This window comes from Coregonus clupeaformis, chromosome 15 (assembly GCF_020615455.1).
Source record: "Coregonus clupeaformis isolate EN_2021a chromosome 15, ASM2061545v1, whole genome shotgun sequence".
NCBI classification, from domain to species: domain Eukaryota; kingdom Metazoa; phylum Chordata; class Actinopteri; order Salmoniformes; family Salmonidae; genus Coregonus; species Coregonus clupeaformis.
The window spans coordinates 53,048,244-53,120,332 of record NC_059206.1 but is presented as its reverse complement, the minus strand read 5'-3'; the positions used below and the strand labels follow the sequence as shown (position 1 = coordinate 53,120,332).

At 43.0% G+C, this 72,089-nt stretch overlaps 1 protein-coding gene across 1 annotated transcript; it reads right to left on the bottom strand.

The window, feature by feature from the left end:
- Nucleotides 1-46,403: 46,403 nt before the first annotated feature.
- Nucleotides 46,404-71,473, bottom strand: LOC121582715 (UV excision repair protein RAD23 homolog B). Its single transcript, XM_041898756.2, has 10 exons — nucleotides 71,258-71,473; nucleotides 70,169-70,250; nucleotides 69,440-69,519; nucleotides 58,191-58,381; nucleotides 57,407-57,462; nucleotides 57,003-57,130; nucleotides 52,967-53,105; nucleotides 52,346-52,473; nucleotides 51,312-51,479; nucleotides 46,404-47,288 (listed from the first exon to the last, which is right to left on the bottom strand). The coding sequence occupies exons 1-10, from the start codon at nucleotides 71,321-71,323 to the stop codon at nucleotides 47,175-47,177; spliced, it is 1,152 nt and encodes a 383-aa protein (XP_041754690.2). The 5' UTR covers nucleotides 71,324-71,473; the 3' UTR covers nucleotides 46,404-47,174.
- Nucleotides 71,474-72,089: the final 616 nt, after the last annotated feature.

Genomic DNA, 72,089 nt, shown 5'->3' with positions numbered 1-72,089 from the left:
ATTCTCTCTCCCCCTGCTATTTTTGTTGTGTCCCTTGGTTTACCTCAACTTGTGCTGTTTTCTCTGCAGTGCTTTCGCCTTCTCTCTCTCTCCCGCCCTCTCTCTCTCTGTTTTCTCTGTCCTGCACCTCCTCCTGTGGTGTGTCTCTTGAGTCCATCTGCTCAGCGAGGAGGAGAGGAGAGGAGAACTGGCCACCTCCTGCGGGAGCATCTGTCCCTCTCAAAGCCATCCTCCTCCCTCCTCCTCCCCACTGGACTCACAACAGTTCTGACCTAACAACACCGAGCCCAAGCCACAGCCCTGGACACGAGCCTCAGCCCTGGACAGACTTGAGAGGCACAGCGTAAGAAACAACAACTATGCATAACAACTATGCAGCAAGAGGACAAATCAGGTTAAGGATGTGGCTTTGGACCCAAGACAAATGCAAATTCCAGTCATTTGGGGAATTGATTTGTACTTCCGATAAGTACAATACAATAAACACATTTTTCTTCCAGATTTGTCCCATGAAACCAACTTATTTAACCACTGCATGTATGACTGAGGCTTTAAACATGACTTACTATCAGCACAAGGCAACTTTAGGCCCAAGGCGTTCCACATGCAAAGGCTGTTGAGTTCAACGCCAACATTGTTTACATTATGCTTTTACTACATACATTATATGGGAAACTGTGACTCATGCTGGCTCTAGAGTATAGTTATTTTTTTTTTATCAGACTTAAGTTGCTCTCAGCTCACTGATTGATTTCTTGGCTTATTAATGAACACCATACTTTTACATAGAACTATGAGGTAACACTTTACTTTAATTGACTTGCTTAATAACTTGTTATAAATATCTATTAACCTTTATTATGGATTTTAATAAGGCTTAACATGTTATGTGTCTTTATGTATCACCATTTCAACTGACTCAAAATGGCTGGTGTTTAGGCACGTTAAAGTGTTACCAAAGAGAGTATTTGATTGGGTTTATATCTGTGCCAAACTGCCAATGTGTCTCCCATGATGTCCCATCACGTGGAAAATATCCCTTTTACCAGGCTTTTGTGATGTCTGAACTGTTTGTGTGTATGTATTTGTGTGTGTGTGTGTGTGTGTGTGTGTGTGTGTGTGTGTGTGTGTGTGTGTGTGTGTGTGTGTGTGTGTGTTCGTGTGTGTGATGTCTGAGATGTTTGTGATGTGTGATGCCAGATGTTTAGATTGGAGTCCCCGGCCAGCTTCCCCAAATCCACTGTGACCTTCAGATGAGATGAGCAGAGAAAAGGCCCAGGACAAGCAACTGGGGACTGGTGGAGTTAGACTGGTGGAGCGAGCTGCTCTAACTACAGAGAGGCTGGCCTTTGAAATGATAAAGTCATGTCTGTAGTAACACTGCTTAAATGATAATATCCTTTCTGTAGTACAACTGCATTAATTATTATGTCCTTTCTGTAGTAACAACACCTCACATACTGTAGGTTTTTATCAATAAATGTAATAATTAGTATACTTTAAAGCCAACATGAGAAGAGTATGACTTTGTAAACTGAAGAGCATTGATTATATCTTATATAATAGATGACCAATGCGCCATGCAAGTGACGCGACAAGTAGCCTTGTAGTTTTTGAACTTTTGTAGGCTTTTTGAATGGTCTTCAGCGCAAAAACGTCATAAAAGGCATCTGGTCAGAAGTAAATTCATCCACAAACACAAATATAATTGTATATATATATTTTATATGACCACGTTTTCATGAATTTGATTATATAATCATATAATCATATATAAAGTCCAATCAAAAGACCAGGGACATGAACACGGAAGTATGACGTAGGAACGCGTCACTTGCACACGGTATTATTAACCATGTTGAATTTTAACACTTCACTTCACTTTCACAAAAACGTTAATTCTTTTCAATTTCAGCGCCATTAAACACAATGACGGGCAGGAACACCCGCAGCCAAAACCAACTATACAGAAGTCGACAACTGAATTGTACTAGAGGTCACCCATCCCATATTTGTTAATGAGTCACTTTCATTTATCTTGTTGCTCTTATCCTTTTATATTTTGTATGCTCATGGATTTCAATTTGTATTGACTGCTATATGAGTGTAATAAAACATGAAAGTCACCCTCACAGTAGGGGTATACATGCTTTCTGAGTGAGAGTATGAGTCATAGCATTATTATGCGCTCACTTTATGAGAAGTGTTAAAAGTATCAGTTTGATCGCACAAATTGTATTTGTCCCTACTAGGCTACTTTGGATAAAATCGAAGAACATTAAAATAATTTACAGAATGCACTAAATAAATGTTGTCCTATATTTATTTAGGTTTATTTTTTAAAGATTTTGTTAATTACAAATCACAGATGAATGTTTAATCAAAATTCACCATCAAATTACACAGGTGTATTGGACATCATTAGAAATAGTTTAACTCTGTATCCAAGGCCGAAAAATGATCATTGAACCCAGAAACACACCACAAGTACACATTTTCCATGAGCAACTCCAAAATATGGCCTGCAATATAAAATAATAAAATAGCGTCAACAGCACAGGGCGTAACACAGGCGCACTGGAACACAACACAGGCACACAGGGAGAAATAACCCCGGCAATACAAAGTACGGGTAGCTCAACCGAGCTACACTCATCTTCACATAAAACAATCACCCAAAAGGACAAGGGGGCAGAGGGAACACTTATACACAGACTAATCAGGGGATATGAACCAGGTGTGTGTAATTGACAAGACAAGACAAATGGATAGAGTTGAAGGATGGGACTAATAACAAATAACAACAAATAATAACAAAGATAGCTAATAATGTAAGCATACTGTGTCCATAATAAGTATATAGGTTGTATGTTGGGAGCTTTTGGGAAAGAGCACAGTTAGAAAGATATGGCATATAGAAGCAAACCGGATGGACATCATGAAAATGATCGGAGAGGTTGAGAGTAGAAGAAGTTCAGGAGCAAAAAATAATAATAATAATAAATAAAATAAAAAAATAATATATATATATATATATATAATATAATTATTGTAAAAATAACTCTGTCCATAAGGTGTAGATAGTAAGTATAGACCGGAAGTAGAGGCCTGGGCATTGTTGTTCACTAATTTACTCCAGGTAGGGAAAGGATGGCGGGGTTGAAAAGTAAAAAAGGGGAGTATATATATAAAAAACATGGGGGATTGGAAGTGATGCAGACAATTACATTGATAGAAGATACAATCTATCTGCAATATTAAGCTGATCCATCCCCCCAAAAAATAAAAAATAAAAAAAATGACAAGACAAATGGAATGATGATATAAGGAGCGGCAGTGGCTAGTAAGCCGGTGACGACGAACGCCGAAACCTGCCCGAACAAGGAGGGGAGGCAGCCTCGGCGGAAGTCGTGACACCCCAACTAATAATTAAGTTGCATCTGGGAGATATCTTGTGCTATTCAACCCCTGTACTATTTCATTGAGCATCAGGGCAAAGCTGGATACTCATCTAGCTCCAATGACCTGGAGAGATGTTCACTTTGATCCAACTGACCCAACAAACTGATATGAGGGCATAATGTAGTGATACTGATTTTGAAAGAGTAGTCCCGTGTAGCTCAGTGTAGTCCCGTGTAGCTCAGTTGGTAGAGCACGGCGTTTGCAACGCCAGGGTTGTGGGTTCGATTCCCACGGGGGGCCAGTAAAAAATAAATAAAAAGTATGCACTCACTAACTGTAAGCCGCTGAGCGTCTGCTAAATGACTAAAATGTAAATGAAAGAGATCATATTGCAATTCCTAGAATTCAAATGGGCTAGAATAGATGATAAATGTACTATACATAGATAAGACTTTCACTCTTCTTTGTGAATCATTAGCCATCCTGCAGTTGCTTCCCCAGTCATTCAGCTCTTGCATCACCTGTCCTGCAATCTGCATGTGTGGTGGCAGCACTCCAAACCATTTACACCTTGCACAAGAGTGACGCATGTAATCATCCCACGTCACCCTCGTCGGGCACGGCTGCAGACATGCAGGGAGACTTCCGGCGGTGTTTCCTCCTGTATTTTCTCTCTCCCCCCGCTCTCTCTCTACCCCTCCTTCTCACCCTATCCCTCTCTCTATTATGGTATCATGACAACACCAGCACGTAGGGTTGTGCAGGTAGAGGGTTTCCCTTTAGAACATCTGTGACAGAGAACATGGTTCTGACGGCTGGCATTCCTCTGTAATTGCAGGATGGTATTCACTGTGCAAAGGGTTTGGTTTTGTTTCCGGTTGTGTAAATAAACAAAACGTCTCTTTAAGTTTTGTGAAATGTGAACAAATCTTTTAATCCTTATTGTAAGCAGTCAGTCAGCATGAATATGGGGCTTGTCTTAAGATATTATGTCATATCGTGTCATATGTCAGCTAAAAGTAAAAGCAGGTGAGTTGTGGTTTTTAATCCAAATAACTTGGCACCCCCCTTACTCCACCTATTCACTATTGTGAGCTTGTTGAGTATAATCACCTGTAACTAACAGCTGCTTCTGACAAATACTTTCCCTTTCCCCCTCACAGTCTGTCTCTAATGTACTGTAGCCCAATAAACTGGTCTATGATGTCAGTGTAACTCCTGGGACGTTTACGAGGGTTTCCCATGAGGGTCTCTTGGCCTCGTGTTGATGCATACTCTCTTCCAGGATCAGAGGACAAATACATAATACAATATATCACAGCAAAGGGGTTAGAGTGGGGTTCAATAGGCTAGAGTAGAGTGGAGTGGGGAGAAACGTTGTGACAGAACCATGCCGTTGGTTTGGCAGTACCACTGAAGACCAGATAACAGAGGATAGGGAATTAAAACAAGCACATCTCTCCAGAGAAATGTGTGTGTGTGTGGTGTGGTGTGGTGTGGAATGTGTATTTGTGTGTGTGTGTGTGTGTGTGTGTGTGTGTGTGTGTGTGTGTGTGTGTGTGCCTGCATGTGTGTGTGTGTTTTGGCCTGTAGCGCAACAAGCCAACCAGTATCAAGGCACTTACCAGATTCTCAACCCTGTGCTAATATTGAAAGGACTTTATATCAGTTAAGTTCTACGATAAGATGTGAAAGTTACACACCTAGTGAATCTGTACTGTGGGATTAAGAACATGGTAACACTTTATATGAGTCACACAAACATAATGCCGTATAAGTGCATTCATCCTGCCTTATGATTAGCTGGGTTTCTCAACTCCACAATATGTACATCTCGTAGGAGTTGGGTTGACACGACTGTGGGCGTACCTCAGACTACATTGAATCGCTATCAGTTGATATGAGGAAACAGTCGGTGGTTGTATTTGATAACCTTTTTAAGTATGGATTTCAGCAAACAAATAAAGGCATGGAGCTACATAGCGACAAACATAGGTACACGGTAAGGATTTAAGAATGTACATTTTTAGAAGTATCGACTGACAGTGACTCGATGTAGTCGGAGATACAGTCCACACACTCTCGTCTCCACTCAACCCCATTGATGTGATGTTCATCGTGGTGTTGAGCTCTGCTATCCTTATGATACACTTATGGTGCAATATAACACACCTTAAGCTAGAAAGTGTTACCTGGCCAAACACATCTTTTTTTCTGAATGACCACCGTGTGTATTCATGTCCTGGTTTGAACAGATCCTACTAATTAGCGAGAGGGGTATGAGAAGGCAGACCAAGGAGCTAACACACATCATAGAATCGTCCTCTAAGTCTCCATCTAAACATGAAGCATTCTCAATCTTGGTGGATCCTTAATCCACAACCTTATAAAAATATGAGTGCAGGGAGCTATAATAAATAAAATAATGACCATGCATGGTTTCTCATGTGTTGTAATCTGTCATTATTCAAGCTTTCTCTGTCTCCACCATCTCACCCCCTGCAATCTTCTACGGTAGCTCCAAAGAGACAAACACAGTATAGAATACAAGACTGTAAGATGTGGTCTTAAGTCATGAAAAACATTCCAGGATAGACAAAGGTTTGAGAGAGACAATGACTATAGCAGTGATGACTTTACAATGACAGTGTAGTATAGGCTTCTCAAGTTACTTGAGACCACTAAATTTGGGTTCACAAAAGTGTTGCGACCATTTGTGTGAAGCCACTTCCTCGTGCTTCTCACCAAGTGGCCCAAGTTCCCCCACTACACACGCACACACACACACACGCAACCTTTGAAGATTATGCTGGGACAGATCGTTTTGACTGCACACATGCATATACGCACACACACACACACACTTACACAGAGGGATAGGTTATCTTTCAGAGGCGTCCTACAAACTATGGTCATATAGACGGTTGGAAATCCTAGCTATTGATGATTACCTTGGGAAATGTCAGTGTCCAGCAGCAGAAAGCCCTCACCATATTTTCCCACACCTGTATTGTGTGTTGTGTCACCCTATCCCTGCACATCCTCTCATCCTCTCTAGTCACCTTACACTGGGCTGGCTTTTCCAATGGTTTCAGAGTGTGGCAACTGGCTGCTAAGGACTGTTGGTACTTGCTAGTACAGTAGTCTCTTGTAACAGACTGTGACCAGCACACACAAGAGTTGGTACTGGGTTGCGATTGTGCAGTATCATGTGCAGGGCAGACCCTGCAAAGATAGTGTCAGTAATTTATCCTCTTTTGAAGTGGATCATGGAAAATGCTATTATGTACATACAGTGCATACACAAAGTGAATAGGAAAGCTGAGAGAAACTTAGATATAATAAAAACAAAACACCCAAAATGTACTAATATAGAAACTCCCATCCTTTCACAGCTGAGGTAAAGTAAGTGTGTCCTGAAAATAGTCTGTCTCTGTCTGTCTGTCTGTCTGGGATCCTGTAGTAGTTTCAGTTCCCCGTCAATTCTAAGCCTTCATGAGCATTAGTTTTCCCATCCAGGATACCCTGGTAATACACGGGTAACCAGACCCCTGTACGAGCCGCTGATATCAGACACCACAGAGGCCAACCGACTCTTTCTCTGTTTTCTCCAAGCCACGGGAAACACAGAATGCAATCTAGGCCTCTCACAATCGGCACGCTATCGAGCGACGTAAGTCGGAAGCTTGGGTTACCTCTTTCTTTCTTCCCTTTCTTTGTGCGATCTCTCTATTCACAGGATGGAGTGATAACCCTAGCTGTATCTAGCCCTGAGGTGGGATTAGACTGTCTATAGCACCAAAGTGCTCTTCTGTGGCAGTCACAAATATCACTATACTAACAGTACATATGTAGTATAATGGAAGAGAAGAGCACTTTGGTGCTATAGACAGTTTACAAGGATGGTTTAACTAACTGCTCGGGACCTAGTTATAAATGAGCAATGGGACGAGGAAGAGACATTGAATGGATGGGTAGAATGACAAGAAGTTGTAGAAAGTGACTGAGCTAAAAAGAGAAAGGAAAGAGAGGTAAAAACAAAGTCAGACAAATAAAATGAAACTGAGGTAAATAAACTGAAACAAAAATATAACAGATTCACAAACGTGTGAACTCATCATGTTGCACAACAAGTCCTGGGAAACAACTTCTCTCTCAATGATCCAGTTGAGGAATATAAATTACACATTTCGGACATAATTAAGCACTTCACACAAGATACACCGACCCAACTAAGCAACGGAATGTGTGTGTGTGTGTGTGTTCCTGTGTATGTGTGTGTTTATGTGTGTCTGTGTGCCTGCATGTGTGTGCATGTGTGTGCATGTGTGTTTCATCTGTCCAAGTGGAATTGCAATGTTTGGTCGAAATAAATAAGGGGTATCTGGTTTCCATAAGCCCACTAATTAAACTGGGGCCTTTTTTTAGTAGCGAGAGGTTTCAACCATAGCGGCACATCTTGATTTAAGCTAAATCTGTACCACTCTAAACAAAATACAGAAGTCAGGCTATAGCGAGGGGGTTGGTGGGGAGGGAGGGGAGTGTTCGGGGGCTGATTCTGGTTCCTAAGGGCTTGAGGGGTATTTAGTGTGCATGTTGCCTTTTGTCTATTTTGAAGCTTTTTAATTTAAATCAGATTAGAATCCTGTAGTGCTCCCAGAGAAAATATACCCCAATCAATCGTTCTCATTGAGAAAATAAACAAATCATCACTGGAGGCCTCATTAGGTTGACGTGCCTATTGCCTATGCCTTTCCCCTTGTCTGTGCCCAGCTAGTTTAGCTTGGGCGTAACAACTACTGTACATTTCTCTTGTGTCAGATAAAGGAAAACATGCTATTACTCAGATAACGCAGCAAAATGTACCCCAACAGAACAAAATAAGCAGTCAATCAACGGCATGGGATTTGGATTGGCACAATAAGTGTCCAACTACAGTAGATGGTAAAGGAAGGCTTGGGCAGCCTCCAAGGGAACATGTAGTGTGGTTGTTTTACCTACTTTAGTTGAATGATTTAGAAAAGAGCATCTGCTAAATGACTAAAATGTCAATGTTAAATGTAGTGATGAACCATTGCACATGTAAATCCATGCTGTAGCAGTACAGGCGTGGGGTGGAGGCAGTGGTGGCATGAGGACCATGAAGCACCTGTTTTCTATCAATGATCAGCAGCATATGTAATATGAATCAAACCATCTGGGCACGGTGCTGCCCATCAGATTACATACTGAACAGCTGCTGTGAGAGAGAAGGCAGGGTTCCTCTACTACAGTGCCTCTCTCCAGTCCAGAGTGTGACCTGGGTTCAAATAGGATTCGTTTTCTTTCAAATCCTTTTCAGTGTTCAATTGAGCCTACCTGGAGCCTGCTAAAAGGGCAGGTTTGCACTTTTGGGGCTATCCCATTGGTTCTATTGCACCATGAAGGCAAGCTCAATAAAGCGTAGTTGAAATAATTAAAAATATACCAATACAGGTATAGGATCTTAATTTGACCAGTATTGTCGCAGAAGAATAATCCTGCAGCAACAGGATTTGAAGGTTTCGTCCATAATGTTGCTTGATCGGTGGTTAGGCTATTAGCTGGCCAGAATTAGGCCACATGAAAAGTGCAAAACTGTTATAACCATGTGTAAGTGTGGGTTTTCAGTGGATTTATGTAAATCATGAAGCTCATCTGCAGGACAATTCTCAGCAACAAAAGAGGGATCAAATTAAGATCCCATATCTGTCCAATTTGAACCCAGGTCTGGAGTCAAGTAGGCTATGCTACAGCACAGCACACAACCCCAACATCGCAATTTCAAAGATTGGTGAAGGTCAGTAATCTGTGTCGAGTCTTGCCTGCCTGGGGTTGTGTGTGTGTGTGTGTGTGTCTGTGCGTGTGTGTGTGCGTGTGTGTGTGTGTGTGTGTTTGTGTGTGTGTAGAGGAAACATGCCGTCTATATCCGCTTGTTGACGTCTAACGCTGTCAAGGTAGCATGGGTCCCATACTGAGGTCACAGTCATTTACAGTCCAGAGCAGAGTAACCCAATCCCCTGAAATAGCTTTTTCCTGCAATCTAGAGCCATAATCATTATGCTTAATTCTATGTAAAAAAAATATTATAATTTTTTTCTGCATATCTAAGGATACCACTTGAGCTGTCTGTATCCTCCTAACTGGTGGCTCTTTTTTAAAGAAACTAAATATGCTTCTCTGCATCTCTGCAAAATTCTGGTTAAAAGTTTGAAAATAATGTGAGTTAGTTATTGCTTGCTTTTCTAAAGTCTACCAACCTTGCCAGCAGGCATGCCAGCTAAGATAGTTAGACAAGCTAGCTACTCTAACTTGATTGATAGCCTAAAATGGCTTCTCGGTAGCTAGTTATGAGGTTGGGAGATTGGGAACCTATCTGGGCTAGCTAAAGCCAACTTCATAAAATCGCCAAGTGGCTAGTAGTATTATTATTGTGTTACAGATACTTTTTTTGCAGGACAAATCTGATGGGGCACGTGCCCCTGTGCCTTCATGGGCATGATGCCTCTGGAGAGAAAGACTGAAGAGAGAGAGAGAGAGAGAGAGGGAGAGAGAGAGAGAGAGAGAGAGAGAGAGAGAGAGAGAGAGAGAGAGACAGAGACAGAGACAGAGACAGAGACAGAGACAGAGACAGAGACAGAGACAGAGACAGAGACAGAGACAGAGACAGAGAGAGAGAGAGAGAGAATGAGAGAGAGAGAGCAGAGGGAGACTGTAATGCAGGGAAAGCTCAAAATCCTGTCGTCATTACAGTGCTCATGAAATGATGCATCCAGGCTTGTCTCCTGCTGTTTTTCCCAGTCTACAGTAAGGGCTCCTGCCATTGTTCCATTATACCCCTTTCAGCCTCTTACCTCAGGGACCCTACACCACACCTGCTCCCACCGCTCCCTGCAAGGTGTATACCACCTGGTTATCTTTACCTGGCTGAAAACACAGAGACTTGGAAACAAAACAGTGCAGCCACCTGTTGTTAGAGAGCTTAAAGGCCCGCACATGGAAGGTATCTCAGTGTCTCTGTGTCTTAACATACACAGACACACACACACACCCTAACAGCTATGGAGTGGAGTGGTGAGCTGCGCTGGGTTGGTAAATGCAGAGTTGGAGAGGAGACAGAAGGTTACCAGGCAACAAGGAAGGAGAGGGAGAGAGAGAGAGAGAGAGAGAGAGAGAGAGAGAGAGAGAGAGAGAGAGAGAGAGAGAGAGAGAGAGAGAGAGAGAGAGAGAGAGAGAGAGAGAGAGAGAGAGAGAGAGAGAGAGAGCGAGAGAGAGAGAGAGAGAGAGAGAGAGAGAGAGAGAGAGAGAGAGAGAGAGAGAGAGAGAGAGAGAGAGAGCGAGAGAGAGAGAGTAACCCTACACCGCAGCCCCTACACCAACCCCTCTGTTATAGAGAGTGCATCACCACCACCAGCACCACAACCCCACATCTGGTCTATATTTAGCTTGTAGGGGGGTGTTGTTATTGTTTGACATAAGCAATTGACCTGATTAAGTAAGTAAAGCGTGGGGGATATTACCACTAAACACTCAAAATAAATGGTTCTATATAGTGCCAAATAAGGGTTATTTGGCTTGTAACTGTAGTGGAACCCTTTTTGGTGCTATATGGAGAAAAAAATGGAGGTTTATATAAAGAACCATCCCACTGGGTTACAAGCCAAATAACCCTTATAAGGTTCTAAACGGAACATGTATGGTGCTATAAAGAACCCTTTCCTAAGGTTCTATAAAGAACCATTAAAAAAAGGTTATATATACTGTAGCACCAAAAAAGGGTTCTGCTATAGTTACAACCCTTTTGGGGCTATATAGAACCTTTTTTATGGTTCTTTATAAACCCAATATTGAGAATGGTTCTATAAAGAACCTTTCTCAATCTCAAAGGTTCTTTGTAGAACCATACAGAGTTTTTTATTCTGGTTTAATAGACATATAATACTGTAAAGATTCCATAGGTTTTATTATTGTGTTTATTAACAAGTTGAAACAGGTGTGCTAGCTCTGGAATGGCTGGGTGTCCCTGAGGAGAGAATTGAGAACTACTGACTTAGTCAACAGTTCTCAATTGATACAAGGCCGTATGTGAGTCTTTCACAAGACACCGTCACTGGCCACAGTAATTTATAACATGTAATATTATAACACAACAGACTAGATTTACTGGAATGACACTCACTCACGGTTACACAAAAAGAGCTGTGCACAAACCATGCCCCAAAATATTCAAATGAGTTTCCTACCCTACATTTTAATTATCACTGCAAAGCACCATTGAAGGGCTCAAAGGATTCTCTGGGTCAGTATGATTTCACATAGAACCACCACCCTTCCCAAAGAACCCTTGAGGAACCATCCATTTTTTGTGTGCATATCACAACTAAGGTATCCCTTTCTACAACACGGTTAAGAAGATGAGGAATTGGTTTAGACAGAGCACTGTGGTACTTAATGTAAATTACCCCTGGGAAAGTGTTGGAAAAGATAGTTAATTAATTTACAGTACATACACAAAAAATATCTCTGTACACATTACTGTGGTAACATAAACCTAGATCTATTCCAGGTTTCAGTGACTTGCGGCATCCTGTTCGATCTGGTTTAACTTAACATGGTCTTTAATGAGGTTGGTTGAGTCTCTGGGAGAGAGATTAAGAGAACGTCTTTGAGGTAGGATCATAATTAGAAGCTCAGTTTGAGTGCCAGTGCTTTATACAACTAGCTCTCACAGTCTCACGTCAGAATTAGACATTCATCCATGTTTCTCAAATGTCAAATTTTGAAGTTGTTCCAAATGTCAAATTTCTAAGTGTTTAAGGTTAAGTTTAGGCATTAACTCCAAATGTTTAAGGTTAGGGTTAAGTTTAGGAATTAACTGCTAATGGTTAAGTTAAGGGTTAAGGTTTGGGATAAGGTTAAAATAAAAATATTGAAAACAACCTTCTATCACTGGATTCAAACTTGCAACCTTTGGAATTAGATGCAAATGCTTACCCCTGTCCGCCATCCCCAATGCCCTAACAAAATATGGGCTCCCGAGTGGCACAGCGGTCTAAGGCACTGCATCTCAGTGCATCTCAGTGCTTGAGGCATCACTACAGAACCCCTGGTTCGATTCCAGGCTGTATCACAACCGGCCGTGATTGGGAGTCCCATAGGGTGTCGCACAATTTGTCCGGGTTTGGCCGGTGTAGGCTGTCATTGTAAATAAGAATTTGTTCTTAACTGACTTGCCTAGTTAAATAAAAAAAACGAAATCTACTTGAAGGTAACAGCCCTCACTGTTACCCCTAGTGGCCAGTTTCCATGTCATCTCCCGATGTCCTCAGACATTAACCTCTACGGGATGGGTGTCCCTATACCGGGACGGCTGCTGCTCAATATGTGACTAGAATGACAACGCCAACCTTCCGGGACATTGACATGTCTTATATGGGCAGAAAGCTTAAATTCTTGTTAATCTAACTGCAGTGTCCAATTTACAGTAGCTATTACAGCAAAAGTATAGTGCACAACAACAAAACACTTTTGTCACAGCAACTGGTTTGATACATTCACCTCTGAAGGTAAATAATGTACTTACATTCAGTAATCTTGCTCTGATTTGTCATCCTGAGGCTCCCAGAGATAAAATTTAGCATCATTTTGTTTGATAAAATATATTTTTATATTCAAATGTTGGAACTGGGTTCTACAGTTTGACCCCCTGCTGTAAATTTGGGAAAACTCCTAGCAGACTTGATTCAAAATATTGTGTAGTAATGTAATTCTTCACTGGGTCAGTCTGAAACTTTGCACACACAAAGCATTTCAAAGATGATGCAACAGTTTTTTTTGTTTGTATTATCTTTCACCAGATCTATTGTGTTATATTCGCCTACATTAATTTCACATTTCCACAAATTAAAAGTGTTTCCTTTCAAATGGTACCAAGAATATGCATATCCTTGCTTCAGGTCCTGAGCTATAGGCAGTCAGATTTGGGTATGTCATTTTAGGCAGAAATTGAAAAAAAGTGTACGATCCTTAAGAGGTTTTAATGGACGTCGAATACTGACTTGTATCACAGGCTTTGCTTTCTGGAAATGTTGTTAGCCGATGCTAAAGGAAGAGTAACAAAATGTCATACACAATTCAGTTACACTTTCTTCGGTGGTAAGTACCAAAAATTATTTTGTTCAACAGTTGGTAACGACTTGTTCTTAATGGAAATTAATTATTTTGGTTGGTATAGTTGGTACAACATTTACAACATTTCACAATAATATTTGGTTACTTATATTCTAGTGAAACTATAGAAAATACAGAACCTGACTTGTCCCAGTGTGAAGCCAGAACTAAAAATATCACGGGCATGCTTTCTAAGTGAAAAATACACTTTTGAAAAAACACAAAATTCAGAGAATCTGACCCGCTAGACATTTATGACAGTGGAAATTTTGTGGAGCGAGCAGGCCGGGGGAAGCAGGGGGAGTAGAAGGAAGAGGCTACGTGTGTCTGACCACAGTGCAAATAGCCACTTTGACATTTTAATTAGCTTGAAACAAGCTGGTTCCCTGGAGAAACGACAGTTGAAGTTGAAGTTCAGTGCTGCAGTCAGATATCCTAAATGAGAAAACAACCAGGAAAACAGACAGAGGACGTGGGGACTGGACTCAAAGATTTGATTTCAACACTGATCATCACCCACGTAATACATAGGTGGTCAGTCAGGCCTTAAATCAACACAAATCTCAAATCCACATTTGTAGCTTTCTTCAAAACCTGCTCAATTGAAAGGGCTTTCTAAGGTGAAAGTGGGCGACACAACCAACTCCATGGTCAGGACCCCCACCACTATCACCACTGTCTAGAGAGGTAGCCTGCTGACACCAGGACATGGTTCCAGACATCACTTCTACCCACCAGGCCAAACTGACACCAGATAAATGATAAGGACAGGTTGCACTCCATGAAAAATGCAAGTATATTCTTTCATATGATGAAGAATAATATGGTTAAACAAATAGACACCAGACAACCACAGACTATGAACATGCCACAAGAAATCAGCTCTCCCCGGAGTTCCCCAGCAGCTAGTCTCTGTCTGTGTGCGTGTATGTATGTGTATGTGTGTGTGTGTGTGTGTGTGTGTGTGTGTGTGTGTGTGTTTGTGTGTGTGTGTGTATGTGTGTGTGGCTGGCTGCTGGCATTCCCCAGAGACAGAAAGAATGACAAAAACTTGGAAAAACAAAGGAGAGAAAAAAAACAATCGACTGACACAATAAAATAGTAATTAGCCACTAGCATTAATGACAATAAAAATATAGTCTAGACGGGCTGTATTAAATAAAATTGGTATTTTATGTGAGCATAATTCTCAGTAAAGGCGAAACAATGTCTGCCAGCCAGCGAAGGCTTAAAGTATCTTGTTTTATAAATGTCGTAATAACCCTCTGCAGTAGTTAGTTGTTTGCTGATACAAGGGGAAAGTATGCTTCTGTTTGTCTGGTTCCAACTGCCATGTTGGAAAGAGCTCAAGGGTTTCATTATTGAGCTTACTGTGTTTTTTTATTGTCATTGAAGTGGCTGTTAACTTAAATGAGCCATAATGTAACTCTACAACTATGATGTTGAAGATCACAACCCATTCTCTCTGAGCATGTTATTGTGTTTGTTTTCAACACAGTATAACTGACATGTTCAGTGTCTCTTAAAATACATTAACCCTTGAAGTTTGAGAAAGAAGTCAAATGTCAGCAATTGTAGGATGTCAGGATGTCAGTGAATGTATCACCTGAAATCCAGTTGTTCCTTGGTGAATAATTTACAACTTAGAGGTACTACTACTGAGGTACCACTGTATAGTTCTAGAAGCCTGTGGGAATTCTGTTTGGGAATGAAGTTATTCCTTTCCATATGATATATTCTGTAAAGAAGCATTTAGATTGCTGAGTAAACAAAGTCGCAAAGTATATACAGTAGCTTGGCTAGCCAGAGTTCATTTGTGGAAACTCCTATAAAGAAAGCAGATACCCATCATTTCTGTGATGGCAGTGGAAAAGTGGAAAAGATACATCACACGTGTATGGGCTCATGATAAACAAAATTAGAGCAGAGCAACATTCTCTAATGTGGGTTTATTTGTGGGGTGTTGGGGGTTTATAGAGAAGCGCTTTTAAGTTTTCATGGGCCAATATTTTTATTTATTTAAAACTTAGGCATCTTTAGCACATATTCTTTACTTTCAAATATCCTTTTTGTCACGGTTTCGGCCGAGGCTGCTCCTCCTCCTTGCTCGGGCAGGCTTCGGCGGTCGTTGTCCCCGGAGTACTAGCTATCACCGTTTGATGTTGTCGTTGTTTGTTTGGTTTTGTCTGTTGTGTACACCTGTTTCCTTTTTGGGGTTGATTATGTCTCCTATAAGTTTCTCGTTTTGTTAGTCATGTGTTGTGTGTTATTGTTCGCCTGTCAACAGGTGCGGCTCGTCTTTTGTATTTTGTAATTTCCTCCTCCACCACATCCACATCAGCCACTGTGACACTTTTGCTCATTCCAGGTACTTGAACATCCATAGCATACATATCTGACATACAGTGCCTTCAGAAAGTATTCACACCCCTTTACTTTTTCCACATTTTGTTGTGTTACAGCCTGAATTTAAAATAGATTAAATTAAGATTTTGTGTCACACAATACCCCCCCATGGGGAGACCGGGCACAGGAAGGAGGCGGCAGGCTTTGGAAAAGCGGTCCACAACGACCAGGATGGTGGTGTTACCCTGAGAGAGGGGAAGATCAGTGAGAAAGTCAATACACAGGTGGGACCATGGCCGTTGTGGAACTGGTAAGGGCTGTAACTTTGCGCTGGGAGATGCCTAGGTGCCTTACTCTGGGCACACACCGAGCAGGAGGAGACATGCACCCTCACGTCCTTAGTTAAGGTAGGCCACAAGTACTTTCCGGTCAGGCAGCGCACTGTAAGACCGATACCTGGGTGACCAGAGGAGGGGGACGTGTGTGCCCAATAGATCAGACGGTCACGGACAAGAGACGGCATGTTTTGCAGCCCAGCTGGACACTGAGGTGGAGATGGCTCTGTGCGTAACGCCCGCTCTATGTCCGCATCCATCGCCCACACTACCGGTGCCACAATGCAGGAAGAGGGAGTATGGGGGGGGTGGTTGTCTATGGGCCTCTCCTCTGTGTCGTACAGCCGTGACAGTGCGTCTGCCTTCACGTTCTTCGTACCCGGGATGTAAGATAGTGTAAAATCAAACCGGGTGAAGAATAGGGCCCACCTGGCCGGGCGAGGGTTCAGCCTCCTCGCTGCCCGGATGTACTCGAGGTTACGGTGGTCCATCCAGACGAGGAAAGGGTGTTTCACCCCCTCGAGCCAGTGCCTCCACACGGTCTGGGCTCGGACAACAGCCAACAGCTCCCGATCACCAACGTCGTAGTTCTGCTCCGCCGGGCTGAGCTTCTTGGAGAAGAAGGCACAGGGGCGGAGCTTGGGTGGCGTGCCCGAGCGTTGAGATAGGACAGCGCCTATCCCTACCTCGGACCCATCCACCTCCACTATGAACGGTAGTGATGGATCGGGATGGGCCAGTACCGGGGCTGTGGTGAACAGAACCCTCAGGTTACTGCAGGCCCTGTCAGCCTCAGCAGACCAGCGGAACCAGGACAGCCCACCCTTCAACAGAGATGTGATGGGAGCTGCGACCTTGCCAAAGCCCTGGATAAACCTCTGATAGTAGTTGGCAAAGCCAATAAAGCACTGCACCTCCTGCGACAAGGGATACACATGACTCCTGGGAGGCACAGCGTCTAGCCGGAGGTTTATCCCAAAAGAACACTGACGACAGCGGGCAGTAGAATGTCCTCTCGTGCCACAAGAGTGACACTGGCATTGTCCTCCTCCGCTCTCCTGGATCGCCGCACCACCCAGCTCCATCATCTCGAGCAGGTTGTCCAACCGGATGGCCATGTCCACCAGTTGATTGAAGGACAACGTTGTGTCCCGGCAGGCTAGCTCCCTTTGGACGTCCTCTCGCAGGTGGCACCGGAAGTGGTCGATGTGGGCCCTCTCGTTCCACCCGGACCCAGCTGCTAGAGTACGAAACTCCAGGGCAAAGTCCTTCGCGGTCCTCGTTCCCTGCCTCAGGTGGACCAGCCGCTCGCCCGAAAGAGGCGAGTGAACTTCCCGTAGTTGTCCAACATGGCTCCTCCTTCACTCCAGACCGCGTTGGCCCACTCTAGGGCTTTCCCCGAGAGGCAAGGGATGAGGGCGGACACCTTTTCCCGCTCCGATGGAACCGCGCTGATGGTCGAGAAGTATAGATCCAGTTGCTGGAGGAATCCCTGGCAGTGGGCAGCTGTCCCGTCAAACTCACTTGGTCGGGATATATGAATCCCTCTGGGTGCTGGGGTGTGGTTGGCTGGATCCGGTAGCTCAGCCGGTCTCGAAAGATCGGGCCCTCTCCTCTCCAGGCGTTAGACAACCTGGAGAAGCCGGTCCATCGCTTCTCCTAAGCTGGCTAGCATCGTCGAATGCTCCCGGACCGTCGAATGACTCCAGGCATGTGCTCCTCTCCTGCTGACTCCATGTCTTGGTGTGTGATTCTGTGATGAGGTGATTTCAAAAGGAGTCAGGTGCAGCAGGGTAAATCACAGAATAACAGGATTTATTCCGAAAACACAGAGTTACGCTGTTACGGTTCGGCACTGTTGGTCCGGTTCCCGCTTGTTTCCCTTTTCCTTTTTCCCCTGTGTGTGTGTGTTGTCTGTGTCTGTCTCCCCCTGCTGTGCAGCCCAGTCAGAGGATCTAGGTCAGGGGGCGTGGCCATTCTCTCTCATGCTCCGTTACTTCCAGCTGCGGCTCATTGTCATCAATCAACCAGCAGTTATCTACCCGGGCTGGACACCTCTCCAGCGCCAGTTCGTTCCTACACTACCTGTGATCCCGTCTGTTCCTGCTGCCTGCCTACCTGCCATTCCCACGCCGCAACCTGCTCATCTGTTGTCTGATATCCTCGTCATCCAGCTCTCCGGACTACTGGCTCTCCCCCCCACTCAGCTCCTACCCCGGTCTGAAGCTATTCCACCCTGAACTGTTTCTCTCTGCCAATTCACGCTGAATAAACGACATCCTAATTCACCCTCTGTTGTCCGTGTGTCCGTCTCTGCACCTGAGTCCCCCACCAAGCCTAATATACGCAGTAATGCGCAAAACACTCCAGTGCGCAAAAAGGCGCCCTGGAAAATACAAGGCACACAGGGAAATATCCCGGCGATACAAAATACACGGAGCTCCACCGAGCTTCTTTATCCTTCACAATAAACAATCCCACACAAAGACAAGGGGGCAGAGGGAACACTTATACAGGTACTGATGAGGGTATATGAACCAGGTGTGTGTAATAAACAAGACAAAACAAATGGAATGATGAGATGAGGAGCGGCAGTGGCTAGAAGGCCGGTGACGATGAAGGCCGAAGCCTGCCCGAACAAGGAGAGGCGGCAGCTTCGGAGGAAGTCGTGACAGTGTTATGTTTGGTGCAAATCCAATACAACACATTACTGAGTACCACTATACCACTAGTACGACTATTCCATATTTTAAAGCATACTGGTGGATGCGTCATGTTATGGTTACGTTTGTAATTGTTAAGGACTGGGGATAAAAAAGAAACTGAATGGAGCTAAGCACAGGCAAAATCCTAGAGGAAAACCTGGTACAGTCTGCTGGGGATATTCTGTCGAAATCGGTCCAGCCAGATGGGTTCTCAGTTCATCGCGCAGACAGGAATAAATATCTCTCCGGGAAGCAGAAGGGCGGAGGTATGTGTTTCATGATTAACGACTCATGGTGTAATTGTAGTAACATACAGGAACTCAAGTCCTTTTGTTCACCCGACCTAGAATACCTCACAATCAAATGCCGACCGTATTAACCCAATATAATTTTCTTCGGTTACAGTCACGGTCGTGTATATCCCCCCTCAAGCCGATACCACGACGGTCCTCGAAGAACTTCACTGGACTTTATGCAAACTGGAAGCCACATATCCTGAGGCTGCATTTATTGTAGCCAGGGATTTTAACAAAGCACATTTGAGGACTAGGCTGCCGATGTTCTAGCAACGTATTGACTGTTGTACTTGCGCTGCTAAAATCCTAGACCATTGCTATTCGAACTTCCGGGATGGTTATAAGGCCCTCCCCCGCCCTCCTTTCGGCAAATCTGACCACGACTCCATTTTGCTCCTCCCTTCGTATATGCAGAAACTCAAACAGGAAGTACCCGTGCTAAGAACTATTCAACACTGGTCTGACCAATCGGAATCCACGCTTCAAGATTGTTTTGATCACGCGGACTGGGATATGTTCCGGGTAGCTTGCGAAAATTATTTACACGAATACACTGAAATGGTGACTGAGTTTATCAGGAAGTGTATAGGTGATGTTGTGCCCACTGTGACTATTAAAACCTACCCTAACCAGAAACCGTGGATAGATGGCAGCATTCGCGCAAAACTGAAAGCGCGACCCACCGCATTTAACCATGGCAAGGTGACTGGGAATATGGCAGAATACAAAAAGTGTAGCTACTCACTCCGCAAGGCAATTAAACTGGCAAAACATCAGTATAGAGACAAAGTGGAGTCGCAATTCAATGGCTCAGACACAAGATGTATGTGGCAGGGTCCACAGACAATCACAGACTGTAAAAAGAAAATCAGCCACGTCGCAGACACCAACGTCTCGCTTCCAGACAAGCTAAACACCTTCTTCGCCCGCTTTGAGGATAACACAGTGCCACAGACAAGGCCCACTACCAAGGACTGTGGCCTCTCCTTCTCCGTGGCCGACGTGAGTAAGACATTTACGCATGTTAACCCCCACAAGGCTGCCAGCCCAGACGGCATCCCTAGCCGCGTCCTCAGAGCATGCGCAGACCAGCTGGCTGGTGTGTTTATAGACATATTTAATCTCTCCCTTTCCCATTCTGCTGTTCCCACATGCTTCAAGATGGCCACCATTGTTCCTGTACCCAAGAAAGCAAAAGTAACTGAACTAAATGACTATCGCCCTGTAGTAATCACCTCTGTCATCATGAAGTGCTTTGACAGACTAGTCAAGGATCATATCACCTCTACCTTACCTGTCACCCTGGACCCACTTCAATTTGCTTACCGCCCCAATAGATCCACAGACGATGCAATCGCCATCACACTGCACACTGCCCTATCCCATCTGGACAAGAGGAATACCTATGTAAGAATGCTGTTCATTGACTATAGCTCAGCATTCAACACCAAAGTACCCTCCAAGCTCATCATTAAGCTTGAGGCCCTTGGTCTGAACCCCGCCCTGTAGACCTGGGTCCTGGACTTCCTGACGGGCCGCCCCCAGGTGGTGAAGGTAGGAAACAACATCTCCACTTTGCTGATCCTCAACGCTGGGGCCCCACAAGGGTGTGTGCTCAGCCCCTTCCTGTACTCCCTGTTCACCCATGACTGCGTGGCCAAGCATGCCTCCAACTCAATCATCAAGTTTGCAGACAACACAACAGTAGTAGGCTTGATTACCAACAATGACGAGACCGCCTACAGGGAGGAGGTGAGGCTTCTGGGAGTGTGGTGCCAGGAAAATAACCTCTCACTCAAGGTCAACAAAACAAAGGAGATGATCGTGGAAACAGCAGAAGGTGCACCCCCCTATCCACATCGATGGGACCGCAGTGGAGAAGGTGGAAAGCTTCAAGTTCCTTGGCATACACATCACTGACAAACTGAAATGGTCCACTCACGCAGACAGTGTGGTGAAGAAGGCGCAACAGAGCCTCTTCAACCTCAGGAGGCTGAAGAAATTTGTCTTGGCACCTAAAACAATCAAAAACTTTTACAGATGCACAATTGAGAGCATCCCGTCGGGCTGTATCACCGCCTGGTATGGCACCTGCACCGCCCGCAACCACAGGGCTCTCCAGAAAGACTCACAGCAGCAATCACTGCCAAAGGTGCTTCTAAGTACTGACTCAGTGGTGTGAATACTTATGTAAATGATATGCTGTATTTCTGTATTTCATTTTCAATAATTTTGCAAACATTTGTGTAGATGGGTGATTTAAAAAAATCTATTGAATCCATTTTGAATTCAGTCTATAACACAACAAAATGTGGAATAAGTCAAAGGTATGAATACTTCCTGAAGGCACTGTAAGTCAGCCTAGTGTGGTTGTTTGTCTTTTTCTCTCCAGACTAGATTTGTTCTAAAGCCCAATGAGTGGTGTTTTTGATAGAGGGAATAGCTAAAATTACAAACAGGAAAAAGTCATAAAATAGGACTGCTTTTTGATTTGCTGGTGGTCTTAATAACTCAGTGTATAATTTATATTTTAAAGAGCTGGTAAGCATTCATCTTTTGAGGAACAAGGGTCTACTTTAGTAATATCCTGCATTCTTTAACACATCTTTATATCAGGTTATCAACAAATGAGATCATTTTAACATAATAATCAATTGCAAATATTAATTAATGGGACTCATTACTGTTGAAAAGTATTTCCATCCTTTAAGAATACCTTATAACTGTTAGACCTAATAGTACTGTGTCCTCAAGGGGCCTCTAACTACAGTGCTCCAAAATAACTTGTTATAATTTCAACCGAACAAGCAGTTCATTATAGCACACGCAGGGTCACAGAGAAGACGCTGACTGCTGATATTTCTGTTTGTTTAAACTTTTACACACAGTGAAACACATTCATTTGAGTTTGTGGGATGTTGGTGGTTTGGGGATTGTGGAGTCGGTGTTAAGAGCAGGCAGATGGTCTGGTCTGCCCTCTCCGTCAGTAAAACTAAGTGTTGTAAAACACTGGATATTCAGGACTTATTTTGTTAATGTTGTTGAATTGAGGGATACCGTTTTCTTTTTTGTCACAAAATAGACAAATGGATAAATATTCAATGTATAATGGTTGATTTTCAACTTTCAGCTGGAAAAAATATACATTTAGTAACATAACACAAAAACATATTCCTTTGTAGTTTTTGTAAATGTATACAAAATATTTTTTTAAACACAGACCAGGTTCTTGATTGAAGAATCAATGAATGGGAAAGAGAATGTGAGAGTCCCATTCCCAGCTAGTCTCCTGGGGTTTCTTTCCCACTAGTATCCTAAAAATAGTCACTGAGGACTTTTCAATTATATGGACAATTCCGTAATATGAAGGAGGCAATCATAAAACCAGAGTGTTTACTTGCCCTATGTTCCTTTGATTGAGTTAAGGACAAGAACGAAGATGAAAGCTTGCGATGGATGTGATGCGAGTTTGAAAGGACAGACTCTGTGGGGAAATACAGTACAACGCTATAGAAAATACAATGACATCTGTAATTGTCAACCATATTTGACATGAGGCAAAGGAAACAAAGCTTTAGTCCACCACTTTAGTAAAACTGTAAACCAAACCATAATGATAGAGTACCCAGTAAACAGGGGATGCCCTGAGGACATTTGGCGACGTTACCATTAGGTCTCTTAATGGTTTCGGTGCGACGTTATCACACTGACGTTCTGATAATGTTCTAAGAACGTCGCTTGATGGTCCAAAGGGAACATTCTCTGGGGGACCTTTTTATAGTTCTCGGTTTGTCCCGGGGACGTTTTTAGGACGTTTTTGAGATGTTGTGTCATAGTCCCCTGAAGGTACGCTGAACATTCCCCAAGGACGTTTTCAGGATGTTCTTTGGACGTTTTGTTATGGTCCCCTGGAGATTTTGTCTAGTTCCCGGTTTGTCCCGGGGACGTCTCGCATTCTTCTCTGCAGATCCTCTCAAGCGCTGTCAGGTTGGATGGGGAGCGTCACTGCACGGTTATTTTCAGGTCTCTCCAGAGATGTTCGATCCGGTTCAATTCTGGGCTCTGTCTGGGCCACTCAAGGACATCCAGAGACTTGTCCCGAAGCCACTCCTGCGTTGTCTTGGCTGTGTGCTTAGGGTCGTTGTCCTGATGGAAGGTGAACCTTCGCCGCAGTCTGAGGTCCTGAGCGCTCTGGAGCAGGTTTTCATCAAGGATGTCTCTGTACTTTGCTCTGTTCATCTTTCCCTTGATCCTGACTAGTCATCCAGTCCCTGCCACTGAAAAACATTCCCACAGCATACTTCACCGTAAGGATGGTGCCAGGTTTCCTCCAGATGTGATGGTTGGCATTCATGCCAAAGAGTTCAATCTTGGTTTCATCAGACAAGAGAATCTTGTTTCTCATGGTCTGAGAGTCTTTAGGTGCCTTTTGGCAAACTCCAAGTGGGCTGTCATGTGCCTTTTACTGAGGAGTGGCTTCCGTCTGGTCCCTCTACCATTAAGGCCTGATTGGTGGAGTGCTGCAGAGATGGTTGTCCTTCTGGAAGGTTCTCCCATCTCCACAGAGAAATCTGGAGCTCTGTCAGCGTGACCATCTGTTTCTTGGTCACCTCCCTGACCAAGGCCCTTCTCCCCCAGTTGTTCAGTTTGGCCGGGCGGCCAGCTCTAGGAAGAGTCTTGGTGGTTCTAAACTTCTTCCATTTAAGAATGATGGAGACCACTGTGTTCTTGGGGACCTTCAATGCTGCAGACATTTTTTGGTACCCCTGCCCAGATCTGTGCCTCGACACAAACCTGTCTCGGAGCTCTACAGACAATTCCTACGACCTCGTGGCTTGGTTTTTGCTCTGATATGCACTGCCAACTGTGGACCTTATATAGACAGGTGTGTGCCTTTCCAAATCATGTCCAATCAATTGAATTTACCACAGGTGGAATCCAATCAAGTTGTAGAAACATCTCAAGGATGATCAATGGAAACAGGATGCACCAGAGCTCAATTTGGAGTCTCATAGCAAAGGGTCTGAATACTTACGTAAATAAAGTATTTCTGTTTTTTATATTTAATAAATTTGCAAAAATTTATATAAACCTGTTTTTGCTTTGTCATTATGGGGTACTGTGTGTAGATTGTTGAGGAAACATTTTTATTGAATCCATTTTAGAATAAGGCTGTAACGCAACAAAATGTGGAAAGAATCGAGGGGTCTGAATACTTACCGAATGCACTGTATGTGAAAAGCACTGTGGGTGTCCCTAGCATTGCCAAAAGATAAAGAGCTGTGACTCGATCAGTGGTTCACCAACAGTAACAAGGGGATGATGTGTAATGAAACTAGGGTGTGCATTCCCGGGGGGGGTTGGGCTCTTTGTGAAGATCAAGTGACGTCCCGGAAACTAGATAAAAAACCTCCATGGGACCATGACACAACATCCCAAGAACATTCAGGGGACCTTCAGGGGACAAATACACAACATCCCAAGAAAGTCCCAAAAGGTCCTCTGGGACATCTCTAGGACAAACCGGGAACTAGATAAAACCTCCAGGGGACCATGAGATAACATCCTGATGACTTTAGGCAACCATTTGGCGACGTCCTGATGACTCGTTATTGTTTGCAGGGTAGTACTAGTTCAATTGTAATGGAACGGTAGAGATACAGCGCCTTGCAAAAGTATTCATCCCCCTTGGCGTTTTTCCTATTTTGTTGCATTACAAGCTGTAATTTAAATGGATTTTTATTTGGATTTCATGTAATGGACATACACCAAATAGTAAAAATTGGTGAAGTGGAATGAAAAAAATTACTTGTTTCAAAAAATTCTACAAAATAAATAACGGAAAAGTGGTGCGTGCATATGTGTCACACCCTGGCTCTGGGACTCTATATGTTGAGCCAGGGTGTGTTCATTCTATGTGTTCATTTTCTATGTTGGGTATTCTAAGTTGTTCTATGTCTATGTTGGCCAGAGTGGCTCCCAATCAGAGGCAACGAGTGTCAGCTGTTGTGGGTTGTCTCTGATTGGGAGCCATATTTAAACTGTATGTTTTCCCTTGGGTGTTGTGGGTTTTTGTTCCGTGTCGGTATTGTTAACCGTGGACTTCACGAGTCGTGTTTTGTTTGATACTTTAATTAAATAAAGTCATGTTTGTTTCACACGCTGCGCCTTGGTCTACTCACTACTACGACGATCGTGACAGAAAAACCCACCATACAACGACCAAGCAGCGTGTCCAGGAACACACGCAGGAGGTGACGCTGGTGGATGTCCTCCTCGGTTGGGGGCAGATTACCGAGGAGGAGGCCGTCCGGTACCGGAGGGCTATGAAGGGGGAGACCCAGGCAGGAGAGGAGCAGCGGCGTCAGCAGTGCCATCGTCGGAAGGACGAGAGGCACCCCCAATAATTTTTTAGGGGGGGGCACACGGCATGGGCGACTGGGCAGCAGGAGGCTGCCACAGGGCGAAATGGGAGACGAGGAGAGAAGGCCACCGGGTTACGGGAGCCATTGGCGAGAGGAGGGAAGGAAGTCGTAGAGGCACGGCGAGAGGTACTGAGGTGTATTGCCAGTCCGGTCCGGCCCGTTCCTGATCCCCGTTTAAAGCCAGTGGTGTGTGTTCCCAGTACGGTCCGGCCTGTCCCTGCTCCACGCACCAAGCCTACGGTGTGCGTCGACAGCCCAGCCCGGCCTGTCCCTGCTCCACGCACCAAGCCTACGGTGTGCGTCGCCAGCCCGGTCCGGCCTGTTCCTGCCACACGCACCAAGTCTACGGTGTGCGTCGCCAGCCCTGTCCGGCCTGTCCCTGCTCCACGCACCAAGCTTACGGTGTGCGTCGACAGCCCAGCCCGGCCTGTCCCTGCTCCACGCACCAAGCCTACGGTGTGCGTCGCCAGCCCTGCCCGGCCTGTTCCTGCTCCACGCACCAAGCCTACGGTGTGCGTCGCCAGCCCTGCCCGGCCTGTTCCTGCTCCACGCACCAAGCCTACGGTGTGCGTCGCCAGCCCGGCCCGGCCTGTCCCTGCTCCACGCACCAAGTCTACTGTGCGCGTTGCCAGCCCGGTCCGGCCTGTTCCTGCCACTCGCACCAAGCCTACGGTGTGCGTCGCCAGCCCTGCCCGGCCTGTTCCTGCTCCACGCACCAAGCCTACGGTGTGCGTCGACAGCCCAGCCCGGCCTGTCCCTGCTCCACGCACCAAGCCTACGGTGTGCGTCGCCAGCCCTGTCCGGCCTGTCCCTGCTCCACGCACCAAGCCTACGGGGTGCGTCGTCAGCCCAGCCCGGCCTGTCCCTGCTCCACGCACCAAGCCTACGGGGTGCGTCGCCAGCCCGGCCCGGCCTGTCCCTGCTCCACGCACCAAGTCTACGGTGCGCGTCGCCAGCCCGGTCCGGCCTGTTCCTGCCACTCGCACCAAGTCTACGGTGCGCGTCGCCAGCCCGGCCCGGCTCGTTCCTGCCACTCGCACCAAGCCAGGGGTGCGAGTCGTCAGTCCGGCACAACCCGTGCCTGGGTCATCGGTGCCAGATCAGGTACCGCTTTATTGCTCCCCAACGGAGCTGAAGCTAGCCGCTCCTGCTACGTCCAGGTCAGCTCCAGCCAGCGGAGCCAGACTGGACCAGGGGCGCTATGGGGGGTTCATTGGAGGGTGGTGGTCAAGGCCGGAGGCAGAACCGCCGCCGAGGAGGAATGCCCGCCCAGCCCTCCCCTGTTTTGACTTAGTTGAGGCGCGGTCGCAGTCCGCGCCTTTAGGGGGGGGTACTGTCACACCCTGGCTCTGGGACTCTATATGTTGAGCCAGGGTGTGTTCATTCTATGTGTTCATTTTCTATGTTGGGTATTCTAAGTTGTTCTATGTCTATGTTGGCCAGAGTGGCTCCCAATCAGAGGCAACGAGTGTCAGCTGTTGTGGGTTGTCTCTGATTGGGAGCCATATTTAAACTGTATGTTTTCCCTTGGGTGTTGTGGGTTTTTGTTCCGTGTCGGTATTGTTAACCGTGGACTTCACGAGTCGTGTTTTGTTTGATACTTTAATTAAATAAAGTCATGTTTGTTTCACACGCTGCGCCTTGGTCTACTCACTACTACGACGATCGTGACAATATGTAGTCACCCCCTTTGCTATGAAGCCCCTAAATAAGATCTGGTGCAACCAACTAGCTTCAGAAGTCACATAATTAGTTAAATAAAGTCCACCTATGTGTAATCTAAGTGTCACATGATCTCAGTATATATACACCTGTTCTGAAAGGCCCCAGAGTCTACAACACCACTAAGCAAAAGGGCACCACCAAGCAAGCGGCACCATGAAGACCAAGGAGCTCTCCAAACAGGTCAGGGACAAAGTTTTGGAGAAGTACAGATCAGGGTTGGGTTATAAAAAAATATCTTAAACTTTGAACATCCCACGGAGCACCATTAAATCCATTATAAAAAAATTGAAAGAATGTGGCTCCACAACAAACCTGCCAAGAGAGGGCTGCCCACCAAAACTCACGGACCAGGAAAGGAGGGCATTAATCAGAGAGGCAACAAAGAGACCAAAGACAACCCTGAAGGAGCTGCAAAGCTCCACAGCGGAGATTGGAGTATCTGTCCATAGGAACACTTTAAGCCGTACACTCCACAGAGCTGGGCTTTATGGAAGAGTGGCCAGGAAAAAGTTATTGCTTAAAGAAAAAAATAAGCAAACAAAAGGCATGTGGGAGACTCCCCAAACATATGGAAGAAGGTACTCTGGTCAGCTGAGACTAAAATTGAGCTTTTTAGCCATCAAGGAAAACGCTATGTCTGGCGCAAACCCAACACCTCTCATCACCCCGAGAACACCATGTTTTTCATCGGCAGGGACAGGGAAACTGGTCAGAATTGAAGGAATGATGTGAGACTGGGACGGAGGTTCACCTTCCAGCAGGACAATGACCGTAAGCATACTGCTAAAGCAACACTCAAGTGGTTTAAGGGGAAACATTTAAATGTTTTGGAATGGCCTAGTCAAAGCCCAGACCTCAATCCAATTGAGAATATGTGGTATGACTTAAAGATTGCTGTACACCAGCGGAACCCATCCAACTTGAAGGAGCTGGAGCAGTTTTGCCTTGAAGAATGGGCAAAAATCCCAGTGGCTAGATGTACCAAGCTTATAGATACATACCCCAAGAGACTTGCAGCTGTAATTGCTGCCAAAGGTGGCTCTACAAAATATTGACTTTGCACTCTCAAGTTTTCAGTTTTTTTGTCTTATTTCTTGTTTGTTTCACATAAAAAAATATTTTGCATCTTCAAAGTGGTAGGCATGTTGTGTAAATCAAATTATACAAACCCCAAAAAATCCATTTTAATTCCAGGTTGTAAGGCAACAAAATATGAAAAATTCAAGGGGGTGAATACTTTCGCAAGCCACTGTAGGTGAAATTGAAAAGAGGCTAAAGCCTTAAGTCTAAAGCATTGTATTCCCAGAAATATAATTAATTTAGGTTCAAGCTAGCACAAAGACAGTTAAATATGATGATTCAGAAAGTATTTAATGTACAAAGCTGTAAAATAAATGAGTCTTTTGTTCAGTGGTAGGCAGGTGAGAGAGAAGAAACACCCTGTGATTTGAAGACAAAGCTCTGTCTTAAAGGATGGCGTCAGAGAATTCCCTCATTGACATCATGGAAAACAAAACAGGGCCGCTCTGACTGACACCCACACAACACCTGACTGCAAATAATTACACAAGGGGTTACACTGTGTGTGTGTGTGTGTGCGTGCGAGGTGCGTGCGTGCATATGTGTAATGAGCATGTAAATACATATTTGACTGTAGCGGAGAGGGTTTGACCCTGTCCTTAGTTCTGCTGGGCTACTGGCAGTCAAAACTGAACATTGTTCCTTCTCTTCAAACTGTGACTGTGCCAAAACGGCTGGACACACCCTCAACCACCAATCAGGTCAGTGGAGGTCTATCTGACAGGCCTGAAGAGACTTTCTTTAACAAATTGTCTGTTGAGCCTGAGTTCAAGGCCCCTGCCTTGGTTGAGATTATGGTAAGGTTGCGTGTGCTTTACCTGTGTGTAACCTCTACTGAGTAGCATCCGTTCAGTCATAGCAAAATGGTGATACTGTATATTCATGTGTAATTCTTGTGCAACTTGCTATCCCTCTGTCCCATGCTAAAGTTTTAGCTTAAATGCATTTGACAGCCTTAATTTCAACGGAAGTGGTAAAACTATAACTATTTATTGCTTTTACTCTGCACTTCAAGGAGAAGGGGGAGGAAATGTGACGATTGTCCTTGTGTACTCCGTCACTTAAGCTAAAGTTAGGCCTGATTATGTATGTCCAGACATTGATTAACACGCGTTTATTATGAGAAGCACATTTATTGATTGTTATTGGTGTGGAGATATTTATCATGTGGATATACAGTGCCGTGAAAAAGTATTTGCCTCTTTCTAATTTTCTCTACTTTTGCATATTTTTCACACTGAATGTTATATCTTTAGCCAAAACCTAATATTAGATAAAGGGAACCGGAGCGAACAAATAACACAAAAATTACATCATTTTTTCATTTATTTCATAAATAAAGTTACGCAACACCCAATTGCCCTGTGTGAAAAAGTAATTGCCCCCTTACACTCAACTGGTTGTGCCACCTTTAGCTGCAATGACTGCAACCAAACGCTTCCTGTAGTTGTTGATCAGTCTCTCACAACGCTGTGGAGGACTTTTGGCCCACTCTTGCATGCAGAACTGCTTTAACTCAGCGACATTTGTGGGTTTTCAAGCATGAACTGCTCGTTTCAAATCCTGCCACAACAAGGTCTGGACTTTGACTAGGCCATTCCAAAACTTCTAATTTGTTGCTTTTTAGCCATTTTCATGTAGACTTTATTGTGTGTTTTAGATCATTGTCTTGCTGCATGACCCAGCTGTGCTTCAGCTTCAGCTCACAGACAGATGGCCTGACATTCTCCTGTAGAATTCTCTAATACAGAGCAGAATTCATGGTTCCTTCTATTAAGGCAAGTCGTCCAGGTCCTGAGGCAGCAAAGCATCCCCAAACCATCACACCACCACCACCATGCTTGACCGTTGGTATGAGGTTCTTACTGTGGAATGCAGTGTTTGGTTATCGCCAGGCATAATGGGACCCATGACCCATGAGCTGTTAGCTACAGGGCATATGCCAAGACCAGAGTGGGCACGTTTGCTATTTTGTGACAAAACTATCGGTTTTAAATTCGATGTAAACACATTGAACTTTAGATTTTTATTCGGTACATGAAAACGTAAGTGAAAATACCTTTTATGCGCACTACGTCATCACACACTGCTTTTTATCTGTCAGTTTGGTGTAAACACACCAATGGTGGGAAAATTCACATTATTTTCGTACTATCTGACGGAAGAAAATGCTCTCAAAGGAGCACACAAGTACATATTTTACTGATGTTTTTTCTAACTAATTTAATAGTAGTGTGAGCCTTGATATTATAAGCCAATAACATACACTGACTGTACAAAACATTCAGAACACCTTCCTAATATTGAGTTTTGCCATCAGAACAGCCTCAATTAGTCGGGGCATAGACTCTACAAGGTGTCGAAAGCGTTCCACAAGGATGCTGGCCCATGTTGACTCCACTGCTCCCCACAGTTGTCAAGTTGGCTGGATGTCCTTTGAGTGATGGACCATCCTTGATACACACAGAAAACTGAGCGTGAAACCCAGCAGCATTGCAGTTCTTGAGACAAACCGGTGCACCTGGCACCTACTACCATACCCCGTTCAAAGGCACTTAAATATTTTGTCTTGTCCATTCACCCACTGAATAGCACACATACACAATCCATGTCTCAATTGCCTTAAGGCTTAAAAATCCTTCTTTAACCTGTCTGCTCCCCTTCATCTACACTGATTGAAGTGGATGAAGTGCCATCAATAAGGGATCATAGCATTCCCCTGGTCAGTCTGTCATGGAAAGAGCAGGTGTTCTTAATGTTTTGTATACTCAGCGTATAGGATAGCCAGGGGTTAGGCTACTTAAAGTTCAGTACAACTGACTTTCCACCTCCACCATTGACAGGTGACGCCAAACTGTAGCCAAGTAGTAAAACATTTATAAACTCTTAAAGGGCAAGGTTTTGATACAGTATAAATCATTAATGAGTTATTTTAAGGGTAACTTTGATTTGTTGATCTTTTATTCAGCAGGTCAGTGGCAGGCTTAACAACCCTGCTTGTCTATGTCTCATGGCTGGGTGCTTTTATATACGTCCCAAATGGAACCCTATTCCCTGTACAATGCACTACTCAAAAGTAGTCCACTATTTAGGGAGTAGGGTGCGATTTGGGACGTATCCTAGGTCTTTTAACGAGCTCATGGGAGTAATCAAGAGGTGGTAAATTAATTATAATGAATATTTCAAAGCCAGGCATATATTAACATGATCAAAGTATACTAATTGCTGTGTATCCACAAAATGTATTTTTCAAATGTGCCAGCTATGCCCATAGAGAGAAAACAATGTAAATATATTATGCTTACTGGATGAAGTTAAAGTGAGCAAGCCATTCAGACCACCTTACTGATTGAATCTATGTTATTAACTACATAACAAATCTGAGAGTTAAAGTTGGTCTGATTGGTACAAATTTGATGGTTTCTTTCCATGAATTAGGCCAGTGAACTAAATATGTACTGTATCTGAATGCCAGAGAGATACATATGTACTGTATCTACATTACACTGTTAGGTCATCAATGACAGGTCACTCCACACACAGCTGTGTTAGTTTTCTTTAGTATCTATGCTGGGGCTTTTGTGTTGTATGATTTTGCTGTTTGATGTATTACAGTGATGGGACAAGCCAGTTTGGGAAAGACTCCAAAACAAATCCTATTAAAGGCTTTCTTTCACGACAATGAGCTTCAAACACTTTTTCTCTCTTATCCTCTGTCACTATTGAAACATGAACATTGCAGCCAGTCAGTGCCCTCTATAAAATAGAACATGATACAGGCTTTTGTATTAATGAGTCTGATCAAGCTGATCGTTTCTGTTTGATATTACGCAGAAAAAGCTGACGACCATGAGAAAGACTACAGAGATTTCTGCAGAGGTCAAAATCTGATGTTGTATAGGTAAATAGGACAAATGTGAAATATTATAGTGAGTTGATGAGTTCATGACATGAGTTGTTGAAAGAAGCCCTTTGACTTCACCCTGCAGAAATAGGGTGACCACATACAGTATGTGAAGTGAAAGACATGGGATAGTGGAAGAGCTGGGAAGTTTGTATCAAAGATGAGGGGGAGTGAGAAGATTAATTCAAGCCAACTACTACACTGATGTTGATAGAGTGTGAACCAAACCCCTGAGGCAGCATGTTAAACTCATCACAGCAACATGGTATGATCGCTCCTTCACCCTCAGAACAGACCATCAAGCCCTGACAGCCCTGATGTCCACCACTGGCAGGGGACACAGGCCCCTCCGTCTCCATAGGTGGTCAGATCGCCTACAACAGTATCAATCAATCAATTTTATTTTATATAGCCCTTCTTACATCAGCTAATATCTCGAAGTGCTGTACAGAAACCCAGCCTAAAACCCCAAACAGCTAGTAATGCAGGTGTAGAAGCACGGTGGCTAGGAAAAACTCCCTAGAAAGGTCAAAACCTAGGAAGAAACCTAGAGAGGAACCAGGCTATGAGGGGTGGCCAGTCCTCTTCTGGCTGTGCCGGGTGGAGATTATAACAGTATGATTTCCAAGTACAGTTCACTCCAGGAAAAGACAACGTTGTAGCAGACTTCCTGTCCCGCCCCATCACCACACAGAGCTCATCTACTCAGATGGTGACAGATGGTGAAGAGGAGTTGGTGGATCTTGTCTACTCTCCTCTATAGAACACGGTGTCCCTGCAGGAACTCAAGGAAGCGTAAAATGCATAATTTGGCACACTCATTGAGTACATCAGGAATGGATGGCCTTCCCGTGTCCCATCAGAACTGGAGTCATTCTCACGTGTGAAAAACGAACTGTCATGATGGGGTTATTCCTGCATCGCATGCGGCCGCTGTGCAGTGATCCCTTCTGCCCTGAGGAGTCGTGTAATGGCGATGGAGCACGAAGGTCATCTTGGCATCGTCAAACTGAAACAGAGGTGTCGTGACATGGTGTGGTGGCCTGGCATAGATTGTGACCTTGAAGAGCTCGTCAGGTCCTGCATGTCACGCCTCATCAGTGGGAAGACTGGCGTGTGATGTGAAACGGGAAGGAGTCTAAGGCCTTGGAACCATAACGTACTGGGAGGTGGAGGAGGCTGACGACGTCTATCTTGCAAGCGGTATGTGCTGGAAGAACTGGTTGTATGTTGTTGCATTTAGCAAAGACACCTTGGCACCGGTGTCAAGGAGAGTGGGATCGCAGCTCTCTTCCAGGTAGAAAGGGCACATAGTAAAGTTCACTGAGTGGGCCCCAACTGTATGGATCACTGCCTGTGTGTTGTGGCTGTCGGAGGCACGTGGTTGCGCTGATGCGTTAGCGGGTGTGGAGTGGCACCACTTTGCAAAATGGTTAAACTTTTGACAACGTCTGCATGTCTGGCCCTTGAAGCGTGACGGGTAGATCCACAATTTCCACAGCGCCTCTGCTGGAACCCTTGGTGAGGCCGTGCTAGCTGTATTGCGGAGGTTGAGTCTGTGTCACACACTTCATAGGTAGTATGTAGCTGCTGCACTGACTGCTCCCCAATGCTAGCACTTGTTGTGGTGTAAGCTTGTGTTTCAGCTATTTTAGCAGCACATTCAGTGGCAGATTCAATTTGTAGAGCAAGTGTGAGTGAATTACCAAGGGTTAAATTAGTATCTTCAAGTAACAGTCTTTCTTGTACTCGTGGGTTGGACGTCTTACCAGACGTCTTATCAGTTCGTCTGGTATTGCTCTAACATTACATGACTGTGCTAGAGCTTTCAAATCAGCTACAAACTGGCTAGCTGACTCACCAGCTCGCTGACGTCGTTGTTTGAACCAAAGCCATCCCGGTTGAACGTTTTGAGATTTAAAAAAATGTCAGTTAAGAGCTGCTATTGTTTCTTCGTATGAGACCGCAGGACCCAATGTGCTGAAAATGCGGTGCCCCTCCTCTCCGAGACAGTGTAGGAGGATAGCATGTTTCCTGGTGCCGGCAACAGTATCCAGTCCTATGGCTAGAAGGTACGTTTCAAACAAGCCTTTCCATTGCTCCCAGGGAATGACAGGATCACCTGGGTGAGGCAGAAACGGGTCCGGAGGAGGCAGAGAGATGGTGGGGATGATGGGTGCGGGATCAGCCATCCTCGTCGCCAATGTTGCGTTGGAAGAACGAGACTTCCTCTTTATGTTCTTTATCAACGACACAAGTTCATTCGCAATCACTCTAACATGCCCACTTTCCTGAGCTCGCATAACAACTAAAGTACGGTGGCCCTTCAGGATAACAATACGGTGAGGCAAAAGACCCACGCAACAAACTCACAGGAGCTAAATAACCAACATAACAATCACGTCTCTTTTTTTTATTCATGGGAATACTTGGAAACAGATTTCTTAAGCTGAATTCCAGGTGATTTTAGTCTTTTTTGGTCCTAAAAAATCCTAAAATCACTTGCAGTCAGGTTTTGGCCCGCCCGCCGCCTGTTGCTGACCCCTGGTTTATGATATAACAACACTTCCTGCTACTTTGGACCATAACATCAGAAATTGAATTTAGGGAATACTAGGCCTATTTGCCCATTTCTGTGTGAAAACAAGGAAGCTTACAGATAGACCATGTCAAAAGTAACCCTAAGTGTTGTGAAGTAAAACTAGCCTATTGCATGTTTAAGTGATTTCTATAGGCTATCGTGATGATCAACCGTACTGAAAATACAGACTCTCTCAGTAGCCTCTATTACTGCAGAATTGATCATGGCGTTCCCTCATAGCGTGGTCCTATCTTATGCCTACATTCTGTCTGGATCTAACAGGATTGACTGAGGATGATCAAAGAAAGAGCAGACCTACTCTTCACAACTGTTTTGATATGTCTGATACTGTATGTCTTTAGTCTCCGATATGAGATGAAGGGAGTAATTCACCCGGGCTCTGCTCTCCTCTCTCTCACTGGGTTTGTGAAACCATTTCTGGGTGCCAGGGAGGATGGGAGGATGAAGAAGGGGATGGGTGGGAGCTGGAGCTGGAGCTGGCTTTAGTCTGACAGGTAAGATCTGACGGTACTCACTGCTCCTCTGTCATCGTCACTGTGATGAAACGTTAGATCAGGCTGAAGGTTTTATGGCCTTTTTAAGCCTTTTATTGTATCTGGAGCCTGGGATGATTTTACATCTGCTGAACAAGGTAGCCTAGGTCTACTGTCAGCTAAAAGAAACTGGGGTTTTGACATGGAGAAAGTGAATGTGAGATATTTGTTTTTTTTAAATGCTGCCTTCGGGTTATTGTGCAATAGTTGCACAATCAATATAGCTCCTTGAAATGCATTTAGTATAATATTGGTTACACCTTCAAATGGAGAAAATTAAGTTGAACTCATAAGAGCTGTTATCTCACAGACTCAGTGTTACATGACGCATGGCTGCAGGGAAAACTATCTGTGTTTCGCAATGTAGCATTCCACTTTTTGATTGAGGTTTGACATCCGACCCTCCTCCCAGCTAACAACGAACGTTCCCACAACTTTAGAGAATGTTCCCTTAAGAGTCTCATTAGGTAATTAACTAACATTTTCATAGGAATGTCCCCAAGATGTGCAAGGAATTTTTCCAAGAGACCATTCCCATTATGTCGAATAGAACTTACCCAGAACTTGGTTACCATGTTCTAAGAACTTAAGATAGGAATGTTCTAGACACATTTCATGGAAACATTGCAAGAACATTCGTGTCCAGTTTTCTGAGGGTTAGGAGAATATTCCATCAATGTCCCACCAAACATACATAGAACATAGTTGCCATGTTCTCAGAATACAAGATATTAATGTTCTAGACACATTTCGTGGGAACGTTACAAGAACATTTGTGTCCAAATATGATTTTTTTGCACATCACCGAACCAATCAAGGCCATGATTTGTGAGCTACGATAGCTCTATGTCTGTTGGCAAGGTTAGAGATACTCACACAGTGTTTTTAACTTACATATTTCACATACATGATTACATTGTGCATGTTCATTTATACAATAATTACTATTCAACATGTCCTCAACCTGGGATTTAAACTCACAACCTCTTGTTTTCACGGTATGCCGATGTGCTACGCCACCATGTGCGTGTCAGGTATCAGTTAATCTGACTATTCTCATCATTGATTTTATTTACTTATTTCAGCAATTGAAGGGCTTTCTGATTAGTTGTCTAGTGTTGGTGGGGCATATTAACCTGTTTTAATGATACACCTGAATCACTATGATCAATAAAATATTTTCTTGAGTGTACTTTTAACAGAGCTGAGATTTACTTCCAAGTGCATTCACCCTATTGCTTAAACCTATTAAGTTGTTTCAGATCTACACAAGTGCGTAGTGAGGAGAGTTTATGGTTTCTTCTGGACAGGGCCTGACTATACTGGCCCAATAAGCACATGCCTTAGTCGTATCATTTATTTGGACTGTGATTCGGGTGTTCCTCATTGGGGCTGGTGGCCTTGGTTCGAGACCCACTAGCGGAGTCACCCTACTCTCACATTCAATAGTGACATAGACTGACCAGGTGAAAGCTATGATCCCTTGTTAAATCCACTTCAATCAGTGTAGATGAAGGGGAGAAGACAGGTTAAAGAAGGATTTTTTAGCCTTGAGATGTGTATGTGTGCCATTCAGAGGGTGAATGGGCAAGACAAAAGATTTAAGTGCCTTTGAACGGGTTAGGGTAGTAGGTGCCAGGCGCCCAGGTTTGTATCAAGAACTGCAACGCTGATGGGTTTTTCACACTCAATAGTTTCCCGTGCGTATCAAGAGTAGTCCACCCCTCCAGCTCAATTTTAGGAAGGTGTTCTTAATGTTTGGACACACCTACTCATTAAAGGGTTTTTCTTTATTTTCTACATTGTATAATAATAATAGTGAAGACATCACAACTATGAAAAAACACACATGGAATCATGTAGAAAGTGTTAAACAAATCAAAGTATATTTTATATTCTAGATTCTTCAAAGTAGCCACTCTTTGCCTTGATGACAGCTTTGCACACTCTTGCCATTCTCTCAACCAGCTTCATGAGGAATGCTTTTCCAACAGTCTTGAAGGAGTTCCCACATCTGCGGGGCACTTGTTGGCTGCTTTTCCTTTCACTTTGCGGTCCAACTCATCCCAAACCATCTCAATTGGGTTGAGGTTGGGTGATTGTGGAGGCCAGGTCATCTGATGCAGCACTCCATCACTCTCCTTCTTGGTCAAATAACCTGAAGGTGTGTTTTGGGTCATTGTCCTGTTGAAAAACAAATGATAGTCCCACTAAGCGCATACCAGATGGGATGGCGTATCGCTGCAGAATGCTGTGGTAGCCATGCTGGTTAAGTGTGCCTTGAATTCTAAATAAATCACAGACAGTGTCACCAGCAAAGCACCCACACCCATCACACCTCCTCCTCCATGCTTCACAGTGGGAACCACACATGCGGAGATCATCCGTTCACCTACTCTGCGTCTCACAAAGACACGGCGGTTGGAACCAAAAATCTCAAATTTGCACTCATCTGACCAAAGGACAGAATTCCGCCAGTCTAATGTCCATTGCTCATGTTTCTTGGCCCAAGCAAATCTCTTCTTATTATTGGTGTCCTTCAGTAGTGGTTTCTTTGCAGCAATTTGACCATGAAGGCCTGATTCACGCAGTCTCCTCTGTATAGTCGATGTTGAGATGTGTCTGTTACTTTAACTCTGTGAAGCATTTATTTGGGCTGCAATCTGAGGTGCAGTTAACTCTAATGAACTTATCCTCTGCAGCAGAGGTAACTCTGGGTCTTCCTTTCCTGTGGCGGTCCTCATGACAACCAGTTTCATCATAGCTCTTGATGGTTTTTGCAACTGCACTTGAAGAAACTTCAAGGTTCTTGAAATGTTCCGGATTGACTGACCTTCATGTCAAAGTAATGATGGACTGTCGTTTCTCCTTGCTTATTTGAGCTGTTCTTGCCATAATATGGATTTGGTATGTTACCAAATAGGGCTATCTTCTGTATACCACCCCTACCTTGTCGCAAACAAAACTGATTGGCTCAAATGCATTTTAACAAGGCACAACTGTTAATTGAAATACATTCCAGGTGACTACCTCATGAAGCTGGTTGAGAGAATGCCAAGAGTGTGCAAAGCTGTCATCAAGGCAAAGGGTGGCTACTTTGATGAATTTCAAATATAAAATATATTTAGATTTGTTGAACAATTTTCTGGTTAATACATGATTCCATAGGTGTTATTTCATAGTTTTGATGTCTTCACTATTATTCTACAATGTAGAAAATAGTAAAAATAAAGAAAAACCCTGGAATGAGTAGGTGTGTCAAAACTTTTGACTGGTACTGTATGTCAAATGTGTAAATTGAATTATGATTTCCTTACATTTCATATAAGGAAATCAGTCAATTGAAACAAATACCTTAAAAAATTATGTAGGGGCGAAGATCAGAAAACCAGTCAGTATCTGATGTGACCACCATTTGCCTCATGCATTTGCCTCACACCGCAGACCACCTGTAACCCCCCCACACCCCGACGATCCCGCATGTGAAGAAGCCGGATGTGGAGGTCCTGGACTGCCGTGGTTACAGGTGGTCTGTCGTTCTGAGGCTGGTTGTACATACTGCTAAATTCTCTAAAACGACGTTGGATGCGGCTTATGGTAGAGAAATGAACATTACAATTTTGGCAACAGCTCTGGTGGACATTCCTGCAGTCAGCATGCCTATTGCATGTCCCCTTAAAACGTGAGACATCTGTGGCATTGTGTTGTGTGACATAACTGCACATTTTAGTGGCCTTTTAGTGTCCCCAGCACAAGGTGCACCTGTGTAATGATCATGCTATTTAATCAGCTTCTTGATATACCACACCTGTCAGGTGGAGGAATTATCTTGACAAAGGATACAATTCTCACTAAGAGGGATGTAAACAAGTTTGTGCATAACATTTGAGAGAAATAAGCTTTTTGTGTGTATGGAACATTTCTGGGATCTTTTATTTCAGCTCATGAAACATGAGATCAGCACTACATGTTGCGTTTATATTTTTGTTCATTGTAGATAGAATGTTCCTCTAACTAACAGAAAACTGGACACTCAAACATTAGGGGAACATTGCAGGTAACATTACAAAAACATTATTTCTCCCTAGAATTGTTAGCTGGGCTCCTCCTCCGATATATGAATAGTGTTTAAATAGTATTTTTGTTGTCTCTTGTGTCTTTCCTATATATAACTGTTATTTTATTTTGAATTTAATGTAATATCTTCTGTTGTTTTTGTCTATTACAGTTTTGTACTTTGTCATGTATTTGTACGTTTTATGTGGACCCCAGGAAGAGTACCTGCTGCATGTGCAGTAGCTAATGGGGATCCTAATAAACTAAACTAAACTAAACTAAACTTCCTTCTACAAAGATAAACAATCTGCGGTTAATTCAAGAAACTATATGAAGGTGCCATGCAACTCTTTTGCCCAGTTTCCGAAAGGTAATACCCCCACCCCTTTTCTTTTTTTTCTTTATTCATGCCCTTTATGGTGTGTTCTTCCGCCCAAACATTGGAGTATCTCTATGGAGCCTCGACACATGCCACGACAAAAGCCCTGTCTGCAGCGCAGATTCGACCTGAATCAACACAAGGTGCGGCTGCCGACTGGTTGGTTCTACTTCTAAGGCCTTTGCACTGTGACAATCCAAACAGCAACGTCAGCAAGATGAGGGGCTTCCCTCAAAGACCGCCTCCTGTCGCCAAGACAACCTAATTTCAGAGTCTACAAACATCAGGGCGGACTGGAGCTTAGAATTCTAGAGGAACTCCCGGGAAGGCAGGGTTCCCTTACTCCTTGTTGTTATTGTTGGTTGTTGCTAAGGTAGTGCACTTTGTGTATGTAGGTGCAAAGCTGGCTCGTCTACTTACCTACGTAGGCTTCCTTCATTAGAGCTGTTATTGTTGCCATTGACAGTTACATACATGCAAAGCTAACCACTACGGGAAAGCCGTGGGGGTTTTCTAAAGGAACTCCTTGAGGGAGTATTGCAGATCGAGGCATTATGACTTAACAGTTAGAGTCTTAACAGTGCCACTTAATAAAAGCACGACCCAGAACTCTCAGAGGAGTTTGACTGCTTTAGCTGACCCGAGCCTGGGCCTGCTGGAGTGGAATCTGGTGTGTGTGTGTGTGTAGGTAGTCTGGTCTGGTGCTGCATGTGTGTGTGTTGGTTTTGCTGTGTTTCGTCATGGTCACTTGGGAGGCGTGAGCCTCACAGCCATTTTGCACAAACACAAACCAGGACCATCTGCAGCTCTGGCTCCGGTCCAACAGCAATACTAAGGTCCTACACTTCTTCTGCTGCTCTCAATAACACACACACACTGCATGTCTTTGATGTCATGGATCTGGGTGTGAGTGTAAATGGCTGCCTGTCTCTGTGTTTAAACATCAATCTAGCTATAATATCTAAGAGCAGGAACCAGAACTATGTAATTATGCACTTATTTACACTCTGGGTGATCTTTATGACTATAGTGACTGGTACTGCCCATTTATAATCATTACAGTTCTGGTAGGAAAGTAAAAACACACTCACACAGAGGTAAACCATCACCAGCTACATTTCACCTCCCCAATAGCTTCATTCATCACATTCACCTTGTTGATTATGTACTGAAGATAATGTGGAGAAAACCAATGGGATTTTTGTCATTATCCAGAGAGGCATAATAGTGTAGCAGCAGCAGCAAGCCTGAGTGAAAAATACCACAGTCCCAGCCTGAGTTCCCATCCGGCTCGCATGCTGCAATGTTTTTCACAGAACATTTGAAACTCATACAAACCACAGAGCCAGGGCAGTTTCTCTCACATACCTCTGGCACTGCACGGCCTGATCTGTGCAATGTAGTGAGAAAAGCTTTCTGAATGTGTGTGTCTGCGGATGATGTGTGTGCATGTATGCCTGTGTGTGTGTGTGTAAATATACAGTGCATTCGGAAAGTATTGACTTTTTCCACATTTTGTTACGTTACAGCCTTATTCTAAAATGGATTAAAATAATTGTTTTCCTCACACAATACCTCATAATGACAAAGCGAAAACAGGTTTTTAGAAATGTACATAAGTATTCAGACCCTTTGCTATGAGACTCAAAATTGAGCTCCGGTGCATCCTGTTTCCATTGATAATCCTTGAGATGTTTCTACAACTTGATTGGAGTCCACCTGCGGTAAATTCAATTGATTGGACATTATTTGGAAAGGCACACACCTGTCTATATAAGGTCCCACAGTTGACAGTGCATGTCAGAGCAAAAACCAAGCCATGAGGTCGAATGAATTTCTGCAGCATTGAAGGTCCCCAAGAACACAGTGGCCTCCAACATTCTTAAATGGAAGAAGTTTGGAACCACCAAGACTCTTCCTAGAGCTGGCCGCCCGGCCAAACTGAGCAATCGGGGGAGAAAGGCCTCGGTCAGGGAGGTGACCAAGAACCCGATGGTCACTCTGACAAAGCTCCAGAGTTCCTCTGTGGAGATGGGAGAACCTTCCAGAAGGACAACCATCTCTGCAGAACTCCACCAATCAGGCCTTTATGATAGAGTGGCCAGACGGAAGCCACTCCTCAGTAAAAGGCACATGACAGCCCGTTTGGAGTTTGCCAAAAGACACCTAAAGACTCTCAGACCATGAGAAACAAGATTCTCTGGTCTGATGAAATCAAGATTGAAGTCTTTGGCCTGAATGCCAAGCGTCACGTCGGGAGGAGACCTGGCACCATCCCTACAATGAAGCATGGTGGTGGCAGCATCATGCTGTGGGGATGTATTTCAGCGGCAGGGACTGGGAGACTAGTCAGGATCGAGGAAAAGATGAACGGATGGAAAACCTGCTCCAGAGCGCTCAGCACCTCAGACTGGGGTGAAGGTTCACCTTCCAACAGGACAACGCCCTAAACACACAGCCAAGACAACGCAGTAGTGGCTTCAGGACAAGTCTCTGAATGTCCTTGAGTGGCCCAGCCAGAGCCCGGACTTGAACCTGATCAAACATCTCTGGAGAGACCTGAAAATAGCTGTGCAGCGACGTTCCCCATCCAACCTGACAGAGCTTGAATGGATCTGCAGAGAAGAATGGGAGAAACTCCCCAAATACAGGTGTGCCAAGCTTGTGGCGTCATACCCAAGATGACTCAAGGCTGTAATCACTGCCAAAGGTGCTTCAACAAAGTACTGAGTAAAGGGTTTGAATACTTATGTAAAGGTGGCGTACACATCACTGACAAACTGAAATGGTCCACCCACGCAGACAGTGTGGTGAAGAAGGCGCAACAGAGCCTCTTCAACCTCAGGAGGCTGAAGAAATTTGGCTTGGCACCTAAAACCCTCACAAACTTTTACAGGTGCACAATTGAGAGCATCCTGTCGGGCAGTATCACTGCCTGGAACGGCAACTGCACTGCCCGCAACTGCAGGGCTCTCCAGAGGGTGGTGCGGTCTGCCGAACGCATTACCGGGGGCAAACTACCCGCCCTATAAGACACCTACAGCACCCGATGTAACAGGAAGGACAAAAAGATCATCAAGGACATCAACCACCCGAGCCACTGCCTGTTCACCCCACTATCATCCAGAAGGCGAGGTCAGTACAGGTGCATCAAAGCTGGGACCGAGAGAATGAAAAACAGCTTCTATCTCAAGGCCAACAGACTGTTAAATAGCCATCACTAGCACACTAGAGGCTGCTGCTGCCAATTGAAATCACTGGCCACTTTAAGAAATGGAACACTAGTCACTTTAATAATGTTTATATATCTTGCACTACTCATCTCATATGTATATACTGTATTCTATTCTATAATATTCTACTGTATCTTAGTCCATGCCGCTCTGTCATTGCTTGTCCATATATGTATATATTTTTTAATTCCATTCCTTACTAGATTTGTGTGTATTTGGGTATATGTTGTGAAATTGTTAGATATTACTTGTTAGATATTACTGCACTGTCGGAGCTAGAAGCACAAGCATTTCGCTACACCAGCAATACCATCTGCTAAACACGTGTATGTGATAAATAACATTTGATTTGAAATATTTCCATAGCCTTCCTCTGGACCGCCTCCACCTCTCCATCCAGATCCACCAGTACATCTTGAAAAGAGGGGTCTTCCCTTGACCTAACTAATGCCTTAGCACTCTCCTGAAGCTGCCTTTCTGTCTCCTCCAGCTGCTTTGAACCCATCAACTTTATAGTCTCTCTTCGACACCAAAACGTCTTTCTGCTCAGAGACGCAGAATGGTAATAGCATGTTCCAGTAGATATATTCTATTCAGGACCTGGCAGGCCAGACAGATCCGCTGTGACTGGCATCCAGAAGTTAAGATCCGTGGATTATTTGCAATGGTCAATGAGTCAGGCAGACAGAAGCAGCTTCCTATGAGTCAGGCAGCCAGAAGGAGCTTCCTATGGTCAACAGTTTCCTGGTCAAAAGTGCTGTGTTATGAGACTTTTGGACAATGGTCTGTTGAGGCAGAAATTGAAGGTGCAATACTGAATTTACATTATCATCAGGGACGTAGTGGTAAAGTGCAAATTTACCCATAATGCAAAGTAACATCCAGCATAATAGGCCTAAACCCTATTCACAAAATAAAAAGGTGGGTAAACTGATTACCATTTGTGAAGATTTTTATTGAAAGGCCCAACAAAACCATGTCTTCTGTCTAATTCTGTTATATTTGGACATAATCATAAACAGTATAGAAAAGTTTTGAATGTAAGTATTAAATAAAATGTTTATCGCGCTTCAGGGCAACATTTACATTTTACATTTAAGTCATTTAGCAGACGCTCTTATCCAAAGCGACTTACAGTTAGTGAGTGCATTCATTTTTCATACAACACAGTGAGATGAGTCACCCAGGCATGCTGATGTACTGGCAGAAAGCTAACACAATGTTTAGGGAACAATTACACAGAAACCTGCTGGTACCTGCTCAGGTAATGGCTTTATCAGATCACAGGGAACTTCCTGGTACTGTAGGTGGCTACTGGCTTTTGTTTTTATAACCTTTTATCTTAATGCAATCTCACTTCACCTGACTTCTCCAAGTGAGATCATTGACTTAAATGTTGTAATTTCAACTGACTGATCTTGAAGACTAAGAAATACTCAATATTCATATGACCTTTATTTCAGTTTATTTATTTACCATGTCTCAGATGCTCACATTTTACGAGTTTAATTGATCATGTCGCTGTTCTGTCAAAATTGGCCTTGCATAAATCAAATGTCCTCTGTCACATTCTTCATCTGTTTCATTTCCTAGTTTTAAATTGAACTAAATCAGAGCCACCTTGCATTATAGTGGTGAATTTTATGAATATCATTGACATGTCATTAGTAGGTTTTCCATCCAATTGGCGACAGATTTTCATGCGAATATTCAAAATCTGCATAAAAACAATGCAAATTTTCCCACCAGAGATGGTTCGATCAAATTGACCTGTTGCGGATAAAAGGCTGTGCATGATGACGTAGTGCACATAAAATATATTTTGTAGTTAAATTATCATGTACCAAATAAAAAATACAAAGTTAAATGGGTTTCCATCGCATTTTCAACTCTATTGATGGTTTTGTCAAAAAAGAATTTGCTTTATATAGCAAATGTGCCCTCTCTGGTCTTTGCACTTTGCGCTCTAGCCAAAAGCTAGCAGATGCAGGTAGGCTAACAATATTAGCTTTTTATGGATAAGAGCAAGATCATTTTTTATTTGTCAAACAGCAGCCAAGCATCGATTCATCATGTCAGCAGAATAAGATCCTCGATATTTATTGGAAAGGAGCATCAAGCTCATCACCTTGCACTTTCACCACCCTGTGAAGTTCATCATAACTTATTTAATCTGTAGCCTAATAAACGGCATGCTTTCCAAAGTCGTAGTGGAAGGACCACACAACATATCACATGTCTCCAAGCATATGGATGGTTATTATATCAATGTTTACGCATAAAGGGGTTTCCATAGCCATTTCTCGCATAATAAATTTGACCGACAAAATTATCCCACTTTGTCTCGCATATTTTGTTTTGTCAACATTTTTACTTTACATGCATAAAAAGGTTGGATGGAAACCTGGTTGACAAATGTTCAACTTACATTTAGGGTCTGTTTCTCAATGAGCGGAGACAGGGAGAGAACTACTCATTTAAGGGCAATAAATTAAACATCTCAAACAAGCGAGACAATAAAACACTAGATATTTAACTGTCATAAAGTTATTGTTTTAGAACGTCAATTAGCAACTTATACAACACAGATGCACAATGACAAACTCCACACTGTAATTAAGTCAGAAACAATTTCAGTCAATTTAAAATTAAAAAACTTGAATAGGTTCTTATTTAAAAGGAATTGAAAATATTACAATTTTACAATAATGAAGTTGGAATTTTAGTTTACTTTCTGAATTGACTGGCTTCAATGCGAATTGACCTGAACCCTGATGTTGAACTCACACCTCACTCAGTGGTTTGGAATAAACTTTAAAATGTATGTTGCAGTCTATGCTGCCCCCTGCTGGACTCAGTAGTCTGCTTGAGAAGGGGGGGGTGTACTGTACAAGTTGTGTACAAGTCATTGGAGTATGGGTGCATCTCAATCTAAAGTGCCATCCTCTTGTTAGGCATTTTCAGATGACTGCATACCAATTAGAGAAGGAATAAATAAATAAAAACATACTTGGCAAAAGACTTCTGTCGTGTGGAAGACTGTATAGTAGTAGACGCCGAGGCAAATGCATCTTCAAAAAATAAGAGCAACAACATTATATTCCTAGTGTTATTCATGGAGTCAACTGTTAAAAGAGGAGCTTATTCCCCCCTCTTTAAAAGACACAAAAAAAAATTTGATTGGGCAGCATTACTCTATGTTGAAACGTTTTATTTATCTGTAAAAATGGACAGTAAATCAAGTTGATAGTAACTGTAAACACTAGGCTACTATGAGCTACATAAGTCATATACATGCCTTTAGATGTCTTAAAGAACTAGGATAACTTGCTATTTTCAGGCTGCATGAAACATCAGTACTTCCCATATTTGTACAGTTGCCTTTTTTCATCAGCTGCAGCTCATGCAATTCACTTTAAGTTAATGTTGGAAGTTTAACGCAAAAAATGAAATTGATAAAATAACAATGTTGCTTGTTTAACATTTTTTGTCATTTAAAATTGTATTATGTACTGGGATCCCTATACTGGTAAATTGAGAGAGAAAGAAAAAACTAATCAAAACAAGAACAATGATGTATATGAATATACAATAACAACCGCCCCAAACACATACTCTTTTATAACTACATTGTGAAACGCATTCTGCGATCAACCTTTTAAACCAGTATTAATTTCCTTATGAGAAACAATCATGCTGGTCTTTAGCTGAATAAAAAAATAAAACAGGTAGCGCACAGGTGATATCTTATGAACCAAGTAGCTTTTACTCAATTAAGGTGATCAGAGAAACTGCTTTTATTTCTCACAAAAAATATGTATCATTTACATTTAAGTCATTTAGCATGTACTTGTAGTAAAATTTAGGAAAACGCGAAGGCCATGTTTTATTTATGCTTATCCAATATTTATCAATCAAAAAGTAGAGAAAAAATATGGATCAAAATTACGATCATTGCTCCCTTTTTAGTCGTCATCAAAGTTCTGTTGTAAAAGGAAGTTAGCGGCCAAGTTCTCATTCTTCTCACAGGCAAAGTAGGCCTGTATAACAAGTCCTTCAGGGAATCCTAGGGCTTTTAGCTGTAAGAGAAAATAGACAAAGTCAATATTAAATTACATAAACAACGTTCCTGAATACAGAGATGACAGGATTGACATACAGTGAGGGAAAAAGCTATTTGATCCCCTGTTGATTTTGTACGTTTGCCCACTGACAAAGAAATGATCAGTCTATAATTTTAATGGTAGGTTTATTTGAACAGTGAGACAGAATAACAACAACAAAATCCAGAATAGCGCATGTCAAAAATGTTATAAATTGATTTGCATTTTAATGAGGGAAATAAGTATTTGACCCCCTCTCAATCAGAAAGATTTCTGGCTCCCAGGTGTCTTTTATACAGGTAACGAGCTGAGATTAGGAGCACACTCTTAAAGGGAGTGCTCCTAATCTCAGCTTGTTACCTGTATAAAAGACACCTGTCCACAGAAGCAATCAATCAATCAGATTCCAAACTCTCCACCATGGCCAAGACCAAAGAGCTCTCCAAGGATGTCATGGACAAGATTGTAGACCTACACAAGGCTGGAATGGGCTACAAGACAATTGCCAAGCAGCTTGGTGAGAAGGTGACAACAGTTAGTGCGATTATTCGCAAATGGAAGAAACACAAAATAACTGTCAATGTCGCTCGGCCTGGGGCTCCATGCAAGATCTCACCTTGTGGAGTTGCAATGATCATGAGAACGGTGAGGAATCAGCCCAGAACTACACGGGAGGATCTTGTCAATGATCTCAAGGCAGCTGGGACCATAGTCGCCAAGAAAACAATTGGTAACACACTACACCGTGAAGGACTGAAATCCTGCAGCGCCCGCAAGGTCCCCCTGCTCAAGAAAGCACATATACAGGGCCGTCTGAAGTTTGCCAATGAACATCTGAATGATTCAGAGGAGAACTGGGTGAAAGTGTTGTGGTCAGATGAGACCAAAATCGAGCTCTTTGGCATCAACTCAACTCGCCGTGTTTGGAGGAGGAGGAGGAATGCTGCCTATGACCCCAAGAAACACCATCCCCACCGTTAAACATGGAGGTGGAAACATTATGCTTTGGGGGTGTTTTTCTGCTAAGGGGGACAGGACAACTTCACCGCATCAAAGGGACGATGGACGGGGCCATGTACCGTCAAGTCTTGAGTGAGAACCTCCTTCCCTCAGCCAGGGCATTGAAAATCGGTTGTGGATGGGTATTCCAGCATGACAATGACCCGAAACACACGGCCAAGGCAACAAAGGAGTGGCTCAAGAAGAAGCACATTAAGGTCCTGGAGTGGCCTAGCCAGTCTCCAGACCTTAATCCCATAGAAAATCTGTGGAAGGAGCTGAAGGTTCGAGTTGCCAAATGTCAGCCTCGAAACCTTAATGACTTGGAGAAGATCTGCAAAGAGGAGTGGAACAAAATCCCTCCTGAGCTGTGTGCAAACCTGGTGGCCAACTACAAGAAATGTCTGACCTCTGTGATTGCCAACAAGGGTTTTGCCACCAAGTACTAAGTAATGTTTTGCAGAGGGGTCAAGTACTCATTTCCCTCATTAAAATGCAAATCAATTTATAACATTTTTGACATGCGTTTTTCTGGATTTTTTTGTTGTTATTCTGTCTCTCACTGTTCAAATAAACCTACCATTAAAATTATAGACTGATCATGTCTTTGTCAGTGGGCAAATGTACAAAATCAGCAGGGGATCAAATACTTTTTTCCCTCACTGTATGTCTACTCCCATAAGTAGGTATTTATGCATGTCATAAACATGAATCTTCAGTTGAAAACCATGCAGTCTGAAATCAACACTTCACTTAACCATTTACGCTAGTGAGAATTGGCCTCAATGGGTAGGGCTAAATTGAAATGTTTTTTAAAGAAATATGAAATACATATGCACAAGCATAGTAGCAATTGAAAGGAAATAGTTGAGATTATAGGAAAACTTGACCAAAGTTGAGGACAACAGTTCGCCTGACAAGACTGAATCCAAACATTACACTGTTGATTTTGTGTGCATTTTACATTTACTGTACTTTTCACAGCATTTGTTGATAACGAAATCTGAAAAAACTCTGGATATATTCAGTAACATAAGAATATTCCTGGAAAATGTGGGGTAGGTGCAACATAAGACTAAAAATTACAAGTGTTTGAGTGAGAGGACTAACTGGTGTGGCCATACCTCTCCAAAGTGTGCAAAGTTCCTAAGTAATTTCAATGCACTTTTATGACTTAAAGTAGAGTAACAATTTTTTTAGCTCTCCTAGCTGTGCTGTTGGGGAACTAGAGCAAGCACACTTGTAGTTTTGTTTGGAACACAACCCCACAATTACTGTTGTTTACACAATGCACAGCACATTATAAATCACAATTAGGGTTGAATGGAGGGAACCTGATTACCGAGATTTACCACCCAAAACCACTCCCTTTTACCGGGATAAATAACTGCGAGAAACCAGTAAATTATAATTAAACAATAAGGCCCGAGGGGGTGTTGTATATGGCCAATATACCATGGCTAAGGGGTATTCAGAGAGCACGACACAACACGGAGTGCCTGGATACAGCCCTTAGCCGTGGTATATTGGCCACATACTACAAACCCGAGATGCCTTATTGCTGTTATAAACTGGTTACCAACGTATTCAGAGCAGTAAAAATATATGTTTTGTCATACCCGTGCTATACAGTCTGATATACCACGGCTATCAGCCGATCAGCATTCAGGGCTCGAACCACCCAGTTCATAATAAATTATTTATATGAACAGCATGGCGTGAAAAGGAACTGTTATATTATATGCGATGTCTAAATCTGGCTTCTCTATGGCCTCTGCATGATGAATCATCAACGTTCAGGGTGGGGACAGACACCCCATCTCAGTATGGAGCGCAGTTCACGATGTTGGACAGGTAGGCTTACATTTGCTGCAGCATAGTCTATGCTACAGTAATATAAAGAACGAATGCGTGTCTAATTTACCCATCTTCTCATGGTCAGAGTCCTTTAGGGGAACAAACTCCAAGCGGGCTGTCATGTGCCTTTTACCTAGGAGTGGCTTCCGTCTGGCCACTACCATAAAGGCCTGACTGGTGGAGTGCTGCAGAGATGGTTGTCCTTCTGGAAGGTTCTCCCATCTCCCAAGAGGAACTCTGTCAGAGTGACCATCGGGTTCTTTGTCACCTCCCTGACCAAGGCCTTTCTCCCCAGATTGCTCAGTTTGGCCGGGCAGCCAGCTCTAGGAAGAGTCTTGGTGGTTCCAAACTTCTTCCATTTAAGAATGATGGAGGCCACTGTGTTCTTGGGGACCTTCAATGCGACATAATTATTTTGGTACCCTTCCCCAGATCTGTGCCTCAACACAATCCTGTCTCGGAGCTCTACGAACAAGTCCTTCGACCTCATGGCTTGGTTTTTGCTCTGCCATGCACTGTCAACTGTGGGACCTTATATAGACAGGTGTGTGCCTTTCCAAATCATGTCCAATCAATTTAATTTACCACAGGTGGACTCCAATCAAGTTGCGGAAACTTCTCAAGGATGATCAATGGAAACAGGATGCACCTGAGCTCAATGTTGAGTCTCATAGCAAAGGGTCTGAATACTTATGTAAATAAGGTATCTGTTTTTTTAGTTGTAATAAATGTGCAACATTTTCTAAAAACCTGTTTTCTCTTTGTCATTATGGGGTATTGTGTGTAAATTGATGAGGAAAACAATTTATTTAATCAATTTTAGAATGAGGCTGTAACGTAACAAAATGTGGAAAAGGGGAAGGGGTCTGAATACTTTCCGAATGCACTGTACATAGTGTATGTGACGTAGTACACCATTTTTGGTGACCACATTTGGCTCGTGAGTGCTACTTTCAGAACTACTGGCTAAAAAGTATACAAAAGTACCAGAGAATCTCTAACTTAACTTTGTTAGATTTATTTGACATGGACAATTAAAAATCGGCATTTCTGTAAATGTGCCAGATTGAGCTAACTAGGTGATTTTCAACTGTAGCCATTATCAACAGTCATCTTGGCTTGTGAGATTCCCTCCTTCCTTACCCTCTCAATGGCCTCCTTCTCCTGGGGTGTGACCTGAATATAGTTCATGCCACTTCCAGCCTCCCCACTGACCCCCACTCCACCTCCTCCTCCACCTCCTCCCTGACCCCCCTCCTGGGCTGGCTCGTTCAGCATCTGGATGAACTGCTCTTGGTGACTGCTGATTTGCTGAAAGGGAAACAGACAGACAGGGTTGTGTTCATTAGGGCACACCATAGAAAACCAGTTTGCAATGGAAAACAAACAGGCATTTCTTACTGGACCAAGTCCAAGTAGTCCCTTCTCATTTTACTCAGTTTTCTTCAGTTTGGTCCCTAATGAACACAACCATGGAGAGACAGCGATCAGGGGTCTGTTCAGGAAGGTGCAACATTACAGACTCAACGTTCAGATAGAAATACATTGTATAGATCAGATCAAGAGTGTCATATGAGCCAACTGTTAGTCACATTAGTTCTACACATGACATTTCTACCAGCAACATTGAATCTGATGTTTTAGATTTGGTCAACGCACCAGTCCAGACCACAGTGGTTTCAAGAACCTTTGATACCTATAATGTTGTGAACATTTCACCTCGTTGAACACATCCCAGGTAATTACAGCTGACCGGAGGTTTGTTTGAGGCTGAACACATTCTCCTTCCCAAATGGCACCCTATTCCCTTTATAGTGCACTACTTTTGACCAGGACCCACATAGGGCTCTAGTCAAAAGTAATGCACTATAATGGGAATAGGGTACCATTTGGGACACACAGGTTTTTAAACTGACATTATCACAGCGAGGGTCTGGTGCTATGCCTTCAGGCTCTGATCTCATCCCTTCAATATGCATGAGAGGCCTGGGGAGCTAAAGGACACAGACAAATGCATTCGGCAGAAAGACTAGAATTCCATCAATTTCACTGCTCATTGTAACCAGTTTAACTACAAAATCGTGGAATAATTGTCTATCATCAAGAGGCCAGATATTCGGGAGTATATCGGAGACAGACTGTAAATATCAGTGTTTGTGTGAGTGTGTTGTCCATACTTGCAGGAGTTGGGGGTTCTCCCGCCCTATCTGCTGTAGTAAGGCAGGGAGTAGAGAGGGGTTCTGCTGGATGATCTGTCTCATCTGGAGGAACTGGGGCTGATTAACCAGGAACCCCAGAGGGTTGGCTGGAAACACAGGAGTGGGAGAGAGGGGATAGAAAGTCACGCCATAGAAGGACAACAGCACTGTTCTATTTCCAATCCACACAGTTCTATGTTCCATTTCCATGTTCTATTTCTACAGTTCTATGTTCTAGTTCCATTTGTACAGGTCTATTTGGTATGTTCTAGTTCCATGTTCTATTTCCATGTTCACAAAGTTCTATGTTCCCTTTCCATGTTCCATTTCCATACAGCAGCACACCAGTGTTCTAAACTCCAGTATGCCAAACCGTTTATGGCATAGAACAATTGATACAGTGCAGCACATAGGACATCTCAAAATACATAACTGTCTAATGCTGAGAACTGTCATTATGTTACAATCTCTTTATTATTCAAAGGAAAATACTAGAAATCCGTCAAATGCTTTTTCTGTGTCCACTGCATACAGAAGTGTTTTTACACATATGCATGCATGGAGTGGAGAAGCAGGCACACACACTGAGGCATCATTCACCTCCTGTTGCAGCGCTTGCTAGGGAGCCTGTGCTGGCGGGGGTGGTCATACTGCCTGTGTTCAGAGCTGGAGTTCCTCCACCCACAGGGGGCACCACTGGGTCAGCACCCGCATGTCCCTCCTCCCCAGCTGGGATCCCCTAAAGAAGAACATCCACAGGACACAGCCTTAGCTACCACAGAGATACAACGTTAGAGCTGCCAGACAGGGTGGACGAATCTAGCTTCCATCATCCCAGCTCTAAGGAACACATGGATGAAAACCGCCATAGAATAGAAACCTGAAGGACAAAAAAAATATGGTATTTTGTATCAATTACATTTTTACATTTTAGTAATTTAGCAGACGCTCTTATCCAGAGCGACTTACAGGAGCAATTAGGGTTAAGTGCCTTGCTCAATGGCACAGACAGATTTTTCATCTAGTCGGCTCGGGGATTAGAACCAGCGACCTTTCGGTTACTGGCACAACGCTATTAACCACTAAGCTACCTGCCGCCCCATGACCACGTTAACATGCACACCAATACACCGTTATTATTCGGGATACTCAAGTATTCTGTTTTTGAGTTGACACATAAGCATCATATCCCGTTTACAATAACCCGAAAAAGCTTGTATCCCGGTTATGAGAAACCCTGATAAGACACCTGGGATATGCTGATCTTAGAAGGGGTACTGTGGCATGTAAACATTTATTATTTTTAGTCATTTATCCTGTTTACTGTTGTTTTTTGCGTTCTGCGCAGGCTCAGCTTCGCATATCATGGGTGATGTCTGATGTTTTCATCTATTGTCAAAGCCTACCTGCCCAGTTAGATCCACCATAATTCCATAATAATGTATTTTGCTGATACTCCGTACAGGACCGTATAGCCTACTGGCTACTTTCACCCCTAATTTAGACAACTTTCTGCTTATAATTTACGACATTTTGTAGGCCGTATTATAAATTCTAACATTTGGTAGGCCATTTGTTTGTCAACTAGCCTATAGTTAGATACATGCAGCTTCTCTTCGGTCATAACTTCTTGCCCCAGAAGACTAAATAAAGTAGTGCTCACCAGAATAATGTCTTACATTGATAGAATGAATGCATTAGTAATATATTTATCACCGCTAAATTTGTCTTTTAGGGACCAGGGAGAAAATTAAATAATTCCAAAACAGTGGAGAGATTGGTTCTGTGCAAAATGTCCAAACGTTATCAGTTTGACTGGTTTTAAGGAAATGAAAAGCTGAGAAAACGATTAAACACGTTTCTGATAAGACTTCAGTTCGTCTTGGGTGCATATTTTATGTGGTTCCTACTGTCTGCTTGCATAACAGTGTCAAGGATAACATTACACTCGCATTCACATTTTCTCAAGACAAGCTGAAATAAATAATTTCTCCACTCCTGTTCCCGAGACAAAATTAACATTTGTTTTATAATTTTACTGCAAGAAATGCATAATTCGGCAGGAGATAATATTACAGTGCATTCGGAAAGTGTTCAGACCCCTTGACTTTTTCCACATTGTGTTACGTTACAGCCTTACATGCTGACCACACCGCACGCATGTTGATTTTGTCCACCCACATCATTTACATTTTAGTCATTTAGCAGACGCTCTTATCCAGAGCGACTTACAGTTAGTGAGTGCATACATTTTCATACTGGCCTCCCGTGGGAATCGAACCCACAACCCTGGCGTTGCAAGCGCCATGCTCTACCAACTGAGCTACACGGGCCACCAGACGCGATCAGGACACGCAGGTTGAAATATCAAAACGAACTCTGAACCAACTGTATTAATTTGGGGCCAGGTCGAAAGACATTAAACATTTATGGCAATTTAGCTAGCTAGCTTGCTGTTGCTAGCTAATTTGTTCTGGGATATAAACATTGGGTTGTTATTTTACCTGAAATGCACAAGGTCCTCTACAATGAATCCACAGATAAAAAGGGTAAACCGAGTTAGTTTCTAGTAATCTCTCCTCCTTCAGGCTTCTTCCTCTTTGGACTTTATATGGTGGTTGGCAACCAACTTTAAGGTGCATTACCACGACCAACTGGACTGGAGTGTGGACCTCAGTTCATCGTTCAATCACCCACATGGGTATATGCTCCTAAAAACCAATGAGGAGATGGGAGAGGTGGGACTTGCATCAGAAATAGAAGTTATATTTTAGCGACTGGCTACGCAGACGCTCGTTGACGTGCACGAGCAGCGTGAGTGCAATGATTGAATAACATGTATGTGGACATTTATTTTGCAACGCTCGCGCACGTGACGCGGACGGTGTGGTCAGCATGTTATTCTAAAATTGCTTAAATTGTTATTTTTCACCTCATCAATCTACACACAATGCCCAATAATGACAAAGAAAAAACAGGTTTTTAGAATTTTTTGGAAATATCACGTTTACATAAGTATTCAGACCCTTTAACTCAGTACTTTGTTGAAACACCTTTGGCAGTGATTACAGCCTTGAGTCTTCTTGGGTATGATGCTACAAGCCTGGAACACCTGTATTTCGGGAGTTTCTTCCCTTCTCTGCAGATCCTCTCAAGCTCTGTCAAGTTGGATGGGGAGCGTTGCTGCACAGCTATTTTCAGGTGTCTCCAGAGATGTTAGCTCGGGTTCAAGTTTGGGCTCTGGCTGGGTCACTCAAGGACATTCAGAGACTTGTCCTGAAGCCACTCCTGAGTTGTCTTGGCTGTGTGTTTAGGGCGTTGTCCTGTTGGAAGGTGAACCTTCGCCCCAGTCTGAGGTGCTGAGCGCTCTGGAGCAGGTTTTCATCCGTTCATCTTTTCCTCGATCCTGACTAGTCTCCCAGTCCATGCCACTGAAAAACATCCCCACAGCATGATGCTGCCACCACCATGCTTCACCGTAGGGATGGTGCCAGGTTTCCTCCAGACGTGACGCTTGACATTCAGGCCAAAGAGTTCAATGTTGGTTTCATCAGACCAGAGAATCTTGTTTCTCATGGTCTGAGAGTCCTTAAGGTGCCTTTTGGCAAACTCCAAGCGGGATGTCATGTGCCTTTTACTGAGGAGTGGCTTCTGTCTGGCCACTCTACCATAAAGGCCTGATTGGTGGAGTGCTGCAGAGATGGTTGTCCTTCTGGAAGGTTCTCCCATCTCCACAGAGGAACTCTGGAGCTCTGTCAGAGTGACCATCAGGTTCTTTGTCACCTCCCTGACCAAGACTATTCTCCCCGATTGCTCAGTTTGTCCAGGCGGCCAGCTCTAGGAAGAGTCTTAGTGGTTCCAAACTTCTTCCATTTAAGAATGATGGAGGCCACTGTGTTCTTGGGGACCTTCAATGCTGCATTTGGTACCCTTACCCAGAGCTGTGCCTCAACACAATCCTGTCTCGGAGCTCTACAGACAATTCCTTCGACAATTCCTTTTTGCTCTGATATGCACTGTCAACTGTGGGACCTTATATTGACAGGTGTGTGCCTTTCCAAATCATGTCCAATCAATTGAATTTACCACAGATGGACTCCAATCAAGTTGTAGAAACATCTCAAGGATGATCAATGGAAACGAGTCTCATAGCAAAGGGTCTGAATACTTATGTAAAAACAGTTTTCGCTTTGTCATTATGGGGTATTGTGTGTAGATTGATGAAGATTTTTATTTATTTAATCAATTTTAGAATAAGGCTGTAACGTAACAAAATGTGGAAAAAGGGAAGGGGTCTGAATACTTTCCAAATGCACTGTACATTACGCTACATGAGGTTATAGGCCTACAGTCAGTGTCCATATTTCAGTTACTATTCCATTTAACCCATATTAAATTATGAATATTCTGTTTATTAATGGATACAGGGATACTCGTGAGTGGAATATCAAAAGGTGCATGTAAACAGCTTGTCCCGAATAAGACCTTAAGCAGGATATGAGTTACTATCCGGAATCCTGTGTGCATGTAAACGTGATTACTGTCATATTACATCATTTTTGGACTAAACCATTCATTCTGAATACAAAGGGCTGTCAGACTGGAGAAGTGGATGGGGTGATGAAGAGGTACTTACTGTAAGCAGGTACTCCACAGCTCTGTCTGGGTTGTTGAAGCTGGCTCTGAGTGCTGCCACCACCTGCTCCCTCTCATAGCCCATCAGCATCATCTCGGTCACCATGTTCTCATATGATTGGCCTGTCACTGAGGAGCAGGAAGAACAACCAACCAATCAGACGCCATTTTGATCCGAGAGATTCTGAAAGTTTCAGATGACATTCACTAGGATAAACATAGCCTAATAAAAACAGATTGAGATAGGGCTATTCCTTTCACTTTTGTATCTATATTTCTACAGGGAATACAATATCAAGACATATGGCTATAGACCTAACTACAAAAGAGGAGATATTAAAGTACGCTTTCAGAATATAATCTATTCACAAAATTGGGTTAACTCATATCAGGAGTACCATTTACCCAAAGCAGAAGTTGCCTCCTCGAACATGTTCACATTGGTCAAGAGACCAGACGAACTGAAAGAGAAGGAGTATAAAGCTGATGAGAGTACTGTTCTGTTTTACCGTGATCTGTTCAGTACTAAAATACAACCATTAAGAGATACATTAATCCTAATATAACCGACACTAGCAAAATCTAAAATGGCCCCGTTCCCAATAAGAACACAAAATCTCAGTTTCAAACGTTTTGCATGTGGCTACCGTCGAATATGACCCTGAAAACAGCAGCTTCTTATTTATGACACAGGCCAAATGTAACAGTGGCTACATCCCAAACGGTACCCTACTCCCTATGCTGGCCCGTGTTGACTGCAATGCTTCCCACAATTGTGTCAAGTTGGCTGGATGTCCTTTTGGTGGAGGACCATTCTTGATACACACAGGAAATTGTTGAGCATGAAAAACCCAGCAGCGTTACAGTTCTTGACACTCAAAACGGTGCGCCAGGCACTTACTACCATACCCCGTTCAAAGGCACTTAAAGCTTTTGTCTTCCCATTCACCCTCAATGGCACACATACACAATCCATGTCTCAATTGGCTCAATGCTTAAACATCAATTATTAAACATGTCTCTTCCCCTTCATCTACATGGATTCAAGTGGATTTAAGTGACATCAATAAGGGATCATAGCTTTCACCTGGACAGTCTCATGGAAAGAGTTCCTAATGTTTTGTACACTCAGTGTACATGGAATAGGTTTGCAATTTGAGACAGCCATTGACTGCTGAACCAGCCCTACCTGGTTGGAGTTGATGCTGGGGCTGAGGTGTTGGAGGGCCTCTCCTCAGCTGGTTTGTCCTCTGGTTTTCCCCCCTCAGGTGGGTTATCTGAGCCTGACAAGGCAGCAGAGGGTACTGTGGGGGCTGTAGTGCTAGAGGTGGTGATCGTGGTTGCACCGGAAGGCTGGGCAGCTGCTGGGGCTGCTTTAGGCTACATAGAGAAAAGGGGAATATCCAGTGCTCTTAACAGCATATTTTAATAAAACATTAGGCCTATAGGTGATACAGTAAAAATGATTTGACCAACATGGCTTGTTAGGTAAGAAGCCTGTGATCTGATTTAGGCTACAGACATGGACACATTGGGAATTATTACTGCGAATCGGTATTCATTTTAGGTCACTATCACTTTGAGGTAGCAAAAACATAGCAAGCCATCTTAAAGCTCAATTCCACCACATTTTCATTATCTACAGCACAATACCATATGTGAAAACGGCGCTTTTCTACATTGTAGAAAAATATATAAAGTTAGAAAGTTCTACCCGATGACATAAAAACATTTTCAAAAGTGATTTTCAAAACAGATTCGCGCGGTGACATGGGGAGCAATAAAATAGAAAATACCCTCCGGTTAGAAACGTGTTGCAGGTTTTGAAAATCACAGTTTAAAACTTTAATCCTATCCTGTGATGTCACAGAGAAGCATTTTTTAGGACCTTTTGTTTAAATCTTTTTAACCACAGATCATAGAAATGCTCTGTTTTTACATTTGTATGCACTGGTTTGGTGCGGAGATTTTCTGCTCATTTTGCTAAAAGTAAAAATTTTCCATCTGAAGATTTAAAGGACAGATTGCACAATGTATTTCCACAAATCTAACATCGTAGATTGATGAAGTTGTAATTCAAATTGCGAAAATACATGTATCAAAAAGTCATCTCCAACAATACATTGCAGCTTTGACATTCAGAGAGGCACGGCCTGGTGCTGGTGGTGGCAATGCACTGTTTACCGGCATGCATGTTCGGTCAAGCCGGGAAGAAAGTCATACTGGGTCAGGTGAACACCTGGCGCTTCAGTCATATGCGGGCCTCACTTTGTCCCGAACGATTACAATGGGTACCAACAGAGGAAGAGTGTATTCACCATGAAGCTGAAATCGGTTCTGTGCCAACATTCGATGTAGGCTCCAAGTCCACTGACACCACCAGTGTTACAGCGCCACGGTGGGCGGCTTCGGTGATGGATGTGAATCGGGTAAGTAGGTACTAAAGGGCCCAAAGCATTAGAAACCAGCTACCTAAGTGCACCGGGCTATACAAAAAGAACTGGCCCACTCACACGGATCCAGCATGGTGTTTGGGGATGGAATACGCTAGCTCCAACAACTCAAATCAATAAAATACTGCACGTTTTGCAGAAATTAATGGTCAAATACCATATCGGATGTCATTGTTTATTTCAAGGTCTTTATTTTTGCTGAACTACCTGATCTTTATTGGCCGATATAACTTGCAGGATATCAAGGTAGCCAATGTTCCCTCAAAATTCTTTCCTCGCTGAGCAGATTTCAGGTCTGCTGAGCGCAAACTTGAACGTTGTGAAAATTCTGTGCAACTTCCGGCGCACGTTTACTGTGAACACTGAGGCTGTCCCCGCTTTAAGTTAGTAGCCTACTTGACCACTGTTAAAACTGTGGCTATTTGATCATAATGTAGGCCTACCAGTGTGGCCTACCATAAAAAACAATGTATTAAATGCGTCACATAACATTCTAACATGGAAATAGCTGTTCTATCGTTCAGCCTACAGTAGCAGCCAATGTGTAGTGTTCAATGTAGGCCTACATTCCATGAGACTTTTGAAAAAAACATGCAGGGCTTGACATTAACCTGTTTATCGACTTGTCCTTTAGACAAGGTGACTGAAGATGTTGTGTTTGACACAAGAAACCACTTTACAAAATAAAATGCATCATTATTCCCATAACATTATTACAGAGAATCAGACAGATTATACTACCCTCTCTGCCTATTGGCTCCTTATCTTATTCAAGCCTGTCTCAAAATGCAACACTGCCCCTTTAAGACAAAACAAAGCTCTTTACCTCACTCACTTTTCAAAGATGTCTAGAAATGCACAAGTTTTGTGCTCTTGTAGGAAGCAATCGCTCCCCCATTGCTGACTACAAATTATATATAACTTGGCTAATAACTCAAACTAGCAAAGGATATGAACAAATGTAAAATGTGCAGACATCGCTACATGTCGCTTTGATCTCAAAACAAGCGCATCTACTCACGACCGCTCATGCTGTAAAAACAGTCCAGTTCAAAGTGAATGGCACAGATCCACATATGGCAATGGTGTATTTGCATATAGGCCTACTGCAGCTCTGGTTGGTTATGGTGCACCAGTCTGTATAGAGTACAGGCCTGAGTCGTGCCTGTCAATGCAATCCTACTCCGATGCGTTCTGCCTACAACTAAATCTCTTGCATAGTTAGTATGCAAAACTAAGTCTTGCATAGTTCGTTTTGTTTCGGTACATTGCATTGAAAGTGGTTAATATTGCATTGATTCGATCACAATTCCCACAGTAAAGGGAAACGTTGATAGTGTTAACTAACAGGGAAAACACTAGAAAAGTTGAGTGAAGTTCAATCTTGTGCTTCTCTGCGCAGGCTGATATTTTTCTGCGTGGCAGTCCCGGGGAATGGAACATTGATGGTAGCCCATGTTTGTGTTAGCCATTATCTGAATTTCCTGCTACTATTAGTAGCACTCAGGTTAGCATGTGGCTAGCTAGAACTACCATCGGCCAACAGAGTTTTTGCCAGTTTGGTTACAGACGTTCAATGTCTACGATGGTAAAGGTTTAACTTGATTTTGTGTAACAGTGCGAGAAATGCTGATGTGCTGAACTGCTAATAAGTGATGTGCTCCAAGGCTGCTAATGGTTAGATGGTAGGAGTCAGTATGTGAGCGGAGTAAGGAGCAGAACGTGCCCAATTTGACTGGAGCGCCGAGCGAGACTCCCAAAAGGCTGGAGCGTCGGCCTTCTTGCCCGCTCCAATAGCTCTCACTTCATGAGCTCAGGGCATGCCAAGCCCAGCATGCATTTGTAGTCTATTTTCATAAAGAAGCTGATAAAAACACACAGGTGCAAAATCAAGGTGACTTACAAAGATGAGGACCAAGAGCGGGAGTGCGGTGACGTAATGTCCACAACTAAAGAATCATTGTGGAATCTGAAAAGACTGGTATCCTGATATGCAAAACGACACCAGATTCAAAACTTAGAATTTTTCCATTTAAATTATTATATAAAATTCTTGCTACCAATAGAATGTTATTTATATGGGGGATGCAATCTTCCCAGCTCTGCAGATTTTGCTGCGAAGAGACAGAATCGTTAGATCATTTTTTTGGTACTGTCCATTTGTAGCTTGTTTTTGGACACAGGTCCAGGAATGGCTAAAGGATTGCAATATTTACCTGGAGCTAACCCTGCAGATAGCACTACTGGGTGATCTGAAAAGTCATAGTCAATCGATCAATAATATAATAATACTTTTAGCAAAAATGTTTATTTTCAATTTACGATCTGTAGAAACAAATGAGAATAGAAAGGTTCAGAACGTTTGTAAAACATCACAGTACAGTTGAAAAATATATGGCAAATAGAAATCCAATATGGATGGTGTTAAGAGATATATGGGAGGTGTTGAATGGAGCTGAAGGATGGGACTAATAACAACAAGATAACTAATGTAAAGCATACTGTGTCCATAATAAGTATATAGGTTATAGGTTGAGAGCTTTTGTGAAAGAGCACAGTTAGAAAAATATGGCATATAGAAGCAAACCAGATGGACATCATGAAAATGATCGGAGGAAGTTCAGGAGTAAAAACAAACAAAATATAATTATTGTGGAATTTGACTGTGTCCGTAAGGTGTATGTGGTATGTGTGGGCTGGAAGTGGTGGCCTGGGTGTTGTTGTTCACTGGTTTGCTCCAATTGGGGAAGGGGTGGTGGGGTTGGAGGGTAATGAAGGGAAATATAATTTAAAAAAAGATGTGTGTGTGTGTGTGTGTGTGTGTGTGTGTGTGTGTATGGATATATATATATATATATATATATATATATATATATATATATATATATATATATATATATATATATATATATATATATATATATAGTGCTATGAAAATGTATTTGCCCCCTTTCTAATTCTCTACTTTTGCATATTTGTGATACTGAATGTTATCAGATCTTCAACCAAAACCTAATATTAGATAAAGGGAAGAAATAACACAACAATTACATATTTATTTCATAAAGTTTCAAAGTTATGCAACACCCAATTCCCCTGTGTGAAAAAGTAATTGCCCCCTTGCACTCAATAACTGGTTGTGCCACCTTTAGCTGCAATGACTCCAACCAAATGCTTCCTGTAGTTGTTGGTCTCTCACGTCACTGTGGAGGAATTTTGGCCCACTCTTCCATGCAGAACTGCTTTAACTCAGTGACGTGTGGGTTTTCAAGCATGAACTGCTCGTTTCAAGTCCTGCCACAACATCTCAATTGGGATTATGTCTGGACTTTGACTAGGCCATTCCAAAACTTCCAATTTGATGCTTTTTTAGCAATTTTCATGTAGACTTGATTGTGTGTTTTGGATCATTGTCTTGCTGCATGACCCAGCTGCGCTTCAGCTTCAGCTCACAGACGGATGGTCTGACATTCTCCTGTACAATTCTCTGATACAGAGCAGAATTCATGGTTCCTTCTATTAAGGCAAGTCGTCCAGGTCCTGAGGCAGCAAAGCATCCCCAAACCATCACACCACCACCACCACCATACTTGACCTTTGGTATGATGTTCTTACTGTGGAATGCAGAGTTTGGTTTTCGCCAGGAATTACTGGAACCATGTCGTCCAAAAAGTTATACTTTTGAATAATCTGTCCATAGAACGTTCTTCCAAGAGTCTTGATGATCATCCATGTGCTGAACTGAAGCTGAAGCGCAGCAGGGTCATGCAGCAAGACAATGATCCAAAACACACAATCAAGTCTACATGAAAATTGCTAAAAAGCATCAAATTGGAAGTTTTGGAATGGCCTAGTCAAAGTCCAGACATAATCCCAATTGAGATGTTGTGGCAGGACTTGAAACGAGCAGTTCATGCTTGAAAACCCACACGTCACTGAGTTAAAGCAGTTCTGCATGGAAGAGTGGGCCAAAATTCCTCCACAGCGACGTGAGAGACTGAACAACAACTACAGGAAGCATTTGGTTGGAGTCATTGCAGCTAAAGGTGGCACAACCAGTTGAGTGTAAGGGGGCAATTACTTTTTCACAAAGGGGAATTGGGTGTTGCATAACTTTGTTTATGAAACAAATATGTAATTGTTGTGTTATTTGTTCACTTATGTTCCCTTTATCTAATATTAGGTTTTGGTTGAAGATCTGATAACATTCAGTATCACAAATATGCAAAAGTAGAGAAAATTAGAAAGGGGGCTAATACTTTTTCATAGCACAGTATATATATATATATATATATATATATATATATATATATATATATATATATATATATATATATATATACACACACAGTGGGGAGAACAAGTATTTGATACACTACCGATTTTGCAGGTTTTCCTACTTACAAAGCATGTAGAGGTCTGTAATGTTTTATCATAGGTACACTTCAACTGTGAGAGACTGAATCTAAAACAAAAATCCAGAACATCACATGGTATGATTTTTAAGTAATTAATTTGCATTTTATTGCATGACATAAGTATTTGATCACCTACCAACCAGTAAAAATTCCGGCTCTCACAGACCTGTTAGTTTTTCTTTAAGAAGCCCTCCTGTTCTCCACTCATTACCTGTATTAACTGCACCTGTTTGAACTCGTTACCTGTATAAAAGACACCTGTCCACACACTCAATCAAACAGACTCCAACCTCTCCACAATGGCCAAGACCAGAGAGCTGTGTAAGGACATCAGGGATAAAATTGTAGACCTGCACAAGGCTGGGATGGGATACAGGACAATAGGCAAGCAGCTTGGTGAGAAGGCAACAACTGTTGGCGCAATTATTAGAAAATTGAAGAAGTTCAAGATGACGGTCAATCACCCTCGGTCTGGGGCTCCATGCAAGATCTCACCTCGTGGGGCATCAATGATCATGAGGATGGTGAGGGATCAGCCCAGAACTACACGGCAGGACCTGGTCAATGAACAGAAGAGAGCTGGGACCACAGTCTCAAAGAAAACCATTAGTAACACACCGCTGTCATGGATTAAAATCTTGCAGCGCACGCAAGGTCCCCCTGCTCAAGCCAGCGCATGTCCAGGCCCGTCTGAAGTTTGCCAATGACCATCTGGATGATCCAGAGGAGGAATGGGAGAAGGTCATGTGGTCTGATGAGACAAAAATAGAGCTTTTTGGTCTAATCTCCACTCGCCGTGTTTGGAGGAAGAAGAAGGATGAGTACAACCCCAAGAACACCATCCCAACAGTGAAGCATGGAGGTGGAAACATCATTCCTTGGGGATGCTTTTCTTCAAAGGGGACAGGACGACTGCACCGTATAGCGGGGAGGATGGATGGGCCCATGTATCACGAGATCTTGGCCAACAACCTCCTTCCCTCAGTAAGAGCATTGAAGATGGGTCGTGGCTGGGTCTTCCAGCATGACAACGACCCGAAACACACAGCCAGGGCAAATAAGGAGTGGCTCCGTAAGAAGCATCTCAAGGTCCTGGAGTGGCCTAGCCAGTCTCCAGACCTGAACCCAATAGAACATCTCTGGAGGGAGCTGAAAGTTCGTATTGCCCAGCGACAGCCCCGAAACCTGAAGGATCTGGAGAAGGTCTGTATGGAGGAGTAGGCCAAAATCCCTGCTGCAGTGTGTGCAAACCTGGTCAAGACCTACAGGAAACGTATGATCTCTGTAATTGCAAACAAAGGTTTCTGTGCCAAATATTAAGTTCTGCTTTTCTGATGTATCAAATACTTATGTCATGCAATAAAATGCTAATGAATCACTTAAAAATCATACAATGTGATTTTCTGGATTTTTGTTTTAGATTCCGTCTCTCACAGTTGAAGTGTACCTATGATAAAAATTACAGACCTCTACATGCTTTGTAAGTAGGAAAACCTGCAAAATCGGCAGTGTATCAAATACTTGTTCTCCCCACTGTTTATATGCGTGTATGTATATATGTATGGGGGATTGTAAGTGATACAGACAATTACATTGATGGAAGTTACAATCTGAAATATTAAAGCTGATCTACCCCCTAAAAAAAAGACTGGTATCCCGAAAGCATGGTCTACTTACTACATGCACATGCTAAAAGAAAGGAACGAGGTGGGTAGCTAATTAAGTGTGTCATTGAAGCAATGTATTTATAAACTAAAAATCTGAGCTCTTAAAAGTTTCCTTCATTTTTGTTATATTATCTATACAATAGGCCATAATTGATTTTGGCCGTATAGGCCTGGCTTATTCCAACTTTCAAGAAGCTTTGCGTTTTGGATTGGGTTATTTTGCCTAAAAACCTTTAAGCCTATCAATAGATTTTTTCCCCCATAATAATAAAATGCATCCCTGCCCAGCCTGACAAGAGTGGCCAAAAGGGTGTTTAGCGTTCCCAGTGGCTCTGCAAGCGCGGAGAGGATATTCTCCGCTGCTGGCCTGCTCTCCAGGCACCATCGCATGAGCCTGAAGCCAGACTCTGGCTAAACTCATGTTTCTAAAAATGAATTCAAAAAGGCACTGTAGACTGAGCCTAATAAGGCATTTTTCGTGTAATTTGTATTTAATTCTAAGTCACAGCCTATTTGCACAATTTATAGACTAATGATTGAATACAACAAAACGTTGTTTAAATGCTGAGCGCTTAATGTCCCTGACTCCCTACCAGCCTAGTGTGTCGCACTCACAAATGCTTCAATGTATTTCTTTGTAGGCTATAGCCTTGAAATTGTCTAAATAATTCAATTTTGTTCCTTCTTAGGCTCCCTGTCTGGCTCCTGACCTATTTAGAGTGTTTATATGCTGTTTAATATGACATGTAGACTTTTTGAGATAATGAGCGATTCTTACATTCACCTTATCATGTTTATTAAAGTACTTTTCATTCAATACTCAAAGTAAATACTGGGTAGTTTATTTTCCATAACAGTTTAGATATACACTGAACAAAAATAAAAAAACGCAACATGTTAAGTGTTGGTCCCATGTCTCATGAGCTGAAATAAAAGATCCCAGGAATGTTCCATACACACAAAAAGCTTCTCAAATGTTGTGCCCAAATTTGTTTATATCCCTGTTAAGTGAGCATTTCTCCTTTGCCAAGATAATCCATCCACCTGACAGGCGTGGCATATCAAGAAGCTGATTAAACAGCATGATCATTTCACAGGGGCACCTTGTGATGGGGACAATAAAGGGCCACTCAAAAATTTGCAGTTTTGTCATACAAACACAATGCCACAGATTGGCATGCTGACTGCAGGAATGTCCATCAGAGCCGTTGCCAGAGCATTGAATGTTCATTTCTCTACCATAAGCCGCCTCCAATGTCGTTTTACAGAATTTGGCAGTACGTCCAACCAGCCTCACAAAGGCAGACCACGCGTAACCACGCCATCCCAGGATCTCCGCACTCGGCTTCTTCATCTGAGACGGGCCACCTGGACAGCTGATTAAACTGTGGGTTTGCACAACTGAATAATTTCTGCACAAACTGTCAGAAACCGTCTTAGGGAAGCTCATATACGTGCTTGTCGTCCTCACCAGGGTATTGACCTGACTGCAGTTCAGCATCGTAACCGACTTCAGTGGGCAAATGTTCACCATCGATAGCCACTGGCACGCTGGAGAAGTGTGCTCTTCACAGATGAATACTGGTTTCAACTGTACCGGGCAGATGTGTGGGCAAGCGGTTTTCTGATGTCAACGTTGTGAACAGAGTGCCCCATGATGGCGGTGGGGTTATGGTATTGGCAGGCATAAGCTACGGACAATAAACACAATTGCATTTTATCGATGGCAATTTGAATGCACAGAGATACCGTGATGAGAGCCTGAGGCCCATTGTCGTGCCATTCATCCATCGCCATCACCTCATGTTTCAGCATGATAATACACAGCCCCATGTCGCAAGGATCTGTACACAATTCCTGGAAGCTGAAAATGTCCCAATTCCATGGCCTGCATACTCACCAGACATGTCACCCATTGAGCATGTTTGGGATGCTCTGGATCGACGTGTACGACTGGATGTTCCAGTTCCCGCCAATATCCAGCAACTTCGCACAGCCATTGAAGCGGAGTGGGACAACATTCCACAGGCCACAATCAACAGCCTGATCAACTCTATGCGAAGCAGAAGTGTTGCGCTGCATGAGGCAAATGGTGGTCACACCAGATACTGACTGGTTTTCTGATCCACGCCCCTACCTTTTTTTAAAGTATATGCCACCAACAGATGCATATCTGTATTCCCAGACATGTGGAATCCATAGATTAGGGCATAATGCATTTATTTCAATTGACTGATTTCCTTATATGAACTGTAACTCAGTAGAATCTTTGAAATTGTTGCATGTTGCATTTGTATTTTTGTTCAGTGTAGATACCTAGCATTAGAAGATGTCCACTTTATTATTAGGTCAATTCTTGGCCAGCTAGGGGAAATACAATAATGGAACAGACTGTTGTCCTTGCTAAAGTTTTTGCTTACTGATCTGAACTCAACAATGATGGCGCTGGAAAGACAACTTTGGTAGGCGTTGACGTTGATTGATCCCTTTCATAACTGAAAATGCAACAATATTTTTGTTCAAAGATTTTTTCTAACTAGAGCTTTGTTGTCAAATAATGATAATGGCTATTCCGTACCAGTACGGTAGTGTGAAGAAGCTAGCTAATCAGATTAGTTTCTTTCAGACCACAGACATCAGAAATAACACAAGGGTAATGGTGCATATAGTCATAGCTTATTACAACTAAATAGTAAAGCAACATTTTATACAAATGAAACAAACCAATGGCGCAATCAACTATCTAATAAGGTAGTTCGTTACACTAGCTAGCTGCCAATGTGGCTTGAAAACAAGTAATCCATAGTAGCTATAACACTCACATACATATTTACATCTGCCATATATCAGCACTAGCGAAGTGTGGACATAGACGTCCCATTTCTCTTCAGTTTCAGAGATTCTCAAAGCATACTCATCGCGTCCTCGTCTCCTTCTCAAAACTCACTGGTGGAGAAGATCAGAGGGAAGCGACCTCTGGCTTTTTCATCCAATGGGTTTTGAGACGGAGACGAGGAGAGGACGCTAGGAGTATGCAATTTAGATCTTCCACCTGTCTCAGTCAATGAACTCGTGACGGAAAATCCGACCCAACAGGGAAATCGAATACAAGCGGTTTTCAGGTAGGCTGGAGGCACAATATTGTTACTGTTGAATCTCATTGGATGACCACTACCGACTTGGAGCTTTTGAACATAGAAAATATAGAAAGATTTACATAATGCAGCTTTAAAAAGATGAAAGACTCCACCATCCCATATGCCAATAAACAGGAATCTTTGCTATTCAATCTTTCAAGGCCACAATCTCTTGTTAATTATCACTATAGACGTAGTCCCCTGTACCTCAGTTGGTAGAGCATGGCGCTTGCAACGCCAGGTTTGTGGGTTCGTTTCCCACGGGGGGCCAGTATGAAAATGTATGCATTCACTAACTGTAAGTCGCTCTGGATAAGAGCGTCTGCTAAATTACTAAAATGTAAAATGTAGACATTCAAACTGTGCAGAAGGCACATATTGTAGCTCAGCAGTTGGATATTCCATCATTGCATGAACTGTTGCTGCACCTGTGTGCATAGGGAGAGGAGATGTAACAACAGATTGCAATCTACTCCGCACAGTGGGATTCAATCTGCATTCTGTCTTCTTAGCGATATTGAGGTGCATGTGACAGGTCTGGGAAAATATTGCTTCACGGTGAACACACACACAAGCTACACACACGTCCAATGACACAGAAAGTTAATTAAGTCCATCTGCCATTATCAGTATGTGTGTGTGTGTAAATCATGTTTATGATGGATTTGAAAACAGTGAAGCCTATGTTATCTATTCAGAGGTCTCCACCCCAATGAAGAGCATGTCATTTCATGGACAAATCTCAACGTTTCTAATCCCTTACCTTTGCCACCATGACGACCACAAAGTTCTTCTCATCAATCTTATACTCCTTGAGGGCCGTGTCATCATTAAGGATTTTCCCTTCAAGCAACAAACATTAAGATATTAATTTATTAACCGACAATTCCACAATAACCCTGACATTCTTTGCCAATGAAATTGGCAGAAACCTATCCCCGTCACCTATAAGGTTAATTCATAGTGGTGAGAAACATTAACATGCCACATACACAGATTGAACATTGCTGCATTCTGCATTCCCATAACATAATTACATGAAAACATGCAATTATGTTGTGACAGCGCAACGTTTTATTATGCATTTTCATCCAAGTCCTTATCAAGGTCCTCTGTAGCTCAGCTGGTAGCTCAGCTGGTAGAGCACGGCGCTTGTAATAATAATAATAATATAATATGCCATTTAGCAGACGCTTTTATCCAAAGCGACTTACAGTCATGCGTGCATACATTTTTGTGTATGGGTGGTCCCGGGGATCGAACCCACTACCTTGGCATTACAAGCGCCGTGCTCTACCAGTTGAGCTACAGAGGACCACAACCAAGGTAGTGGGTTCGATCCCCGGGACCACCCATACACAAAAAATGTATGCACGCATGACTGTAAGTCGCTTTGGATAAAAGCGTCTGCTAAATGGCATATTTTTTATTATTATTATATCAAACTGCCAGACAAAACGGAGAGCAGGGGAATAAAAGACTGAAACTGTACCTGCATATATCAACTTCTGTCCAGCAACCGGAAAACCATCTTTTCCCTTCTCATTCTCTATTTTCTCCTTCAAGGTTTTTACCTGTAAAGAAAGAGAAGTAGACAGACATAAATCATAAAAAGAACGAAGTCCATTGCGAGAAGCATATGATATTTCTCAAGTTTACTGGTTAAATGGCTGATGATTAGGCTAAAAGAGATAGCTAAGAAACCAATTAAACATTGAAAGTCTGGTGCCCGAGTTCTCTGGGAGAGGTCTTATAATACTAATAATTGGCAACTAACTACACACTGTCTAAAATAACGACAGTTGTATGATTGTCAACTTCTCAGAATTGTGGGGCACGCCAATAGGCCACTGTCAATGACTCGGGCTGAGGGGAGGTCTCTGCACTAGATAACGTTCGCTAACATTAGCCTCGCTAATAACAACCAAATGCAAAACCAACAATATCTAGCTAGCTACGGTGGTGTCAAACGTAGCTAGATCGCTATAGTAACGTTATATGGATGAATTATCTGGTTTATCAACATTTAGCTAGGTTAGTTTATAAACTATCCAACTGCTTCATAAAACGTTTGAGACAGCAGCTGTTTAGCTAGCATTAGAATACATAGCTAGCTAACAAACTCAAAAGTTGCCGTTTTTAATAAATATATATATTGTGGCTATCCATGTCAAAAGTGATTTAATTAGCCATAGATAGTTAGCTAACAGTTAGTTGGGGTTGAGAAACGTGAGCCAATTAGATAGCTAACTACCACCACTGTTAACCAGCTAATGCTAGCATTAGTCAGCTAACGCGTACGCTCCCATTTCCTCAAGTTTTTGGCAACATAAAATCCCAATGGGTATATAATATACAGTATATGCAGTAACGTACAATCTACTTTATTAAGTAACTTTACTAATAAACTAGTTAGCTAGTTACTGGACTGGGGACTTAAACATGTTGAAGTTGCTTAGCTAACGTTAGCCTGCCATGTCAAACTAGCTAAGAATGCAAGTTAGCTTAGCTTGTTAGCCAACGCAACGGTAAGTTAGACGAAACCCTCCCTCCCTTCAACAAATGCATGGTTTCAACTCACCGTCTCCTCTGCGTCTATGTCGATTTTAAATGTCTGCTGTTGGAGAGTTTTCAACGTTATCTGCATTTTGGCGACGAGCAAAAATGCTTAGGTTTCTTAACTTGTTTCACCCCGTAGTACTCTTTCCGAAGGTGTAGTAGTTGGATAAGATGCTATTTTCGCTAGCTCGTCACAGGCTAATTCTTCTTCTATGGTATTATGGCGGTCAGAAAACACATGTTAGAGGTGCATGCCTCTACCTACTGTGTGAGGTAAAAACTGGGGAACTTTAACGCAGAAAAAACACTGGGAAAGGGTGAAAAAACGTAGTCATATTATAAACAGAAAATGAACAAAAAAACAAACACACATCTATGTACTGCTTTATTTAGATTAAAATGTATACTCAGATACCTACAGGCTCTGTGGCCTGAGAGGGAAGAGCATCTTCAGACAGTATTCCCTGCAAAGTTTCGGTTGTGAAGCCCTGGAGATCCAAAAACAATTTAGCCACATTCACAATTCTATCCAGTTTCTTTGATTTCTTGTTTGTTTGGCCTGTACAGTTTATCACCTGCACAATAAACACAACAGAATCTACCTTCTTCACTATCAGTATTTCTTGATTAACTGGATAACAAGATTTTCTGCAGGGTATCCATTGCCATTTCTTCCTCATTTCCCCTCACTCCTTCAACCATTTGCACTGCCTCCACATATGAGACCTGCTGGACAGCCCTGATTCTTGCTATTTCGACACCCTTCACCCTTACAGGGCCCTCCTAAACTCAGGAACGTGGTTCCCACCACAATTGTAGCATTGTGTATCCACTGACTCTTCAACAACATATTT

Excerpts from the sequence above, each read along its gene's own strand:
- LOC121582715 (XM_041898756.2), bottom strand. The coding sequence starts at position 71,323 with ATGCAGATAACGTTGAAAACTCTCCAACAGCAGACATTTAAAATCGAC. Across the intron at positions 69,520-70,168 it reads ACAGAAGTTGATATATGCAG|GGAAAATCCTTAATGATGAC; the intron begins GTACAGTTTCAG and ends TGTTGCTTGAAG. Across the intron at positions 51,480-52,345 it reads AGAACCCCCAACTCCTGCAA|CAAATCAGCAGTCACCAAGA; the intron begins GTATGGACAACA and ends TTTCCCTTTCAG.